We start from the raw sequence: 72,089 nt of genomic DNA on the forward strand, positions 1-72,089 counted from the left end.
TCGGAATGTAAATTATACCTGGAATGTAAATATTTGGAATGTATATGTATGGTTGTGAGTTTAGGTATGCTCATGTCCAGGTTTTTGTAAACTTTGGGTAGTTTATTTTAAGGGAAGTTCTGCCGATTTTTTTGTAAAATCTCACCTTAGATGGACCCCACAGGCTCGGTTCGGGTTTCTAGGTGAAATTCAAGTCGGGTTCTATCAACAAGCTTGATGGTAAGGATTAAGCATTGTTTGTTGGTGCTTGGAGGTGTTTATAATGAAGATCATGGTCTTCAAGGGGGAGTTTCTCTTAATCCTTTACTTGCAGATTTCACTTTCATGTTTACTTAGTTGTTTGTAGTGTTAAAAGCCTAAAATTTCATGTTTGGGAGTGGTTTTGAAAAAACAGAGCAAACGATTGATCTCTTGCTTTAGACAATCGATCATTTGGAGTCGCAAAGAGTTTTGAAATCAGAAACGATCGATCTTCACTTCTCAATGATCGATCTCAAGCCCCCAAAAAAGAAAAGAAAAGAAAAAATATCTTTTAGAAAAAAAAATTAATAAAAGGTCGATCTCACCGTTTGGGTGATCGATCTTTTCGAAAGGCAGAGAGCACAACACTTATAAAATGATCAATGTCTTCTCTTTTGAGATCGATCACCAAAAAAAAAAAAAAAATTCGAGGCTTAGTTGAAATTTCCATTTTCTTCTTCCCAGCTTTATTCAACTCTTCCCTCTACCCAAACACTGTTCACGCCCCCTTTCACCATCTTACTTCATCTTTCACTCAACTGCAAGCCAAGGGCTTGGATTTTGTCATGGGTGAACATCATATTTGCTTTGCATCTCTAGAAATTGCTTCATATCTTTCGAAACTCTTTGTCTCAATTTTTGTCATGAGTTAGGGAAGCCATTTACTTCAGATGTTCACTTATGGATGTTCACTCAAAGCCGAGGACAGCCACTTGTTTTCCCAAATTTTTGTCATGTCTCTGTTTCCAATTCTCCATCAAATACCCCGCACAAAGCAGCTCCTTAAACCGCACAAGACTTCTCCAAATGTAAGAAGGGTTAGTGTCAACCTGCACCGCTGCTTGATAACCTTTAACTGCATACTTCGATTACGATATGCAATAAACTAGTGATTCAAGATGAAGTACAACTCGCCAAATTATTCGTCTTTGTAAGCAGAGCTTGACTAAAACACAATTAATATCCCAAAATCTCAATCCTTTTGCCACCTTTAATTTACAAAGTATTTCCCACTTACACTAGTGTATCCTCTTCTTCTTTTTGCCATTCCCCCACCAGTGTTTCCCAACCTTATAGCCTAAAAACTTACATAGTATAAGAGGGGATAGCTTGTGCTACTAAAAATGTGATTATTAAAAATAAATTAGCTATAATCATACCTGTTACTTTGGTAATTGATTATTTTTTTCTTTTACTAATGAGCAATGTCGGCTTGGACCAAAAGTTGGGGATGAGGGAGAACTTATAATGAGAACCATTAAAATGAGAACTTCACGATGACTTTCTAATCAACGGTTTGGGAGACCCACATTTTGATCACATTACTACAAATCAACCGTTAGATGTTTATGTGTGCATCAGTAGATCACTTCTGAAAACTTTCTTCCAAATTGTTAATCATTAAGGTACCGAACTAGATCAAATCAATAGACGAACCAAATCTATCAAATCTGAATCGTTCATGTTCATAAATGATAAGGAGCTAAATACTAGTCAGTACCCTGTGGTTTAGGTCTAAAATCAATTCAGTCTCTAGACTTCTAATTTCATCAAAAACACCCCTGCACTTTCAATTTTGATCTAATAGGTCCAATTCGTTAATATTCTGTTATGGGTTCAAGTTATTGTGGATTATTTGTTGAAAAACTATTTATTTTTAATAGTATGACTCACTCCTAAATTGACTATGCAGATCACCTCACCACATCATAAAAAATAGGCCATATATGAGCCACGTTAACAAGTTAAATAACTCAATTGTCTGAAAATTAACAAATTGGACCTATTAGATCAAATTGAAAGTGCAGAGGTGTTTTTGATGAAATTAGAAGTTTAGGGACTGAATTGATTTTGGACTTAAACCACAGGGTAGTAATTTGTATTTAGCCCAATGATAAATAACGATTATAAACGACTTAACAATCTTCAATTTGGTTGAATAACTGCATAAATGATCTATACATGAATATTTAAATATCTAGCGGTCGATTTGCGGAAATGTGATCGAAAAATGAGTCTCACAAGAAAGTCCTCATGATGTCCTCATTTTAGTGGTCCTCATTAAAAACTTTCCCGCCATCTCTATCTCCCCAAAAAATTAATGTTTTTTTTAATTAATTTTTTTTATTTAATTCAACAAGCAGTACAAAAATAATCCACCCTTATGGGGTTGAAAGAAAGAACCATTTCGTAGAAACTACTATAAAACCACCTCTAAATAAAAGAGCAAACCAAACTAGTAATCTCCTAGCATACCCACCTTTTAGGATTAAGCCCAGAACAAAGAAAAGTAGAGCCCTGAAGAAGAATAAAAAGTAGGGCTGTCACTCGGTCGGTTCGAATCAGTTATAGATATTACCAACTTCAAAACCAAAGCCTTCGGTTTCAAAATTGAGTTACCAATTACCAGCCAAAATTTTCGGTTTTTAATCATATTTACCAAATTTAGTATTTCAGTTTTTGGTATTACCAACTTTATAACAATTAATTCTTTGTAATAAAAATTAGAATGAACAAAGCTAGATTTTTCAATTTTATAGTCGTAAAATTTGTATTCATGTACTAATTCTAGCTTTATTTTGTATATATGACATCTAGTTTTAGCCAGTTTCATTAAAACTAGGTTATTTAACCATCTTTGACTAGGTTACTTAAAATACATGTACTATTAATATAGTAGATGTAGTAATGTTCATACTATTATGAAAAATTTTATGTTTATTTCTTAATATACATGTATGTATATTGAAAACCATAGTATATAACACTATTATTTATATTTATCGGTAGATTCAGTATTTACCAAAACCAAACCAACTTTTTCGGTAATTTTCGATTTTGGTTCTATCGGTCTTGGTTACCAAAAGTCAGTTTGGCAATTACCAAACCAAGTGGCAGCCCTAGTAAAAAGCCTCGAAGGGGACAACGAGGTCTCTCTTTTCTTTACGATCTTTCCCACTCAAAGCAAGAAAAAAGTTGTCACGCCCCTGATTTTACACACAAGAAAATCGATATATATAATCCCATAATTATACATGTGTGAACGTTCAGTCATCAATATAAAATACTTGGAATCTTTTTCCTTTTAACCAAGTACATACTGATGCCCTGAACCCTCAAAGTTAACATACACTCGCTCCATAGAGTTATATATTACAATGCTTACGAATTAAATTGTCAACAACAAAATAAAACGTAAATGCAGCTCAGAGTAACTATATAACGGAAGTCCTTATCAACGGTAAAGTCACAAAGATGGCTTCCTACCGTAAAGCTGCAAAAGCGCCACCTCAGCTTTAGCCACGATTTCCCTGACCTGCAAGATTAACCCGTACACCATTCCATTGAATAGTGCACTGGGTTTCCACACAATAAAACCCGGTAAGCTTATGAAGCTCGTATGAGTAACTCAAAACCAATTACACAATTTTAGGTCAAACAAGACTTCCTCAGGCAATGTTTGACGCCATCCTAACGCACTACGGCGAATTCCAACATCACACTCATTTCCCATTCCCCCCCCCCCTAGGAGCTTTTGTCATCAACATGACATCAAAGGCGAAAAACAATAAATCATCTTCCTATCCTCAACACAGAGTACAATTCGTCACCACTGTGGCTCTTAAGATAAATCAAACCATCAATCAATACAATCAAGAAGAAACAAGGCAATCACATATCAAAACAAGCCAAACGATTCATAGTAACCCCTGCATATAATTTAGTTCAGGAGGTCACATTAAGTCAAGCAATTCAAATCATAGTAATCTTACACTCTGACGTCTGTAGGTAACCCCAACCATCACAACAGTCCTCTCGATCTTTGTTAACTTAATAACAACTCAGCTCCGCTACCGAGCAATCATCACACTGATCGTCACCTAGATTTCAAGGATCATCACATAGATTCACGCAGATCTCACCAATCATCGTACAGATAGCGATCATCACATAGATTTCGCTGGTCATCACATAGATAGCGATCATCACATAGATTTCGCTGGTCATTACATAGATAGCGATCATTACATAGATTCAACCATTCTACTCATATTCCTACACAAGCTACACAGATATTTCTATACAAGCTTGACATAACAATCACCACAGAGATTCATCACGAAGTCACTAATACCTGAATATATATGTGTATATATATATCCCATAATATATATATAGACACACATAGTCATCCACTTAGAAATGCCACTAATACCAACTATAGTCGTAGTTAACCTAATAACTCCAAGACAATAGGGTAATCATGTTTCATAACAAATATCGATCCTGCTCATAACAAATATCGATCCTGCTCATAACACATATTGATCCTGCTCATAACACATATTGATCCTGCTCATAACACATATTGATCATACTCATAACAAATATCGATCCTGCTCATAACAAAGATCAATCCTACTCATAACACATATCGTGAGATTTACTCACCAAACGATAAAGGTATTCCATTCATTAATGAACCTTGTGAGATTACTCACCTTGAATCTCCCGCTGCGTCTTCAATACAGAACAAGGCAGTCAATCCACAAAATAGCCGTCCAAGGAGTACTTCGTCACGTACCTAAGGAATTACAGTTCTCATTCAGTCAACGAATCACAAGGGATAACGTTCGAAACCCTAAATTGAACCAAAATTCCCAAGGTGACGCCAAATGAGGTGAAACCACATCCGAGACCTCCCAAAGTCCCCGGAATACGTCCACGATCGATGTGACCAAACCACATGTCTATCGGACGCTCAAATCCTCAAGGATCGAATAAATCGGTCGGTATGAAACTGTAAAAATCATAACAATTCCATACGAACTCCAAAATTTACATATTATATATCGAAACGCTCGTATCAACGAGTAGAACATATATAATACCAAAAACAGTTCCTTAAATGGCCGGAACACCACTGGAAAGCCACCACAGACGGTGGTGCACCGCCGCCGGCCAAAAACACATTATTTCACAAAACTCCCAGCATCAAAATTCTTCATCTAAGCATGCTTGTGAATTCTCATAACTGGCTCGAAGTCAGAAAACAAGCATAAAGGGTCAAAAACTACCTCACAAGCAGTGAACAGTAATCCTATCCGAGTTGATCGAAGTTTCACTTGAATCGATCCAAACAACCACCAAGGATCGATCGACGAGGCTAGGCCGCTCTGAATTCAACCAAGAAGACTTGAAGCCTTGCCGACGTCAGAACAAGGAATTCCGACTAGGTCCGAAATCCACAAACTGAACTGCCTTGCAGCGCCGTCGTGGAGGAGAATCGGGGCTAAAGGACACCAGAGGGACGACCAGACGGAGGAGACGATCCTATCTGGAAAGTTTCGTCGCCGGAGACCGCCGCAGTTCGCCGGAAAAGTCGGGTCGGGTCAGTCGGATTATTTCGATACTGAAGGTAGCAGCCGAGAGAGAAGAGAGAGGAAATGAAATGGTTTTCCGGAAAAGGAAACTTATGAAAATAGTAAGTTTCTCCTTCGGGAAACTTCTATTTATACCAAAATGGAAATTCCTTACAATGGCCATAACTTTCTCATACGAACTCCGATTCTCGCGTTCCATATGTCCACGAACTCGTATCGATGCGCTCTACAACTTTCGTGAAGGAAGTTTTTGGAGAATCCCAACGAATAAAAAGTCAACCTTTGGCAACCCCCCTAAAACCATATTCGTCAATTAATTATTCGCCCGAAACACTTCCGCTCCATCCACGAGCCATGAAACCGTCCAATAGTTATAAAATTAATTCCGGAAAATCCTCGAAAAATAATTACGAATTTCCGGGGCATCACAAAAGTAGAGCCATCATCTTTTTGTACAAAAAGATGAAGGCCCAAAATTAAAATTAAAAATTGAAAACAAAACTTCCCGAGCCCAAAACAAAACCCTAGCAGCCCAATACCAGGTCGACCCAAACGACCTAGAACAAACCTTAGTTAAGAGGTCAGCTTTTGCCATCATTCAGCCAGCGTTAAGGGTTTCATGGCCACTGCCACCACATCGACCATTGCAGCAACCACCGGAGCTAGAATAAAAAAGGATGAATAGTATGGCCACCTCACTTGCACCAACCCTGTGCAGCATCCTCAACGCTACCACCACCATCGATGGCAATGAAAAATGGATACAATGCTGAGGAAACCAATTTTGCTTCCACCACCCCCACATGTCAACAGCGCCATAACAGACCCACCACAAAAGCCACTAACTCGGCATAAGCCAAGCCAGACTCAATGCAAACCCCCAAAACCTAATCCCATAACAAATGGTGCAACGAATTGCCAACAACGCAAGTCCGATCCGATCTTACAAACAAGGGACGCCGTCAAATCCTGCGACCAACGCCACTTAGGAAAGGAGTGGGAAGGAAGGGGACGCCATCCCTCCAAATCCAAAGAACAGGACCACCACCAAACAAAGTCTATCCCAGTCGAGATACTTCAGTTGCGAGAGTTGGGAGAAAGCGATGATGAGTGTAGACCTCACCTCCATCAACAACACCAGCAAAGAATCCGGCTGTGGTTGTTGAGGTAGCAGCACGGCCACCGATCAACGTCAATAATAACCCTAAGGTTTCTCTCTCTCTCTCTCTCTCTCAAACGAGAGCATTTTTATCCAACTTTCAAATTCATGAACTTGTTCATTCCACACACACACACACAAAAAAAAATGCAACATTTATAATCTTTTCTATTAATATACCTTAATCTTTCCTAATCTCGTTCTTACGACAATTTAAAAGACCAAAAATGAAAAAAGGGGTCTGATTTTCTCCTCGATTGCACATTTAATGGGTCTTTCTATAACTCAAAAACTGGCGTCGTTTCTTTTAATTTCTTCTGTCTTGTGCAAAGAGCTCTCGCCTCTCTTTACCTCCCTCCCTTCTCTTTTCGATATAAAATCGATTCTCTGAAACTACGAAGCGACCCACATACGTTTCAAATGGCTGGAGCAACTCCGACCACTTACTCGCCGTCCCCTACAACCCGGAAAACCAAATCTCTCATCTTTCGAAACGACGACGTCGATTGGGTCCGAACCGATGGCCGTGATTTCCACCAATGCAGACCTGCCTGTAAGCCCTTCTCTCTGTTTGGTTCAAAGTTCCTTCCTTTATTCTTCGCTTTTACTTTTTAGTTTGATGGTAATACCAAATATGGTTACTCTTGATTTTGCATGTTGAGTATGGAGTTGGTCAAATTGGTTAGTCAGCTCAGCTAGCTATTATTTTGAACGCAAAGAACTGAGCTTTAAGGTTTTAGTTTGATTTGAACTGCACCAATCTGTTTAAAAGCTTTCTTAAAATATACTGCTTGATGTTTTTGGGATTTTATTACTGGGTTACTTTAGCTTTCGAGTGTCCATTTGCCTTAACCATTATACGGGTTTCGAAGTTTTTCGCTGTTTGTTTGTTGATGATAGGTGGGTTAGATGTCCTTTTACTAAACCTGTAAGAAGTGTATGTCGAAATTCTTCTGGATATTTTGTTATGGAGTTTTCTGCTATGAGAAGATTGATAGGAGGAAAGAGAATGGCACTACATGTTTATATTCAGATATTATGGTATGAGTATGAAAATAATTGTGAGAACCCGTTTTTGATAAACTTCAATTGCATAGTTATAAGCTGGCTATAATTGAAATAGGTGCTCCTGGCTTAAATTGAATTTCTATGGGCTCTTCATTGTCATGAGCTCTTTACAGAAATGGGGTCATGGAGTTTGTTTGTATTGTCTTATCCCATTTAACTAGAGTTTGTCTCTAAACATATAAGATGGTAGATGTTCAGAAACGGACGCTTTATGAACCTGAAAGGAGCTGTACAAGTTCTTGTTTTCATTTATAAATGTTTTACTGTAAAATCTGCTAAATTCTATGTCATTGTGTGGTTACAATATTTCGCGCATAAAAAAACTCAAGTTTCTTGGTAATTTACAGTTTTCAAGATTGGTGCTGTAAATGCTGCTGCAGGATCTGCATATGCAGAATTTGGAAATACCAAGGTCATTGTTTCTGTGTGAGTATATTTTTTAGAAATTTATACTTTCACTTACTCATCATTCCATAATCGTGGTGAATTAATTTGATAATTTGTGCAGTTTCTTTTCCACAGTTTTAACTTTTTGTTGTTTATTATTGATGATGCAAATATAAACGAATTTTAAATTTTACTTTACTTGGTTTGTTTAGATTTGGGCCAAGAGAGAGTAAGAAGGCAATGTTGTACAGTGATATAGGCCGGTTGAATTGTAATGTTAGCTATACAACTTTTGCCACTCCAGTTCGTGGACAGGTATATGACTGTAATGCTTCTTACCATCTTTCTTTTCTTAGTCTTTTTGATCAGTGAAATCGTTGTAACTAATTTAGCACTGCCTTTTTTAGGGGTCAGACCACAAAGAGTTTTCTTCAATGCTTCATAAAGCTTTGGAGGGTGCAATAATATTGGAAACTTTCCCCAAGACTACAGTGGATGTTTTTGCATTGGTGTTGGAATCTGGGGGCAGTAAGTTTTCAATGTCATTTGTAACACATAAACACATGTTGTTTCAACCATTGCACATTTAAGTTGCCAAGAAAACAGAATAATGAAAGAAAAAGAATGGAAAGTCCCAAGAAAAGGATTAATTGAGGAGTATAAGAATATCCTTCTGCTCAGTCAATGTATATGTATATTCATGCGTTGGAGCTTCCAAAGAATTGCATTAACTATTTTTGTGAAACCTTTGGCTTAGATTTTCTCCTATATACAAAAATACTTTCAGTAATTAGATGCTTGTAGAGAAAGGTGCATTTGTCCCAAACTCCTAATGGCCTCTGGTACTCTATTGGCAGTCCTTTGACTTAAGTTTGGCAAACTAAGAATTTCTTAGGTTTTATGCTGACCTGCTGACCTTTAATCAGCACTTCATGAGTTACACAGCTTTTTTTTTTGGTTAAAATGAGTGTAATGATGTAATTATATAGATAAAGAAGTATAAAGCAATATTACTAAACACAGCTTGTTTTGGTTAAAATGAGTGTAATGATGTAATTATATAGATAAAGAAGTATAAAGCAATATTCCTAAACACAGAAGTCTTTTGAGAATAGAAGCCAAGTATAATATGTACAATTCAATGTTGTAGCATTAGTGGTGCATTTGTGCCATTGATCGTGTCTTCGTTTGTGTCATACACTTTAATATGTTTTGCAAGGCAATAATATTTTTAATGGCATGCTATTGTGCTACTTCCTTTTGGTTGCAGGTGATCTTCCCGTAGTAATATCATGTGCTAGCCTTGCTTTAGCAGATGCAGGGATAATGATGTATGACCTTGTTGCCTCAGTCTCTGTGGTATGCAACTAACCCTGGCTTTGTTAATTTCTCGATTAAGCGTAAATCAAATATTTTTCTTGTCATTGTAGTGTACAAGCATGATGTTTATTGTGCATAACCTGATAAAGAATACTGAGAGAATTTGAAACTTGAGCACATTGCACATGAACATTGTACTTCTGATCATTATTGCATGCTTGTCAAGTAATTATTAAGCTTACTATGAAGCTGCCTATTTAACTCAGTAGTGATAACTTTACTTTGAGGTGAAATAAAATACATTTATACTGTAGTCTAAAATGCTTTCTTCTTTCTGGTACAAAGTGGTCTAAAATGCTTGACTTACTCTCTTCATACTCATTACTTGTAGAAGAAATAGTGTGCTACTCATATTATTAGAGCATGTTTGATTAATTTCTTTCTAAGGACGTTCGTAAATGTTAGCAGCTTATATCATACGAAGTACAGTAGCTTTGCCTTACTTAGATCTACAGATGAATTTGCGTGCTAAAAATGACTTTCATATGAAAGTCCCTTTTTTGTGGGTTTGGTTCTTTTGTTTATTTTTCTGACATGTGCTTTTTGTGGTGCCTAGTCTTGTCTCGGAAAGAACCTTGTTATTGATCCTGTTCTGGAGGAGGAAAGCTACCAAGATGGAAGCTTAATGCTTACTTGTATGCCTTCACGCTATGAGGTCACTCAGCTAACCATAACAGGGGAATGGTCAACCCCAAAACTTAACGAGGTCTGCCATCAGTTGATTTATTCCTTGTTCCATTAAAGCATTTTTTTTTTTTTACTTTCTTACCATCATTCAGAAGGGGAGAATGTAAAGAACAGCATTGTGTGTGCACGAAAAGTCAAAGATGACTTGTGTGTTACTAACTTCTTGCAAGCTCACCTAGTGTTTTGATTTAAAGATCATCCTTGTAGTTGATAAATCACTTTGATGAGAAGTCAACTAGGTTGACAAGGCTGTCAAAGTTGCATGGTCTGTATATGCTAAAATCTGTTGGCAGGTTATCTCAATAGGCCTATTCAATGTTGGCAAGTTTATCACATGGTTTGGCAAGGGCAGATGTGGCTTATGATACTAACATGGTTTTTTACAAATCAGGGAATGCAGATATGCCTGGATGCCTGTGCAAAGCTTGCAACAATCATGAGGGAATGCTTGAAAGGACCTGATTCGGCTTTGGAAGAATAGAATAAATTGTTTGACTAATACGAGAGAAATTTGGGTCCGAATTAGTTCACCTTTTTTGATATCTGATATATATATATAAATATATATATATATATAGAGGCCCGATCAGGAGCGGACGTCCGCACTTTCGCTAAAGTGCGGACGTCGATGCAGCAGCGGCTTCCAGGCGGCGGCGGAGGCACATGGATGGCCGGAGGGAGGCCGGAGGCGTCCCAGACCTCTTCTGGGCCGCGTTCAAGGTCGGAGGAGGTCGGGCTTGCCGGTTTCTGGGCAGCCACCTCACCTGCAGTTGCAGGTTTTGTGCAGCACCCCAGAACCATCGCCGGCGACTCCACCGGACCGCAGACCCCTCCGCACGACCCTCAGTGTCCCTCCGGCAAGCCAAGCCGCGCCGTCGCCGCTCGATTGAGGCCGGAGGAGCGACGTCCGCACTTTTTCTGAGTTGCGGACGTCCGCTCCCGAACGGCTTTCTATATATATATATATATATATATTTGGTTTGATGTATTGTATTTGGATTCAAATTGAAGGGTTAAAGCAAATTGAAGGGTTAAAGCAAAATTTGAATGAAAATTAATAACTCTGTATAGATTCACCCAAAGCTTGAACCAAATCGCACCTCTGACATTGCTATCATTTTAAGAAAGTTGACATGAGATTGTCAACATAAGTCCCATCTCAATGCAGGGTAAAATCACACACACTATTAGGTATAGAAAAGAAGTTCTGGCATGAAGGAAAAAAAAAAAAAACCACCCACCGTTTGGCTAATCTACCCGAACTTAAGAGCCACAAGGGCAAAGCAGTAGCAAAAAAAAAGAGAACCATGCCATATAGGACAGCAACAAATACAAAAGAAACAGAAAACCTAGCGAGAAAAACAAAGAAGAAGAAACATACGCAGCAAACAAGCGACGACAATAGCAATAACCGCAATAGTATGCAGGACTATGATCGAACCGTAAAAGCATTAGGCATATACATTATTTGGCTTTGTTTTAGGAGTTGATGATAATATTAGGGTTCCAAGCATCACAATTGAAAAAAAAAAAAAAAATCAAATTCAACAACAACAATGAACATGTTAGGTATTAGAGGTTGATATCACAAAATAATAGAGAAAAGAAAAAAGAAATCATGAAAGAGAGATGATGGAGGACCAACCTTGAACGCGCAAAGAGAAGAACTTTGACAGACTTTTCCACGCTCAAAATCTTTGCTCTGGTGGCTGGAAAAATATTGGAATTTGGTATTTATACTTAACACTACAAAGTCCATGATTTTCCATGATTTTCTAATTCCATATGTATGAATGATATTTTGAATACCCCTAAACTTCTATTCATTTTTAAAAGTCCTAATTGAATACCCCTAGACTTTGGTGGAATTCATAAAGATTTTTTAAAATCCTAATTGAATACACCCAGACTTTTATGGACTGTTAAAAGTCTCTATTGAATACACCCAGACTTTTAAATTCCATGGATTTCTTTAAAAGTGCCAGTAATTCCATATACAATACACCCCCCTCCTTGTTCCATTAAAGCATTTTTTTTTTTTTACTTTCTTACCATCATTCAGAAGGGGAGAATGTAAAGAACAGCATTGTGTGTGCACGAAAAGTCAAAGATGACTTGTGTGTTACTAACTTCTTGCAAGCTCACCTAGTGTTTTGATTTAAAGATCATCCTTGTAGTTGATAAATCACTTTGATGAGAAGTCAACTAGGTTGACAAGGCTGTCAAAGTTGCATGGTCTGTATATGCTAAAATCTGTTGTGGCAGGTTATCTCAATAGGCCTATTCAATGTTGGCAAGTTTATCACATGGTTTGGCAAGGGCAGATGTGGCTTATGATACTAACATGGTTTTTTACAAATCAGGGAATGCAGATATGCCTGGATGCCTGTGCAAAGCTTGCAACAATCATGAGGGAATGCTTGAAAGGACCTGATTCGGCTTTGGAAGAATAGAATAAATTGTTTGACTAATACGAGAGAAATTTGGGTCCGAATTAGTTCACCTTTTTTGATATCTGATATATATATAAATATATATATATATATATATATATATATATATATATATATTTGGTTTGATGTTTGGCCAAGTTTTGCTTGTATATTATTTGGTCCCTTTTCGAATTCAGATATTTGTCCTGGTTTAATTGGGAATCCATGGTAATTTGAAGGTGGAGTTTTGTAAGAAATGACCATTTGTGAATTTTTCTTTAATCCACGGCACATCTTCCTTCCGGCTTTTGTGTCAAAAGTTGACGATACTCTGGAATTCAAACCAGTATGCATCGTAAACCTATTATTTCTAGTACTCTGCACCAACTTCTCTCCATACTTTTTCCAGAAAGAGACAGGTGGTGGTATGAGACTCTGATGACTATCTTGCACTTTAGCGGCTTGCTTCATCCTCTTATACCTGTGCCAAGCGGCTTGTATGACACATGCAGCCCATGTTTGCAACTGCTGCGAGTAAAATTTGAATGTGTGTCGTCTAAGTTTTGATACCACAAACTTCAAGTCCTCTGCACTCAATGTGAAAGCTTCCACCTCCGAAATGGCTTTAACAGTGCGTGTGGATGAGGGGAGGACGACATTTGGACGAGGGTTTAGGGCCTATGTAAGCAGCTCGTCACAACAGAAGTCACCTGCGCCAATTCGGCGGGAGTTCAAGTTGCTGTGCCAATTCGTTCTTCATCACAGAAGAATCAAGTTGGCCACGGAATATGAAGAGCATCTGAATGACTGGGTCACCTTCGCGCACTATGAGTGTGGCTTCTCACAGATTGCATCTAGAATTGTGTCGTCCATTTGGTTGAACAATGAAACCTGTTGATATGTTATGCATAAGTCAAGGTGACAGATAGCAACTACATAAACGGAAGGCAAATCTGTATACTAGCTGTGAATAATTGTATTAAAATGAGAGATGATCATGATCCGCTGGACAAGAGATCGAAAGACAAATGTAGCGCTTGACAGCTCTCCGAAGGTCCACCGGGAAGCTTTGGAGAAGTGTTTCCTCATCGAAGCCTCTCGTAGTGATCCACTTATATTGTTCATATTCTTTTATAGAGTGTTTCCCTTATTTCCGGATGTAGTTGTCTGTGATGCATCCATTGTTTTGTATCACTTTGTTTTACCCTCCACTCTTCCAGTCGGGTGGTAGTCGATTGCAGATATCGCTGCATATAGGTGTCGTGTTTGATTACGGTATAAGTAAATCATATTGCTAGCTATGGTTGTGTAAGGTTATAGCAGCCCCTGCCCATACTGATCTTATGTTTTAGTGTAAGGTTATAAGCAGCCCCCCTGCCCATGCTGAACCGTGAGCACACCCGCGACATCAATAATTTGTGATCTGAGAGGGAATATACGATAAACTCTTGGTATGTATTGGAATATGATGTTTAACCAAATGAATGTTTTGTGGCCTTTTCTGTCGAACCTCTAAGATAAGGGGTAGTTCCCCAAATTACCATCTGAACGTATTGGAATATGATGATTAACCAAATGAATGTTTTGTGGCCTTTTCTGTCGAACCTCTAAGATAAGGGGTAGTTCCCCAAATTACCATCTGAACAATGTGAAATTAAGAAAAGAAAGGTGAAAGCTAGAGGTCAGATATCTCAGTGAGCTCGTTTAGCAACAAAAAGCCACACATAATGCAAATGCGCGATCATGGTTTACTATTTTGCAAACCATCTACGAAACTTCAAAAATCTCATGATCACACGATTTGTGACATACCTGAGGAAGGGGCAGAGAAGCAAGAAGGTCTATGCAGAAGTCTTTGCAAATATACCTCACTGCAATCTTCAAGGGGTCTGTCACGAGATCTGATCCTTTCCCAAATACCCTTGATTTTGAAGAAGAAGGTGCTACATAAGCTGTGTGGAACTTGACAAAGATATGTATCAGATGGAAGATATCAGCTACTAAGATGGTCAGGGTGATTGAAGGTTGATGTCTATGTCTATGCAGACTTCATCCCTTGCTATCGGCAAGTAAAGGAAGAGTGGATCCACGAATAACGAAACCAAATAGGCGCCTAAGAAAATCTTGCTCCACCGGCTAATGGCTTGTCCTTGAGGACCCAGAAGAACACTATTTTTCTTCTGATCCTTTTCAAAATATTCTTCAGGGATTATTCTGTGATGAGTGCTTTAGCAGCTTTCAAAGACTTTCTCTTTCTCCTTTGCTTAGCTTTGTCTTCGGCCATCTTGGAGTTTCGTTTGGGTACTACTACTTAGTCACAGACTCAAAGCTCTATTAAATTTTCATTAGGCTTTCAGTATTTGATGAGACCATTATGTGAAGTGAGTGTGTGTGTGTGTGTATTGATCGATTGACTCTTAAGCATTGGTAGTTACATATAAGTTTGTTGATTAGAGGGAGCTATGTGAATTAGTGATGTTTGTGTATGCCATGTTTAATTGTTTTGATTCAATCATATGTAGGTTTGAATTATAAATTATTAATAATCATAATAATATTCTTGATAATGAGATTGACTTTAGCCGTTTTGAGTCTTGACATTTTGTTTCCTATGCAGTCCCACATTTGTTTTTAGTTCCACAACTCCTGACCGGCCTGGATCCAGTTCATCTGGAGCTTTAGCCTTTAGGTATGAGAGGTTTTATTTTTGTTCTCCATCTTGTAATAAATAAAAAAAATGTCGGTTGTGTAAACAAATTTTCGATGCCATTTCTTTATAGATGCAGGCGTGCAGTTATTGTCACCCTACCAAGTACTTTCTTCACTCTACAAGTTTTTAATTTATTGAAAGACTAAAATATCCTAATAAAAAATTACAATATAAGACAAGATCTTATTAAAAATTAATTAAAATTTATTTTTCTTATCACATCCTACAGAACATATACTTAAACTTCATTCCTAATATCTTCGTTCATCTTTAAACCCTATCACTTTATTTCTTAACTTTCATCATCTTCAATTATTCTCATGCTATGCTAACAAAAAAAAGAATTCAACATGCGGAGGAAGTCAAATAGAACAAGGATTCGAGTTAAACCCTAGTAACTTACATTGAAAAGGGTATTTTGGGTACTGTAAATGGGTAAACTAAGTAAACTTGAAATAAAAAAAATATATGTAGGGTGAGAAGAGAATGTAAGGTAAAGAAAATAGTTAGTAGGGTGGCAATAGTCGCACTCTTTCTTTATTTACATGATTCTTTATTTGTTTAAGCACTAATTAGTTGTGCACTTAGCTAGATAAGTCATCATTTTAGATGCAATTCAACCCAGGTTGACTAAATAGCCATTAACCAAAAGCAAATCAGAGTAATCAATAAGGCTAAGAACACAGCCCTCGATATCAAACTTTCAGTGTTAGGATCTCTTCCATGACTTTGCTCCGAAAGATGGCGAGAGCGTCGATCTAGAAGATATTGGTGGGCGTGGGGCGTTCTCTCCACTCCACCAACCGACTAATAGTGGGACGACTGAATACGTATAAGGTGTTCAAACTACCATGCATGCTTTCACGGGGATGTTCCCCTCTGTGTGGCGTCCACGTGATTTGGTTCGAGATCATTTCTTGTTCACCTTTAATAAACCTAATAATCTGGAGCCTGTGAAAGGAGGAGATTCATGGAGGTTTTTTTTTTTTGGGTCGAATGAGTAGAATGGTTCTGAACGAGTAGAATGGGATAGATCCCTTTGAGGAGGTGCCTAGCAATCTCTACGTACGGTTGTAGTGTGGGTGGAGAGTTCTCGTAATCCACGGGTATATACCTCATGTACTATGCCAACTTGAAACAGTTCGTTGGGTTGACTTAGACCGCAAAAGCTGAATGAAGGGATGGTGCGAGGTGCGAACCCGAACACGATTCTGATCCGGTTGGCATGGATCTTCGATCGGTTTAAGACTTCCAAGTTATGAGAAAGTCGACATTAATTGCTCACGGACTGTGGCTTCCTGAATCACGTCGTGGTTGTTGTCTGTCCATATATCGTTGAGTTCTCCTGCTACTACGGTGTTTGATCGTCAATGAGTGGCTTCGCGGTGGGATTTTAGGATTGGTTATTAGTGTTGGGTATATGGTATCAAATATTCATATTTAATAAATATAATCTAGCAACACAATCAATTAAATTAATTGAGCACATCATATAGACACAAATAATATAAAGAATAAGAGATATGAAGAGTCAAGCCTGTGAGTATAGGAGAGGCACGGCATTCGTTGTCCTAAAGTCGTAGACACCTCCTTGTGTGTAGGTCATAACGGTCGTCTACAACTCCAAAATACAACCCTTGAAGTCTCACATGATGTCTAATCCGCTTTGTATGACTAACGGTAAACAGAATGCCAAGTATTTATCAGTTGCCCGAGGATTAGGAAATATGAATTAAAAGGGGAAAGATGAATGATAGTAGCACAAAAGACTCTCTCTCTTTGTCTCAAGAGTTGAGCATTTGTAGAATTCTTCATAACATTTTCAAAAAACACGACTCTTCAATTTAAATAAATAGTAATATAAGTTTTGAATCTAAATAATTAAACAAAAAACCAACAATTAGTAGCCCTAAAGTTTCTTTTCTACTATATAAGCAATCTTAAACTGCTGCAAACATCTCTATCTTTCATATTATTGTCAATCAAAATGAAACTTTTCGTATATTCTCTGGTGGACTCTAGATTTATTTGCTTTAGAATTTATAACTTGTAAACCCCATTGCTTTTACTTTTGACTGCCTCACAATATCCTTGGGTCTTAACGACTTTACTTTTCGGTTATGTTCACCCAATATCCTGTCCCAATACTGGAGTATGAGGCACTAACAGGCAGCTGTTGCAAATCTCACTCGGGTAAAGAAATGTGAAGTGCTTCTTCTTCTTCTTTTTTGGGCAATGGGTATTTACTATTTAGACTGGGGGAGGCAACCCACCAGCTCAAAAACATTATAAATCACCCGTGGGCCCGTGAAATGCTTTAACGCAATTCATATATTCACAGTATGACGGGTCTACAAAAAGATATAAGTTGGGTCCGTCCCAAAGCGTACAATATCTTAAACGTGGATTGGACTCTCTGATACTGCAAGGTCATCTCCAATCGTGAAGGTCTAAAATAGACCATGGTCTAAAATTTTAGACCTTTGAAAGGTACTATTCATCTAAATAGTGAGGTCTATAATTTTTCCAACTCCAATCGTTTGAGGTCTAAATTATAGACTTTAATATATTTTATTATTTTTAATTTGTATACTTCAAAATTATAAATGTTTTCAGTTATATTACTAATTCAAGTATACTTAGAATTATTTTTAGAGACAAAAATATAATTTTAATGATTGAAGAAATCTTATTGTTAGATAAAACTAAACTTTTCGAGTGTACGTGTCGATTCATACACAACTCTCCAAATTACTAATTAGATTTTTATCTGCAAAAATTATTTGTTTTTTCTTATTGTAATGAATAAAAGTAGTAAAGTATTATTGTAATGGCTCATTTTGTATTATACTTCATAGTTATATTTAGTTGATGTATCATACCACTAATAAATAATAATAATTATAATAAACTATGTCAAATTTATTTCGTACAATTAAAGATTACATGACCACTGAAGCTTTCATAAAATTAAGGATTTCATAAAATTAGATTTATTAAAAAAAACAAAAAGGAACTGTTGGCGGGTTGGGAAAACTTTGGATCAATTATGCAATCATGCAACATGAAGCTTGATCTGCAATCATGCAACATGAAGTTTGATGTGGGCCACCTTTGGTGGTCTAAATGGTAGTCTATATTTAGACCAAGAAATGGACTTTAGACCTCCATGGAGCTTTTTTGTAATAGACCAAATCCATGATTGGAGATAGGTTTTGCTCAACCATGGTCTAAATTATGGACTTTAAACCTTCTATTAGAGATAGCCTTCCTCCGGGCGTTTTCTTGTCCATTGTACAAAGAACTTTGGAGATGAAAAGCCTGAAATTCTTTGCCATGGCATGCATGCATGTTTGAGAGAGAAACAGAGATATAGTTACGAGTAGGGTCACACACACGTGTAGTTTCAGACCCCCCATCCCTGGGGTTGGAGTTCCAGTCTGTAGTCTGTTAGGTAAGAAATTCCAGTCCGTTCTTGCTGTTAACTTGACCAAACCATATATTAATGTGCAGGGGTGGTGGTGTTATATATGTACTCCAACAAAAAGGACACAGACACCGAATGAGTAGTTTATAGTTAGATTGCAAGTGATTAATGCTCCCACAAGGCTTGTCCAAATTTGCGCTACCCAACAGGTCTTCAGATTTGTGCAATGTATAGTTGAGGTTTCTTATCATTGGGTTCTCTATCCCAAAAACTCAACTTGCACTTGATGATAGTTAATTTATACTTCTCAACACAATTGAATTGGAAATGCATTGACCCTTTTCATTATATTATATGACTAATTTCTCTATTTTGTAACATGTATGTGTCTCCCAATCAATATATTTGGTCATATTTGTTGATGACTAAATTTGATACCAATAATTGCAATGAACTGTGTTGAGGTATTGTCCACATATGTTCTAACTTAGTTGCGTGATTCTTTATTGTCCCCCAAAAATCTTTCAAGATAAAACTTAAAACACTAGTGTGATAGCAGCTCAAAAGTCTCTTGCAAGATAAAATTTAACGAATAAGACACTAGTCTGATGGCACCCAAAAACTCTCTGATGTCTAAGATCAATAATAAATAATTATATAATAGTATGAGATCAATGATAAGTCATTTGACGTGAATCACGTAATTGATTAAACTCTACCACGAAAATTTCATATATCATACAAAACGATGTGACATATTTGTTATTGTTGTTGAAGAAATGATATGACATTACATGAAATTTCACCTCTAATTAAAGTGATGTAATAATTATTTTAAAAGTGATAGAACAATGGAACATTAGTGTAAGATCAGGCGCGTCAATTAAAAGGTGATAAGCTGCTTCTGTTAAGAAGAATATGATGTTTTTGTTTTAAGTTTCCTTTATCCACAGGAAATAAAAAGATGGCGGCTAGTACCATCATCTTAAATTAAATTAAATGAAGATGACGTAACTAAATTAAATTAAATTTGTACTGTACTTTGATGTACAACTTGTTAGCATATCCGTATCTAGAAATAGTAGATCATCCAAAATTATAATAAACTTTTATGGTTGAAGAAAACGCTGCAGGCCCACGAAATTAATTGAATTAAAAAATATGATTATGTATATTTTTTATCACTGTTTAATTTTAAGAAATGTTGGGTGAGAAGATGCATGCAAGCTCTTAATTTTATACAAGCTGGTACTGACAGGCTTGTTGGATTAATCGATGTACTAATATTCTAATTATTCGAATTAATAAGTAATTCTCATCATTCATTCTCAAAAAAAAAAAAAAAAAAAGTAATTCTCATCATTAAGATATTTCCAATTAAACAAAAGATTTGTTTAAATTTATATGTCCCACTTTGAAATACATTAAGACATGAGGGACCAGAAGACATGGTCAAGTTGTAGAAACTAGAAAGGACTGCTTTTAAATAATTTTTCTTTTTATGAACAAATAAATTACAATGAAGATTCACGGAAAATTTTACCAATAAGTTGTAAAAAAAAAAAAAAAAAAAAAAGGCCTCGAGAGTAAGGAAAAGTTATTAAACTAAACATTTCTATGTTTGTGCTCTTTCTTTAATTTCAGTACCCAACACATCAAGTTATTGGGTGACATATTTTCACTTCTTTTACAAAAGCATGAATATCTTTCACAAAGTCAAATGAAAATGGGTCTTTCTAAATATACCTAGCAAATATCTAAGTAGACCCAGTAAATTTTTTACACCTAGAAAATGTATAAAATCTCTAATTACACTCAGCAAGTTTTCCTATAATATCATTTTCTTTAATTAAACCCAGCAAAACCCATACACCCCGATGAAGAATATCAAACATCCAGCAAAACACATACACCTTAACGAATAATACCAAACACCCAGCAAACCCTCGTTCTCCAACATAATATGAAGTTTATCGCAAATTTAAGCATGTTTTCAAAAATGTTTCTCATGTTGAATAACAAGAACATATATATATATATATATATATATATATATATGTTCCCACACGAATGAAAATTCTAGTTATATTCGTGAAATTGGATCTGGGGTTGGAACACCTCATGTTATACACTGTTCTTGCTTCTCATGTTCAACGTTATTCAACATATATATAATAGAATTAGAACTCAACAACACGAATGAAAATTCTACCATGTACTGATGTTATAATCGTGATCCGTTACTCTGTTAGATCACTAAAAAACGAAACCAGAACAAAAAACAAATCTAATGGAAAAAGCCGTGTACCTAATCTAAAGCATTTCTGTCAGTTATGTTAAGAGAGAATTGGGGCAAGGAACTGTGAAGGCCTACGAAGAGACTTGCAGTTTAAGCGTCCCTTTCTTCAATTCATTAATTGACTGATTGACAGCGTCGGGGAGCCTGCTAGGTGTTTGATATTCTTTATCAAGATGTATGTGTTTTGCTGGGTGTATGAGTTTTGTTGGGTTTAATTAAAAAAAAAAAGGTATTATAGGAAAATTTGCTGGGTGTAGGTATAGATTTTATACATTTTCTAGGTGTTAAAAATTTGATGGGTCTACTTAGATATTTGCTGGGTACATTTAGAAAGACCCATGAAAATTGATCAAGTTTTCACCCTAAATTTGCTCCTAAAGAAACTCTAAATTAGGTTTTCACCAGTTACTATTGGCAGCTCCGGCATCAACGGCTGCTGCTCTATCTCGGCGGCACTTGCTGCCTGGGCATCTCGTCATCTCAACAAGAGAGGCATCTAGTTTGGGCCACTGTGGTACGGTGTGACTGCATCAGAATCGTCATGCATCAGCAACGACAACATTACGACAGTAGAGCGGCTACTGATCGGCGGCAGAGGAAAGCATGAGCTTCAGAATTTTGGCTTGGAATTGCAAGGGGATTATTGGAAGTTCAAGGCATAGGGCTTTGGTTGATATAATCAGGCAGAAGAAATCCAAAATTCTTTTCCTCTTTGAAACACTGTGCGATGAAAAGCAGCTTGAAACTTTGAGAGTGAAGGTGGGATTTGATAACTACTTAGGCTTTCCAAAGGGGGACGAATCACAGGGCATTTCTTTCTTGTGGATGGACGACGTCTCAGTTCATATTCAGAACTATTTTGACCGGCATGTGGATGTATCAATTGGGAGCAGAGGGTTGGCGGAGGAATGTCGGCTGACGGAAATATATAGGTATGCTCGGACGACTGATAGGCATGCAACATGGAGTTTGATGCGCCAATTGGCAGCGCAATCGTCTTTGCCTTGGCTTTTAGTCAGCGATTTCAATGAGATTGCTGTCAGTTCTGAGAAAATGGGAGGAGTGATGAGGATGTTGGTGCAGATGCAAACTTTCAGGCAGGCAATGGTTGATTGTGCCCTACTTGATATGGGGTAATGTGGTAGTCCGTATACATGGTCTGACCATCAGACTAAGGAGAGACTATATCGTAATTTATGGACTGTGGAGTTGCGTAATCTGTTTCCTTGCTCACGCACCACTAACCTACACTCAAGTTCGTCAGATCATAGTCCTCTATTAGAAGAGGTTTGTGACACTCCGCCTCCACAGACGAGGAGGCAGAAAACAAGATTCCGGTTTGAGCAGTTTTGGGCTACTCACCAAGAGTGTGAGGAGGTGATAAAGCGAAGATGGTAGACTATAACAAATGGAGACCCAATGAGCCGTGTTTACCAGAGAATAAAGCAAACTGGGAGAGAATTGTTTTGTTGGCAGCGAATTACTTTTCGGTTTCTCCAGGTTGAGATGAGAGCTGTGAGAGCTCGTCTTGATGAATTGTTGAAAGACCCTTTTAGTGCCAATGATCTTGTAGAGAAGCAGACCCTCGAGGCCAAGTTCCAGGAATTGCGTACGCAGGAAGAAACTATGTGGATTCAGAGGACTAGGGTATTATGGTTGAAGGCAGGAGACCGTAATACGACTTATTTCCACCGTTGTGCTTCAAAAAGGAGGCAGCGGAATAGGATTATGGGCTTATTTGATGAGTCAGGCAGATGGGTGAACGAGGGTCAAGAAATTGAGGGGGTAATTAATTCTTATTATCAAAAGCTATTTCTCACAGAGGGGTCTAACAATACTGCTAGGGACATGATTCTTAATACCGTGCAGTCTAAGGTATTTGAAGCCATGAACCAAGAACTGTTGGCTCCCTATTCCGATGACGAAGTGAAGATTGCATTGATCTAGATGCATCCATCAAAGTCTCCAGGCCCAGATGGCATGTCCCCATTCTTTTTTTTAAATATTGGAGCAAGGTTGGCCTTGATGTTTGTACAGCAATAAAACATTTCTTGTCATCAGGATCTCTAATTAAAGAAGTTAATTACACTCATGTTACTTTGATCCCCAAAATAAAAGACCCAAAGCATATGACTGATCTGCGTCTAATTGCTTTATGTAATGTGCTATATAGAGTTTGTTCAAAAATGCTTGCTAACTAATTGAAGAAAATTTTGGGAGATGTTATTTCACCATTGCAAAGTGCATTTCTACCTGGAAGGTTAATATTCGACAACACTCTTGTAGCAACTGAAATGGCTGACTTCTTACACAATAATCGAGGAGGGGGAGATGGCCAATTTTCTTTGAAGCTTGACATCAACAAAGCATCGACAGATTGGAATGGGATTTTTTACAGGCTATGCTTTTAAAGTTGGGTTTTTCTAATGAATGGGTGGAGCTGATTATGGCTAGCATCAGTACAGTTAGTTATTCTTTTCTGGTGAATGGGGAAGTGCGTGGTTATGTTAGGCCTTCCAGAGGTATCAGACAGGAGGATCCCTTATCCCCCTATTTATTTATTTTATGTGCAGAGGTTCTGTCTTCACTAATTGAGCATTTTGTTCAGCAGCAGTGGATTCAAGGGGTTGTGATTGCACCATCTGCTCCAAAAATACATCACTTATTATTTGTTGATGACAGTTTTTTGTTTGGATTAGCTACAGAGGAGAAGTGTCAACAATATCGAAATATTTTGTATACTTATGAGGTGGCCTCTGGTCAGCGGGTGAATTTACATAAGAGTAGTGTAGCTTTTAGTAAGAATGTGAGTATGGACAGACAGTTGTACTTAGCTAGTTTGCTTGGGGTAAAGCGTGTTGATAAACATGAGAGATACTTAGGGTTGCCTACATACGTGGGTAGATCCAAGACTACAGCTTTAGCTACTTAAAAGAGAAGCTAACCAAGAAGGTTGTGAGTTGGTGTGAAAAGCTGCTAAGTGGTGCAGGAAAAGAAATTTTTATCAAAGCAGTTGCACAAATAGTCCCAAATTATGTCATGAATTGTTACCCGTTGTCTTTGGGTTTATGTGAAGATTAACAACAGTTGTGTGCAAGATTCTAGTAAGGGGACTCTGAAGAGAAGCAAAAGATTCATTGGAGATCATGGGATAAGCTGTGTGTCCCTAAGATGGAGGGTGGTATGGGTTTGAAGAACCTCCATTGGTTTAACCTTGCAATGCTTGCTAAGCAAGGACGGAGGATTATGAAAAACCCTAACTCACTTATTGCTAGATTGTACTAGGCAGTGTACTATGGTGATTTTAGTACTGAAAAATTGGGTGATCGTCCTTCTTTCTTGTGGCACAGCGTTTGGGAAGCTAAAGTTGTATTATTATGGGGATTGAGATGGTAGATTGGTGATGGGGAGTTAGTTAATATTTGGCATGATTGTTGGCTCCCAGATTCTTTCCCTAGATGCCCTTCTTCCCCTCCTCCAAGAGATGCTCCGAAAGAAGTAGCGGAGTTAATTGACCCTTACACAAGGAAATGGGATGTTGAGAAGCTTAATCAGTGGTTCATCCCGACTAATAGAGATTTGATTTTGAGTATACCTCTTAGTCATAGAGCTTGGAATGACAAGTTAGTTTGGCATTTTCACAAGAAAGGTTTCACTACCAATAGTGCTTACTTTGTTGCATGAGACATTGCACTGGGATTGGTCTTGGCTCCCCCAACATCAGTAGACCCGTATAAAAAATTATGGGCAGCAATTTGGAATGCGAAGGTGCCGGATAAAGTTGCTTTGCATGCTTGGAGATCCTGTGTTAATATTTTACCTACTAGAACTTGTCTTAGTTATAAAGGATATATTGGTTACATGACCTGTTTAATGTATGATAATGATGTGGAGAATGGTGTCCATTTGTTCACCCAATGTCCCTATACAAGGGAAGTGTGGGAGGGTGCCAATATATCATTGCCAACGTTGGCAATTTCAGATTTGAAGAATGGACTTCTGGAGTTATCTAGAGTGCTCAATAAAGATCAAGTTTCACAAGCTCTTATGCTAACATGGTCAGTGTGGACTAATCGTAACTCTCAATTATGGGAAGGTAAGAAACATCATCCTACTGAAGCTGTTTTGTTAGCCATGAGTTGGTTTAATGAATTTTAAAAGGCAAATGACAAAGGCACAACACAACGTGCTCAAAGAAAAGAGTGGTCTACTCCAACAGATGGTTAGCTTAAATGCAATAGTGATGGATCTTTTCTTGCTTCACGTAATAGAGGTGGTTCAGGGGTTGTATTCCGTGATACTACAAGAGCTTTCAAAGTGGCAGCGATGTGACAATTTGATGAGGTAACTTCTCCATTTCATGTTGAGTTGCTAGCAGTACATGAGGGAATGAAATTGGCCCAGAGTATGAACTATGTGAAAGTTGAATTTAAGACAAATTGCATGATGTTGGTTCAAGCTTTGAACCAAGACACTGTAGACTGCTCTATTATGGGTTTTCTACTTGAAGATGTACGAGAATTGATGCGGGCTAATTCTTACTGTAAGAGCAAGTTCACCCGTTGGGTCACTAGGTCACCTACTATTCACTACTTTTTAGTGTTTATTTCCACTCTCTAGGTCACGGGCACAGTTTCCAATAAGACCTGGGTCACCAGGTCAGCTTGCAAGTCACCAGGGCGACCGAGAAAGTGACTCAGGGTAACACATGGCAACCCAGGACAAGAAATATACTGTGCCCGTGACCCAGAGAGTGAAAATACACATAAAAAGCAGTGACTAGTAGGTGACTTGGAGACCCACGGGTGAACTTACTCTAAGATCATGTATGCTCCACGTGAAGCCAATAAAATAGCAGATAAGTTAGCAAGTCAAGCTTTGTGTACTAGTGATTGCCAAGTTTGGTTTGTAATCGCTTCTGAATTTATAAGGGATGTCATCCTAAACGAGTGCACTCGTTAAAATCTTAATGAAATCTTTTCTTTAAAAAAAAAGAAAAAGTTATTGGGTGACATACTTTTACAGTTATGCAATACTAGTTAGTCAAATATATGTAAGGTCATTTTAGTTGATTGTTGTTTATGATAATTTTTTCTCTTTCACTGTTTTTCTTGTTAAAAGGTTTTGGCTTTGTTCTCTCTCTCTCTCACTTTTATTGTTGTTCACTCAGTCTTCTTGATAATCTCTAATATGTAATATCACATATTATCATATTTAAAATCTCTTGTATCTGATCTAAATATCATTAGGATCAACTTATCTCATCATGTTTAAAAGGATTGATGATATCGATATGCATAACAAATTAACAATGCGTTAGTTTGAGATTTTTGTAAGCAATGTCACGTTTTGCATAAAAAGTTGCTATCTAGAAGCTGCCAACTCTCTTATCCATTCATGGTACGCATCAAAGGCTAGGATTAAATGTAATGTACGTATTTGATCGAGACAGCAGCCGGGTGGAGTACCTTCTCGTGCCCTAGACATGTGCAGCGAAACCCTAATACACAGGTATCCATACGTACGTACGTACGTAGAGAGCGAGAGTAGTCAATCTAAGCTAGAAGGACAGCTATGATCAGTTAGAGCAAGTTCACCCGTTGGGTCACCAGGTCATCTACTATTCACTGCTTTTTAGTGTATATTTTCATTCTCTGGGTCACGAAATACACTGTGCCCGTGACCCAGGGCACGAAATACACTGCGTGAGTCACCATAGTGACCCAGAACACTGTACAAGGTGACCCAAGACACGAAATACACTGTGCTCGTGACCCAGAGAGTGAAATTAACACTAAAAAGCAGTGAATAGTGGGTGACTTGGTGACCCAACGTGTGAACTTGCTCTTAGTCGAAGATCTCATTTCTCAGTCTGAAGTTTAAATAGATGCATTCTTCGTATGAAGAAGGAGAAGCCAGATTTGGAGCTGCCGTCCTGGTGAAGCCAGAAAGTCAATTTTTCAATGCAACTGGAAAAGGCAAACGCCTAGCTAGCTAGCTATAAACACTGTTAGGTCAAATAATTCCAGAAAGTCTACTTTGGTTGGTAACGTACGACACAGAACATAGGGGGCCGTTCATGATCCCTCATCAAGCACCAGGTTCTGATCTGGTCTGGTCCAAGTGTCCAACCTTCGATATTTCTGTGACTTCGTCGACGGCTGATCGGTCGCTGTCGATCACTCTCATCACTCAGTTTTGTCAAAAGTTAAAAAAAAAAAAAAAAAAGGGTCACCGTTGGGTGCGCTGCATTCAACCACAAAAATCTTAAAAACTAGTTATTACTTTGGGTGGTGACCCTTAATTGATCCCCTTCATAAAACTAGTCATCGGTGGAAAACGTGTTTCTCTCTCTTTTTTTTTTCTTCGATGACATTCTCTCTCTCTTTGATGTTAAACAACCTGGCATTAATATGGTAATGCTCATAGTAATCACATCGCTCTTGGATGCCACTATTATTTTTCCAAAGTGATAAGAGAAGGGAAAAGCAGTGATGTCATGCCCGGAGACTAAGGAAAGGAAAAAAAAAAATCTCTAGCTAGTGTAGGATTTGAGGATTAATAACCAATATCGGAGATTGTTGTCCAGTATTGATATAAGGGCTTTTTAGGCTGTAGTTGGTGAGACATATGCCGGAATGGAGCTTTCGAATGTAGAAAGTGGACTAGAGGCGTTGTGCCCCATTGAGGCTTAGTCTCGAATCCATTGAGGAAAAGTGAAGCTTTGTCCTTTGGTTCTCAACAAACGATGGCCATTAATTAGTGTCTTAAACGTTTTGTCCTCACTCCTAAACAAGCACTTCAAGTAATGCTATTATATATAATACTTTGAAACTTTTATAATGAAACTCATTATTTCTCAAAGTGAAAACGGCTTAGTAATTAAAACACTTACGAAGAAGAAAACTCAAATATAAAGTCTGTGAAACTCTTACAAGACTCAATCATTACACTTCTTGTTTTGACGGTTTATGTCACAATATTCTTTTCGTTTTTTATTGGGTGAGATAGCAACTCACATTTGTTAAGTTACTAAGTTAGTAACATACACACCTAGTCAATATTTGTAACAAGGTTCACAAAAGTATCCCAGTAAAGTCAGAATAATCCCCCGTCGGGAAGCACACGTACCCGAAGGCCTCTCAAATTTACTAGCCATAAACTAATGGGAGTTGGAACTCAAACGCTACACATGTCACGATATTCTTAATTTACTTATCATCTAATTTAATGAATTATATATTACTTTCCTAAAAATAACTACACCAAATGGTGAAGTAATTTACAGTAGACAACTTAAAATCCACGTTATAGACCAGGAAAAACACGTGTCAAGATTCCATATACTTGAAAAATCTATTGGCAGTCAACGCGTCCTTGGATCTTTACAAAAGCAAGTTAAAATAGTCAAGTTAATAACATCTGACCCTCCAAAATTATTTAGATTAACCAAAGTTTAATAAACGAAGCAACAGAAGCATCTTCTTGTCTTTAATAGACCTCCTCCCTTGTTTGTAATTTTGGACACACTCTTCTGGCTCTGTCTCTCTGTACTTTTATTGGTACAGTGTTTCAATTTTCCAGTGGAGTAATGGACCATCCAAAACATATATAACTACCTTATTTGATATTTTGGTAAAATATTAATGACAATTTAAATTATTATCTTTCTCCTTATATAGCTTATTCCTCGTGTCACTTTCTGAAAATTCCAAAGCTCCCACTGGTTTTGAGACGACAAGAACAATGGAGAGGCTCTTCAAGCTCCAGCTCTGCACCTCTTCCCCCACCCATATGATAGACTTTCCACTTTGAGCTCAATTCTCATTCTTTTCCTAATTTGGAATTTTTTAAAATTGTTTTCTGGGACAAATTATTGTTGGGTTTTCAGCTTAGAATTTGTATGAAGCCAGAAAACAGAGACATCATTGAAAGAGAATGATTTTATGGTTTGGTGAAGCTTAAGCTTGGCAGAGAGAAGTGCTTGTAAGTCTCTCTCTCTGTTGAATTTCCAGCTAATTGTTGATTTCTACTAGAAACTATGCTTACTTTTTCAAGTTTCTTATGAGTCATGAGTCTACAAGTTCTTTTATTTTGTGAATTTAGATAGAACCTAGTAGCCAGAATGCTGAACTGTTATATTTTACTTCTTTAATTTCCATTTCAATCCTGGTATGTGTTCAGTTTTCAATATTGTTGCTTATATAAATTCTGCCTGCTCAAAAAAAATTTAATGGTGTGAACAGTGATTTTCATTTCTCCAAAAAGTAATCACAATTCTGAGAGTCTGCGCGTTATACAATTTTGACACATTCAAAGTTTCATATCTTGCCCAAAAAATAAAAAATTAAAAGAAAGATTCATATGGGCATTGGATTGTTTATTTTATTGAAAAAAAAAAAACTTGGAAAAAAATGTTGTTTATTTTCTTCAGTTTAGGTTTTAAAGGAAATTAGTCACATGTTAGACCTGCATTTTGGCACCTAAGAAGGGGTAGAGTCTTTAGTCTTTACAGCTTCTTCCCCAACTGGAAGCCATCTTTCTTTCACACGTTCACATGATTCCTGGTGAATGGTACTATTGAGATCTTCCTTTGATCTTGTGGCTTTGAGCTCATTATGAGTCATACTCACTTTGTATTTTTGAAGACCCCCCATATTTACATTTTTCCATTACATATAGATTGATCACAACCTCATGTTAAGTCCAATTCTTTGGTATCATTCAGTTCCAGATCATTTCTGTTTGTTGAAGACAAAGCGATAGATAGATATTCATAGAAGGTTCATGCAATGGGTTATGGAAACTCAAGATCTGTAAGGTGAATCCCCTTTCTGAATTCTCATTTGATTTCAAAGTAATTGTCTTTCTGATGATATCATAGTTTATGTTACCATAACTGCTTCTGAAAATTTTGCATTCAAACTATGAAATTTTAGATTTCAAGATGATGTTGAATTAGCAAAGCTACCTTCAGTCAATGGAGTCGGTGATGTTAAGTTCAAGTACAAGATTGATGGGACTCAAGTACCAGAGACCAGCACCAAGAGAATTGATAAGGAGCTGCCTGGAAAGTCTGGGAAATCTTTAAAAGCTAAAGTACTGTCCAGAGTCTTTTCTGAGGACTATGAGAGTGAGAAGAAGAAGATATTAGATCCTCGAGGACCAACAATTCACCGATGGAACAAGATTTTCCTAGTAACCTGTTTGATTTCTTTGTTCGTAGACCCTTTATTCTTTTACTTGCCAGAGGTCAGAGACCAAGTCTGTATTGATATTGGAATACCACTTGAAGTTGTTCTTACCATTCTTCGATCAGTGGCCGATGTTTTTTACATAATTCAGATTTATATTAGATTTCGTAAAGCATATATTGCACCTTCCTCTCGAGTATTTGGGAGAGGAGAGCTTGTTATAGACTCTTCAAAGATCGCATTTAAGTACCTCCGGTTTGGTTTCTGGATTGACCTCATTGCTGCCCTGCCCCTTCCTCAGGTATGTTACTTAAGTCTTGTTCTAGTATTTGGCCTATTGAGATAAAGCTGTTTGCAGTGAACTTAGTAGTCCTTATTTTTCATCTGCTTTTCAGGTACTAATCTGGATTGTAATCCCCAACCTTAATGGTTCAACAATGACAAACACCAAAAACGTTCTTCGGTTCATCATAATCTTTCAGTACATACCAAGGCTCTTTCTTATATTTCCGCTATCGTCACAAATTGTTAAGGCCACTGGTGTTGTGACAGAGACAGCATGGGCAGGGGCTGCATATAACCTGATGTTATACATGTTGGCAAGTCATGTAAGTAAATAGTATTTTTTTTAATTTCAACTTAACCATCTAATATGTAATACAAACTGTAAACTCATGCATCTAGCTCATTTTCATGTTTTCTTTACAAAAGGTTTTAGGAGCTTGTTGGTACCTTCTTTCAATTGAGCGGCAAGAAGCATGCTGGAGACAAGTTTGTGAGGAAGACAATACAAATTGTGAATATGGTTATTTAGATTGCAAAATGGTGCAAGACCCCAAAAGGTTCTCCTGGTTCCAGTCAAGTAATGTCACACACCGATGTGATCCAGAAGAAAACTCTTATGAATTTGGTATATACGGTGATGCGGTAACATATGGTGTTACGACCTCATCATTCTTCAACAAGTACTTTTACTGTCTTTGGTGGGGTCTAAGAAACCTCAGGTAATTAATTTCTACAAATCTCTGTTTATGGTTTGCAGTTCCACATATTGTAAATGAAAACTTAAGGTGGCAATCCCCTCTGTTCATTGCAGATTTTGACATTTTTATTTTTCAAATCTTCTGCTCCCATGGTTTAGCCTTACCAAAATTGTTTTTCACATGACAATCATTGCCTTACCAATATTAAACCAGATAAACATAAAGATTCTGGTTTGATTTTCTTTGATGTCTCTATGAGAAGGAAAATAAAATGTTTTGATCTCTCATTCCATGTCCCTCATTGAAATATCATTTGCTTTGCTCATGTTTTCTAAATAAATGTGTTCAGTTCCTTGGGGCAGAATCTTTCGACCAGCACTTATGTCGGAGAAATAATCTTTGCCATTATTATTGCGACTCTTGGACTAGTTCTCTTTGCTTTGCTGATCGGTAATATGCAAGTAAGTCCACAAGTAATCTCAATACTTGAAACTGGTTTGACACTTTAACATCCACCTGAAATCTGAGCATCTAGTAGTCTAGAGAAGATTACATAAGGAAAAAATCTGATGGCATAAGTTATTAGGTAGATGCTAATTAGGGGTTTGTTTTATGCTTCACACGATAACCAAGCATCCGAGTCCTGCCTGCAACTGTTCTACTTTTATATAAATAGTAAAAATTCTGATCACACATTATAATGGCAGACCTACCTTCAATCCACAACTGTCCGACTAGAAGAGTGGAGGATCAAGAGAACTGATACAGAGCAATGGATGCGTCACAGGCAGCTGCCTCCAGAATTAAGACTGTCTGTAAGGAAGTATGATCAGTATAAGTGGCTGGCTACTCGAGGAGTCGATGAAGAAAGTCTTCTTAAAGGCCTACCTTTGGATCTTCGAAGAGACATCAAACGCCACCTTTGCCTTGACCTTGTTCGTCGGGTAAGTTAATGTTAGCTGTGTTGTAAGCACTAATGCACTATATATGTTGATCAATAACCAATCCAAAAGATATATCTCAGAAATTAAGGATGAACCGGGGAGCTCGATAATCTGTAACTACAATTAAATTATGTTGACTACCTTATGATGCTCTAAACTTTTGGCTTGATTTATTGAATTTTATTTTTCATTAAATGATCAGGTCCCTATGTTTGATCAAATGGACGAAAGAATGCTAGATGCAATATGTGACAGGCTTAAACCTGCTTTGGGTACTGAAGGCACATTTCTAGTGCGCGAAGGTGATCCTGTCAATGAAATGCTCTTCATAGTTCGAGGCCACCTTGATTCTTACACCACCAATGGTGGCCGGACAGGATTTTTCAACTCATGTCATCTTGGCCCTGGTGACTTCTGTGGAGAAGAACTATTGACGTGGGCCTTAGACCCTCGTCCGAGTGTCATTCTCCCATCTTCAACACGCACAGTCAAAGCGCTTTCTGAAGTAGAAGCATTTGCTCTAGTAGCAGAGGACTTGAAATTTGTTGCATCACAGTTTAGGAGACTTCATAGCAAGCAACTTAGGCACAAGTTCCGGTTCTATTCACACCAGTGGCGGTTATGGTCTGCATGTTTCATACAGGCTGCTTGGCGTCGGTATAAGAAGCGCAGGGAGGCAGCAGAGCTCAAGGCTAAAGAAAACCACACGGCCGCTGCACCTGCGCAACCCCCACCCATCTCAGGCTTGGCTACTTATGCTACAATGCTTGCTGCAAGTACTAGGAGGGGTGCCAAGAAGCATCCTGGGTCAGACTCTGGGGTTGTAAGTTCATTACAGAAGCCAGCAGAGCCTGATTTCTCTGTTGATGATGAGGAATGAATGGAGAACTGATACAAGTATATATTATAGAGTATAGTCCTGCTTATGTTTTCTATATTGATATTGTTAATGGAAGGCTAAAACAACAAAGTCTTGTCTAGAACACCATATCAGCACACAAAAAAACAAAAGCAGAAGCGCCGGCCCGGAAGCGTATGTTGTAAATTATTTTCTTTCTCGTAGGATACAATCAGGAATGCCTCACTGTAATTGTTTGATTATTCGTTTGTAACATTAGAGAGTGATAGAAATGCATGACTGCTTGTCACACTTTGAAGACCATTTTAGCAGGACAGTGTAGCTGCGGCCAGCTATAAGCATCGATCCGAGCCAATACATAAACAAGTACTAAGCTGTAGGTTCGAGTGTTCGACATCATTATTTGAACAATGTAATACTGATGTTTTGAGGATTGAGCTGGTATTGGGCCTAACTCTCCGACTCTTAACTCGAACCCTAGGCGAGAGCCCTCGACTCTCAACTCTCAAACGAAAAATTTTCCAGTATCATTACTAGAAAAAGTCTGTCGATATGGAACGAAATCGAAGAAGTTGACAGAACTCTACTTTGTTCCTTTTGGTTCTTGATATTCAAATTCCCGACTTTGAAATTGATTCGCTTAGAAGAGTGGAGTACGACTGCAGTATCCGGTTAACATACATCAAACAAAGCAAATTAAAATCATGCATGGTTGTGACTTGTGAGGAATGCAATGCTTCAGGGGCTTATGGTAAGCTGGCTTTGGGCCCAACTACTATTTTTCTTTGATGACCATAAGCCATATAGCTTTTGCCTTCTGGGACTTTATTCACTTTCGAGTTTTTAAAACAATTTTTTGCCCAAAAAGTCGGAGATGTTTTCCATCCGACCATCTTGGATGAACCAGGTGGATTTAAAGGGAAAAAAAATTGACTGACTCGGTTAAAAAGTCACACCAAATGTGCTCATGAGTCTAAGACTCTTTGTTATTTTGTCACTACAAAAAAGATTAAAGTTACTACAAAGATTATAAAATGTTATAAACTGCAAAAGTCTCAAAAGAAAAATTGGATTGTCATTGTAGTTACCAGTCCTGTATCAGTGGATGCACGTGCATTTGTTGTTCATTTTGTTGTACCAACTTCTTCAATTTTTTATATATTTATGTTTCTTGGTTTTTCGTTTTTCGTTTTTCGTTTTACCATAACAACATTTTTGGATGATTTATTATGAGCTTTTATTTTTTTATTCTGAAGGACATTTATAGAGAAACTCATGTTTTAGTGAAGTTTAAAGCTTTTGACACCAAAACTCTTTAATTTCTTGTTTTAGAGTAACACACTCTTCCATAAACATCTTTAGTGACACATGCATAGCATGAATTTCAAATGACTCGTGACAGTCGCTCTCTTCAACATGTAAAGAGATGAAAACCTTTTTCAACCTGCAAGTTCTTTAGTCTACGTACCCAAAGCAAACAAACACCATTTTTTCTTTATGTTCCAATGAATTTGAAGTCTAATTAACTATGGATAGTAATATAAGCATGTTTGACTTGACTAAACATCAGGTTTTCAATTATCCAGGATCAAAGTGCATCAGAAAAGTTTAACAAGAATATGTACTAATACCATTAACCATGCATAAAGTTTAAGGGGGAAAAAAACTCATGATGTCGATTGGAAAACATTTTTGCTTTTAAGAGTTCTAGAAGGTATTTATACCGATACATATGAATGCGTAAAAGTTCAATCCAAAAACTGTGGACTTGTCAAAGTGAGTTAAGACAAACAGAATAAAGTGATCAATAATTTCATACACTTCTGTAGCCATAACATTTGACTAACCAGTCCTAATAGTATGTCAACTGCAAAATCCGTTTTGCAAGGACAAGTTTTACCAATAATTTTTGTCAATTAAGTTGCATGCTAGAAGCTATGAGTCCCTATATCCAAGCAAGTGATCACATGGAAGTGTGGCCCATTAAAGCCATATAATTTTTTATTTTTATAAGAAAATAAGCATATTCGACGACTAGAAAAGATTAATATCAGAATATATTATATACTCAAAGTCTAAACTCCTAAAACAGCTAAACTATCTTATCTCTAGCAAATAATACTCACTAAAATTTAGTTACACACTTTATTTTTTTTTTGAGGAGAAATGTGAAGACTTTCATTACTTCGGCCAACAAAGTTACAAAGGAACCCGTCACGTGTGTGGTCTCGTTAAAATGAGAACCTAAACGTAACCCTGTATTGACAAACACAGTACACTTTATTGAAGTGTCTAAACTAAAAATTAAAAACTAGAACTTAAATGTTACATCACTCTACACAATCATTTAAGATACACTCACATATAGTACACAATTTTGGTACACATCGACACTAAGAGAATGAAATTGAGCACAACACATGAACCGTTGCCTTGCCTTTTGAGATGGAATTGGGTAGCTTAAATTAGCCAAATGAACGATATCCCAAATCCGGCACATCCGACTTGGAAAACAGACAGCAAGACTCAAGATCCTAAGACAGACCGGTTCTTCTAGACCGAAACATTACTAGCACCGCCAACGCCGACCTGGAAGCCATTTATGAACTCTGAAGAATCCCTATGCCACGGAAAAGGATAATCACCACCCGTGATCCTACCATTAGCTACCTTAGATTCATCAATTGAAAGCAACTAAGTCTTGATGACCACCAGGGAATGCATGCGCAAAGGGGTTGTGGATCCATGCACGATGGAGAGAGAGAGTCGAGAGACAACGCCATGGATGAACAATGACTGATGTCACCCTTAACATCAGCACTTAATGTGCGATCCTTCAAAGAATCCATGTTGATAGTTAAATGGTGGTACTCGTTGATTGCAATCGACACAAAAATGCCAAAATTGCAATCGCCATAAAAGAACTTGACACCATTCGACATCGCAAAATTTAAGAGCATTGGCGACTGAAGTTTTGGAGATCAAGCAAAGCGCGCTTTAATAATATCTTCTCTCTAATTTATCTGCCACATCATAAAGCAATGGACATAAAGAAAAAAAAAGCTAACAACTGAATAAGATTGATTCATATTTATGAATCCAGGATTATGATAAATTTTGATATTCTTTTAATTATTTGGATAGGTTGCAGTCTCTTGCCTAGTCACTAGTTTATGTATTGGCATAAGAGACAGTATATCATGGAGGTCATGACATAAGTAGGTTTAGGTTCTTCATACTTGGAAGGATGGTAAACAAATTGATGAATTTGTTTTTTTTTTTTTTTTTGAGAAGAAACAAATTGATGAATTGAGGCGTAAATTAAGCTAAAAAGGGGGACAACATCAGTGATAGGGTCCCAATACCGACTTGGCCCTAATCCCATATTCCTCTAAAAACATCTCAAACTCTTTTCGAGGAACATTTTATGGTTACATTGTCCCAGTCAGATCACAAATCATGAGAACCTAGTCATGATCGAAAACCAATATTGTACCTGCTTTGACCATTCGCCTAGCGCTTGGATTCTTAAGGCAACAATGTAGGTGTTGTTCCGCGTCAAAGTACTCGTGCTAAACCATGTTTAAGACGTATGCAATATATGATTTAAAAATAAAAATATGTAATATGTTAGAAACAATAATTTTTTTTTTTTTTTTACTTTGTCAAGGGGAATTAGAAACAATAATATAAATAGGGTTATCTGGAAATTATTATCTGGTTCAGTTTTGTTTGCCACAATGTAAAATTCAAAGAGGGTTTTGCATTGGAATCTGAACATGACAAAAGAGCGGAGTGGTTAAAGTTAAATTCACTAAAATAATTATTTATGGCTTATGTGAAGTTAAAAATAAAAAATAAAAAAATGCAACAGTTAGGATTTACCTAATACTATTTATGAAAGTATTATGTGTCATCTCCATTTCTAATTCACCACATGATACAGTAAAACCCTAAGGCGCCGCTCACCTTGTGTCGCCGTCAAAGCTCCGGCATCGGAGCCGCCAACTGCCAGTTATGCTGCAAGGAAAGATTATAGTCTGGAATTGTAGAGGAATAGTAAACACAGAAACTCAACGCACCTTAATCAACTTGGTACAAGCCCGCAAACCTTCTCTGATCTTCTTATCAGAAACTTTAGCCAAAAAGGATCTCATTGATCGTCTTACCAGGAGTTTGGGTTTCAAGGACAACATCTATTTCCCACACCAATTTGAATCCCAAGGTTTGGCTCTACTCTGAAATGATGACACGCATGCTGAATTGAGATCCAAGTCCGCGCACCATATTGACGTGGTCATAGTAAAGAATGATGAACCAAGAAAGTGGAGGTTTACAGGGATTTACGGGGTTGTATCAAGAAGAGATCAGACTTAGACATGGTCTCTAATACAAACCCTAGCCGAGGAAGATTGCAACCTACCCTGGTTAATGGCAGGTGATTTCAATGAGATCTTGTCGCAAGCTGACAAGTCTGGAGGACCTCCTAGAGCCCAAGCACCAATGACAGCTTACAGACAAACAATGGCACGCTGTGGCCTCTTTGACTTAGGCTATGTGGGTAGCAGATTCACTTGGTGTAATAAGTTCACCAAGGAACGTTTGGATCGGGGTTTTCAAGACTGCCAATGGCACAGTTGGTTTCCATATAGTAGTGCCATAACTCTTGATCCCTCGGAATCTGACCATTGTCCGTTACTTATTGAAGTAAATGCTGAGAAACTCAAGCCACGAAAATCTCAGCGATTGTTCCGTTTTGAGGAAATATGGCATGAAGACCCTAAATGCCGAAGCATCATACAAAGGAGATGGTCCTAACCACTAACCGGTAATGCCTTGCAGCAATTGGATAAGAAAATAAGGGCTACTAGTCTTGAACTTATGTAGTGGCATGTTCAAGAGTTTGATAAGCAGAGAACCGAATTACGTTTTATTCAAGAAAAGCTGAATGACATCAGGAAAGCACCCTTTTCACCAGAGCAGTATGAAGAGCAGAGACAATTACATATCAAGCATAGTCAACTCTTAACTCAACAGGAAAAATACTGGAGGCAACGAGCTAAATCTACTTGGTTAAAGGATGGGGATAAGAATTCAGCTTATTTTCATCGTCAGGCTAGTAACCGAAGAAGCAAAAACTTGATAAAGGGTTTGATTGATTCACAAGGGCAATGGACTACTGAACCGGCTATCGTTCAAGGCTTGCTGCAAACCTATTTTAAGAGTATCTTCGCTTCTGAGGGTTATGATAATGAAGCTATACAAACTGTGGTAGTAGCGACATCACCAAAGGTTACGGTAGAAATGAATGACTTTCCTATGCAACCATACTCTGAGGATGAGATCAAAAGAGCACTCTTCCAAATGCATCCATCCAAAACCCCCAGCCCTAATGGTATGCCTCCATTCTTTTACCAAAAATATTGGAATGTGGTTGGTTTTGATGTATGTAATGCAGTGAGAAATTCCTTGGAGAAGAGAGAGTTCTGGGATCAATCCAACTTCACTTACCTGTGTCTTATACCAAAAATAAAGACCTAAAGGAAGCATCTCACTTCAGGCCTATTGCCCTCTGCAATGTGATATGCAGAATCAGTTCAAAAGTTGTTGCAAACCGGTTAAAACAATGCTTACCGAACATCATCTCTCCCTTACAAAGTGCATACGTGCCTGGAAGATTAATTTATGATAACACATTAGTTGCTACAGAAGCTGCACACTTCATGCATAAGTTACGACATCAAGAGACGAGTTTCTTTTCTCTTAAGCTAGATATCAGTAAAGCTTATGATCGCCTTGAGTGGTCTTTCATCAGGGCCATGTTAACAAAATTGGGTTTTTGCAGACAATGGATTGAAATGATCATGAAATGTGTCACAAGTGTAAACTATGCTATTCTCTTCCAAGGAGTGCCTACCTCCAGAATTATGCCTACTACGGGAATAAGGCAAGGTGACCCATTGTCACCATATCTCTTCATCTTGTGTGCTGAGGGGCTTTCCGCCCTAATTACTAGTGCCGTGCAAAATAATGTAATCACTGGTCTTACTATATGTCCTCAAGCACCCACTCTACATCACTTATTTTTTACAGATGATAGACTATTATTTAGTATAGCCAACTCAACAGAATGTTACAACTTTCGTGCCATTCTGAATGTGTATGAGAAAGCTTCCGGTCAAAAAGTTATTTACCAAAAGAGTAGCGTGGTTTTTAGTAAGAATGTCCCATTGGAACAACAACGTCTTTTGGCTTCTATTCTTGAAGTGCAGCGAGTGGAAGAACATGACAGGTATCTTGGACTACTGCATCGGGTTGGCAAATCCAAAACCGCAATCTTTGAGTATATCAAAGAGAAGGTAACAAAGAAATTAATTAACTGGAAGTCCAAGATTCTAAGTTGTGCAGGAAAGGAGATCTTAATCAAGGTTGTGGCGCAGACAATGCCAATGTATGCAATGAATTGCTATATCTTGCCAAAAGGTTTATGCGATGATATCCATCAGCTTTGTGCGTCTTTTTTTTTCTGGGGTGATACAGATGACAAGAAGAAAATTCATTGGCGCAGCTGGGAAAGAATGTGTCTGACAAAGCAAGAAGAAGGTATGGGTTTTAAAAACATCTATGCATATAGCCTTGCCATGCTTGCAAAACAGGGCTGGAGACTTGTCTCAAACCCTCAATCATTAATTGCTTGGTTATACAAAGCAAGATATTTCCCACACTGCTCTTTTTGGGAAGCGGAAGTGGGTGACTCTCCATCCTTCCCTTGGAGGAGCATGTTGAATGGTAGGGTAGTTCTAAAAGTAGGAGTGTTTCTTGATTCACATGCCTCCAAACACCAAGATGGAGTTTGTAGCAGACTTGATTAATGAAGATACCAGGCAATGGATTCCAGCCTCGGTAAATGCTCTCTTCCCATCACATATTGCTGCCTGGATTTTGAGTATACCTCTAAGTAGAAGAATTTGGAGCTTGGAGAAAAGAGGTTATTATTCCGTCAAGTCTGCATATTGGATAGCTAGAGAACAAGTTCTTCCAAATGTGTTAACTTCCACTTCAAATGGTGACCCTTTCAAATACTTTGGAGAAAGTTGTGGAAGGCAAAGGGTCTGGGCAAAGTCCATATTTGCATATGGCGGGCTTGCAATAATTTGCTACCAACAAGAGAGAGGCTGTTACTCAAGGGTTATCAAGGAGAGGTAAACTGCCTGCTTTGCAACTCCAGAGTTGAGTCAGTCTCACACTTGTTTTGTAAGTGCCCTCTTTCAGAAAGCATTTTATTTGCTCCTCCTTTTAACCTACGAGACCCTATTCTGGATTCTCTTGATTTTAAAGAATGGATGTTGGAAAGAGCTATGCAACTAAAGTATGATGTATTTGAGAAACTCGTCATGATTATATGGGCATTATGGAGAAACTGGAACAATAGTTTATGGCAAAACAAAGTCCAAACTGCTCCAGACCTAATTCTTAGCAGTTTCACTTGGCTGGAAGACTTTTAGAAAGTACATGCTGTTGATAAAAAACCATCTGGACCGAGACAGAATAGGTGGAAACCCGCTGCATAAAAACGCCTTACCTTAAATGTCGATGCAGCTTTTCTCCTAAATAATTCTTAGGGAGGTATTGGTGGAGTGCTGCGGGACACCAATGGACTGTTCAAGGCTTCTTTCGTGAGGCCTGTACCCCATACTGCTTCCCCAAAGCAATGCGAGTTGCTGGCACTAAGAGAAGGCTTGGATTTGATCCACTCCCTCCAAGAACATGATGTCATGGTATATAGTGATTGCCTTGAGGCTATTTCTAAAATACAGTGTCAGGATCATAGTCTTCTAGCAAATGGAGGAATCTTCGATGATATACACCAAGTTTGGAGTCAACTGGCAGAAGTACAAATTAGACATACGTCTAGAACCTCTAATGGAGTTGCGCACAGGTTAGCAGCAATAGGTTTTGTAGCTACTCATGCTAGTGTATGGTTTGATCAACCACCGGAATGCATCATTGATGTACTCCAACATGATTGTACAAGGCTCTTTTGAGCATTTAAATGAAAGCTGTGCTCTTAATTCAAAAAAAAAAAAATAGTGTTTATGAAAGTTACTTTGTAGATTCTGTACACCGCTTTAATGTGATATTAAAAATTACATATCCATGTGTTTTATCAAAAAATGGCAACATGACATCAAATTTGAATGAATGTAGCCTCCTTCCCTAGCCTCTAGCCTCTTGCTATTGCTTCCTCCTAAAACACAAAAAACCCTAGGAGAGTATTTCTCTCAACCTAGTCTTCTACGACACCCTCGCCTCCTTCCCTAACCTCTAGCCTCTTGCTATCACTTCCTCCTCTCCATGGCCTCCATAGATGCCGTCATAGCAAGCTTTGCTGCTCCTCTTGCTCTCACAACTGGTGGTAGCCCCCCCATATCTGGGAAAGATTAGCGATGGTCCTACATGCAGGTCCTCCTAATCTTTTCTACTCAGAAAACCTTTGATCGAGGATGACAATGATGTGCCTCTTGTCACTCTAAAGAAGAAGACGGGCAGATCACTGAAAGTAAGAACAAGAGCCAACGTCCCAGTAACTGTAATTGGAGGTTCGGTTTCTAGCCCTAGAGATAAGGGCAAAGGAAAGCCTTAGGCTTTCCTGGTCTCTTGCCTACCACTTGAAATTGGGTCTTCTATTACTTTCTTTTTAGTTTACTTTAGTTGTACACCAATTGAGGTCTCTAGGCGACTAGGTTTACTTTTCAAAGAGGGGTTAGTAGTGAGGACTTGATTTCTTGTTGTTTAGGCACAATAAGTGAGATTATGTGTTAACAGTGAGGGTCACCTGTCTTTTGCTTGGTGGCTTGTGCCAATTAGTTTTTTTTTTGTATGAGATAGCATCCGATGTACTTGCCTTCTAGTTATGGATAAGTAATGAAATTATTTATTTTCTCAAAAAAAAAAAAAACATCAAATTTGAATGCATTTCGAGTTTCCAAGAGTTATATTCTTTCTCCTTAGATTTAGGAGTTTATAGTGATTAGTTCTTCCTAATTTTCTTTGGTCTGTGAAAACAGGGACGTTTTAGGGTTAAAAAAAAAAGGGTTTGGTTCGTCTGCTTGTCCGGCAGCGCCCCCACTCCAACTGTGGCCTCTGGTCTCGTTGGCCGGCGGTGGGTGCTACCAGACAGGCATGGCTGGGTGGTAGTGAGCGGCGGGGGGGGGGGGGGGGGGGGGGGGGGGGGGGGGGGGGGGGGCGGGCTGCGGCAAGAATCTCTCTTTCATCTTATGACGGTGCGATGGTGGCTTCATGGTTCAAGTTTGTGGTGGTCAGCCGCAAGGGAGGCGCTGGGTGGCAGCGATGGGTTCTGATCACACAGTTGCTTGGTTTGTGGAGGGCTACTGCGCGGCTATTGGGGATGCATGGTTTGGTCAGTTCGATTTAAGTGCACGGTCAAATTAGGTTTGGTGGGATTGGTTTGGCTGCGTTTGACGAGTTACCAAGATCTGGGTTGATCTTTGAAGGATACATCAGTTTTGGAGGGGTTTGATGTAGTGGCTAGTGAGTAGATGGAATTGCGGGAACCTTTCGATGTTCTGAAATTGATGTCTTGTGAGTATATGCTCAGATTGTTGGTGGCTTGATTGATTTCAAGATCTTTCCACGGGGTTTGGTGGTGGAGGTGGTCTTTGGCCAAGGTGTGTCATTATTGGAGTCGAGCTTACCGGAGCTGTGCACCCTGAGTCTATTGTGGCTGAACCCGAGTTGCTGGAGCTGGCATCATGGATGAGGAAAGTTGATTGCTGCAGTCTTTTTTGTCGTTTGTTAGGTTTTTCGTTTGGTTTTGGTTAGGTTAATTAGTCCTTCCTCAATTGAGCGAGGGTTTGGTGTCTTGGTTTTGTGGTTGTGCCATTATTATGGTGTCAATTCTAGGGACTGTTTGTTTTAATTTCGATGTTTTGTTATTGTCAATGTAATGGGGAGACGCCCCTACACATATACTGGCGGTTTTGGTATATGGTGTCGGAAGGGGATTGTTTCTTCTTGAGGTTGGCTATAAGGATGTGTCAGGACTCCTGGAAAAAGGTTGATGGTTAGAGTTGGGCTCCTATTGGCTCATGATTTCTTTAACTGCTGGTTCTACATTTGGGGTATGAGTAGTTCCTCTTCTCTAGTCGAGTAGGTGAGATTTAACAGAGTCATCCCAGTCATTGTAATTTCTTGGATTAATGAATTTCGTTTATTCTATAAAAAAAAAGGAGTTTGTAGCGATTTTGCCATCCTAGAAGCCTAGTACGAAGGGTAGTTAGAGAAAAAATATATTTTTTTTTAAATAAATAAATAAAAAAGGTTTAGGGGGGAGGACTCAAAGCACCAATGTGCACTTGCACCAATATGAATGCATAGATGGTTATATTACATCAAATTAATACACTTTTTACTTATGAAAAAAAAGGTTGACTATAAATATCAAAAGTTGAGATCATATTATAAGTTGCACAGTCAATGCATAGAAGAATTTGCATTAGATTTAGAGTTTAACTTTAGTCTCTCTCCTTTCTTATATTTTAATTTAAGAAGTAATTCTTATACAAGAATTACCATAAAACGAATCATAGACAAAGCAAAAATGTTTCCTTTAGTGACCGAAAGACAGCAATAACAATCACCATGACAATGTGTAAACAATGCACCGGCACAAAGTGATGGCAGTCCCTACTCCCTTGTTGTGCTCACTTTCTATTGTTCTAGTGATCGACCAGCCCACACCACTATAAATGTTTTGCGACTGATTTTGTCTGCATCTCTTCTCAAATTTTGCTTCTGATAACAAAGATAAGGAAGATTTTGTTTTGCGTTCATGGGATTCTGACTCAAATGGCAGCAGCCCACAACATAGATTGCAATATTGCTCACCAGGACTTACACTACATATAGAAGCCATTGCTCCATCCAAACATTGCCACAAGAACTTCTTCCCCAAGGCCACAAGTCAATACCACACTTAATTATGAAGGATGATATCACTAATTAGTGATGGGTATGGTGTCTCTTTAGACATATATAAGGTGATTAGACCCTGTATCTACTACCAAAAGATGATAACTAGGTTACTAGCTAGGGCGGACACATTTTTGAGATGTGATATATCCAGAAGTCTCAAAAGTAGTTCAACATGAGGGTCAAGCCCCACAGTTTGCTTATCATTCTGCCATGTGAGTAGGCAACCAAATTCAACACCTCAAATTATAGCATCAAGAGAAAAGGAGTTACGAGTTGGAGACAAATTGCATATAACATTCGCATACACAAAGTTGAGAATCCCTTATCTAGTCTGACCGCACCATTAGTCATATACACACGTCTATAGGTTTTATCATTTCTTGTTTGATGATGTAAATCGTAATTAATTTTTACCTATTTCAGGGAGTGTATGATCCTCTTTTTCTTTCTTTGAATCTCACCAATTTTCTTTAAGAAATTTTAATTTATGCAAACTAATCTGATAACGATATATAATGAAACTGAAAAATGAGTCAACCTATATGGTGCAGACTAAGACTGTCAATGAACGTATCTTGCATGTTGGGTCACATCGGGTCAATGTATTAAACGTGTCGAAATATACAAATTAAAAACCAAACCAATTAATAAAAATATTACTGATACTCAAACTCAACCCTTTTATTAAAGTGAATAAAATCTCAAAACTAAAAGGAAACAAAGTAGCAGAAAATTTTGTTCAGCCCACATAATTATTACATACATAGTTTTTGGCGATTGTCAAAGTTCTCACAATAGATAATTGGATAGTATCAACGAAACTTGTGCAATTATTTAGTGGGGTTGCGTGTGTTTAGTAGAGTGGTAAGACAATAGCTTTATTTTGCGTGTGTTTAGTGCATGGGTGGGATGGGGAGAAATTTCAAAAAAAAAAAAAAGGAATTATTTAGTGGGATTTTTTATGGGACCTTGATCCAAAACACCAAAATGAGCTAAAATAATCTCACTTACCCTAGCAACAGATTTTTATTCACACTAACTCAATTTAACAGTTAAATGACTATTTTGCCTTCAGCCTAATTAAATAACTACTATCATGCCACTCTCTCCCTCTCATTCCTCCAATCTGCACTTTCTCTCTCTCTCTGCCATGGCAGCTCCGGAACCGGAGGACGAATCCAATTGCCTTGCTAGGAAGAAGGCCATTGAGGTTGGCGCCAGAGTTGATGCGGTTGAGACGGCCATGCGGCACCACAGGGCGGTGGGGTGGGGGGTCTGATGGAGGAGATAAAGCCGTGTAAGGCGGCAGCGGAGGAGAGTAGGATCATGGATCGGGTCGACTTGAACAATTAAGATGCCCGACCCGGAGGAAACTGATGATGGAGTTTGCGATTGGGGGACGCCAGTGCTCTCTTCTTCTTCTTCTTTCTTGTTCTCAACGTCGTTGTCGTAGTTGAGACTCTTTCTCCGGCAGTGCTCTCTTACTACTACTTCATTCATACACAGACTTGTTTGGATTGCAATTCGAATGGGTGCGATCGTGTGAATCATCAGAAATGGAGAATCTAGTCAAGGCAATGTTTGAACGCGTACAACTCGTCACTCAGGTTCGTCATGGCTATCTCGGAAAAATTTAGTTATCTCAGCTTGATTGATTTCGTGTTTTCTTGAAAATTCATTAAATTGAATTTGCAAAGGAAGTGTTCTTGGAAAACATTGAGCTTAGTCTCAAAGCCTTTGATTATCTCAGGTTACCTTTTGATGAGAAATTTTGGTAATATAAAATGAAAATTATGGGAGTAACAAGCTTATTTTCTACATCCTCTGTAATATTCTTGTCCTTGTTGTTCGTGTATGTTTTATTTTATTTTATCTTTAATTTTGGATGGAGCTTCTTCGCTACAAATCAAAATGGTGCTACTTTTGTTGCAAGAAAAGAAAGAGTCTAATAGAATATTTTTGGGGCCAATAAGTGTTTATTAGGAGGCAACAAAACATTTTCCAACATATATTGCCCCCCAAAAAAAGTTTTGAATTGATGTAATCTCCTTATCTTTTTCTTTAATCAAAGTTTTATTTGTCTAATTTTAGGGAGATTAGTTTTCATTTCCGCGACCCAAAGGTTTATTGGGAGCCAATAAAATTTTATTGAGGGGCAATAAACGTCTCCAGCGACCTATGAGATCTCTGATGACCACTTTGGGGACCTTCGGCGAGGTTTCATAAGCTTTTATTGCCCCCTAATAAACCTCTTTGGGGCAATAAACATTTATTAGGGGTGATAAATGTTTATTAGGGGGCAATAAACCTCTCCGGTGACCTATGAGATCTCTAATGACCTCTTTGCGACCTCCGGTGAGGTTTTCAGAGAAGTCTGGCGGCCGGTTACTGGTGTCCGACGAAGTCACCCATAACTTCTCTCTTTTCCATTTTCTCTCTCTATGTGACAAAGGAGTAAGGACAAAATAGTCTAAAAAAAAAAAAACTAAAAAAAACTTATTTGGATATTAGGGAATAACTTATTAGAGTCATTATGGGTAAGTGAGAAAAAAAATAAGTGAGTGGTGTATGGGGGAAAAAAAATCCCTAGAATTAAGGTAAATGGTCAAAACCCCATTTCTAAAATGAAAATAAACTGTATTTGTGCATAAGTTTTTGTATTGTAATACACTAAAATGTTAAAAGTACGAGTAGAACTGTGTCTGAATACGTTTGCCTTGCCGAATTAGTTATGAAACAAGTCCACTTTTTTTTTTCTTCAAAAAGATGATCAAAGGGTTTCACTCCTGCCCCCATGGTGACTCAAACCCATGACTTCGTACATAGGTAGTGGTTGCTCTAACCACTGAGCTAACACCATTTCGTCAACAACACATGTTTATTTGCTGAGCTTGCTTCCACTCGAACACTAGCCAACTGGTATGGCCGGAATTTTGTTACGTGTATAGCTTGTTCTCTTCCGGCCAATCTAATCAGTTTCTTTCCCAATTCCATTTGAAGATAATTCGAATACGTAGTTCTGAAGCTTTCTTTCTGATGTCGACCAGCCAAGAAAAGCATGTTATGTTATGCAGTAGTACTACAACTAATTATAATCTGCAGTCTCAGTCCTGCATGCTGGGGACAAATCATGACAAAGTCGGTGGCCGATCGATCACTTTTGGTCCCGACTGGAATAATTGTTCCATCGATCGATAGTATCTTAATATTGTCAAAAAAGTTGATAAACACTTGACCTCCGTGCCCATGATTCTTGGTACGTACACTCTGCATGTGTTCTTTCGGAGAAAAGTTGACTTCGATTCTTTGTTTTACTTTTAATCGGACTTAACCCTAAACCCCAATTGCCCTAGCTCAAAAGTGAATAGTACAGAATGAAGAATCCTTTTTGATTAGTCCAAAAGAGTATTGTCCCCATGTTAATACTACTTTTATTGTTTGTAAGTGCTAGGAACTCAAATCAGTCATCGAATTCTCAAAAAAAAAAAAAAAAATAAAAAAAAAATCAGTCATCGAAATTATATATATATATATATATATATATATATATATATAGATACACACACACACACACATACAGTCCGGCTACGGTGCGGATGGTACGAATTTCCGTTTTCCCCCATTGTCCGATCATATTTTCACATTTTAACATTTCAGTTTTTAGGTCATAATATATAGATCACCTATGCAAAATTTCAGCCAATTTGGTGATCGTTAAGGCATCCAAAACTGCAAATTACAACAATATACACGAACGGTTCCGGTTTGGCAGATTCGGTTCGTTTGTGTAATTTGCAGTTTTAGATGCCATAATGATCACCAAATTGGCTGAAAATTTGTAGAGATGATCTATACATTAGAACCTAAAAACTGAACAGTTAAGATCAAAATATGTGATCGGAAAGTGGGTGAAAACCGGAAATCCGTACCGAAATTTCGGTACGGACGTCCGCACCTGAGAAAAATCCTATATATATATATATATTCACATGACAATGTTCAAAGCTATATTTGAAAATTGGAGCTTGCTATGTGCTTGTATTAAAATTATATGATCAATTATTTTAAAATTGAGAATTGTTTAAGCGTATGAGTTGAAAGATTTAGCTTTACAATGTTAAGCTACTAGGAATGAGTTTTGGACCGCATGAAATTAATGTTAAATATATATTAGACTAATCATTTTATGGAGTAGACTTATTAGGAATAAGTTTCTATTAAGCTCTCGAATGTTAAGCCTAAACAATAAGTGAGGAATGAGATAAAGGGAATTTTTTTGAACTAAATATTTGAAAACCTATCCAAAATTAAAGATCTGAATTATTTTCCAAAGAATTTGTATCACATAGCTAATGAACCTTTCTGAACTGATAATTGAGGGGTAGATTCAGTTGGCTCAGCCGCCAAATAGAATATTCCCCATTGATCCTCTTTTGCTTTGTCTTGGATAGGTGCAAGAATCCACACATTATCCATCCACCGACATCAAATTTATACTTATATGGCAACCGAAGACATCATAGAGGAATGAAGAACTTGTACACGTAGGGAGCTACAATCCATTCATTCTGTTTGTTATTTTTTTTCCTCACTAGAATGTAAAAAGTTATAGCTATTTTACATAAATTCTGTTATCAATGCTGTTATGTCTATAGTTTAAGTATGGGTGGTGTTTTTGGCACAAAATATTGCTCACCTCCCAATACACACCGGTCGTGTTGGTTCGATTTGGCGATCAGGTTGGCCTTCGGCCGATTTGTAATCGGCAAAACCAACCTCGATCCTCTGGTATTGTTTTGACCTCTTACAGCACTCTAATTCTGTAATAATGCCGATCAAATTCAGTTTTTTCATTGGTCAAAGAAAAACTAATCAGTTAGAATGCTGTGCATAGAAAAATACTTCATAAATTAAGTAAGAAGGAAAAACAAAAAGGGTCAATTCTGAAAAAGATTGGGAGTAGATGGATAGTTTGAATTGCAAGTAACTGGATGAACACTTGTGATCATTTGCACCCACAAAAATGATGGCCTCTTAGCTAGAAAAACACGCATAGTCAAGAAAGCAACAAGAGATTCCTACATGTGCTTTTGAATGGCGGTGCAAAGAATGAAAGAGAGAGTTAGCTTTGTGCGAAAATATTAATGAAACTAGTATTGTAGGCGGTTTGTCTCTAAAAGGAATATCCCTTTCAGAAAATTCAGCTTAGTTTTGGAATGCTGTTGATTATGTATGTTCATAATCAAACATGAATAAAGGTGGTCTGCAACTGAAAACTTGGTCCAAAAGGTGCAAATTAAAGGATTGTAGGCCTGGTATTTTATAGTTCCAATATTCTCATAGAAATGTTCTTCCTTTAAGAGATCCTATATATTTCTAAAGAAAGTGGTCCTGCAGAGATGCATATAGTTGTACCATGTTCTAATTGAAATGTGAAGCACAGATCAATTGGTTAATCTTGATTATTATACAGTGTGCGAGGAGATGTATCTTTCTTATCTAAAATGGTGGGTCTTCATTTGACAATTATGCCAATGTATATAATATATATCAAGAGAGGATCTCGATCTCTTTAATTTCCTCTTGGGGGAGTTTCTCTGTAGGGAATTCTGTGATTTATAAGATGATCGAAAACATTTATCTTTTTAGCCCAGTTAGAGAATATTTATATTAGATATTACTTGCATTGAAGTTCTAGGCACTCAATATCAATACTATTATTATGTTTATTTTGTTAATTAGATAAGTGACATCCCCTATACACTCCACTCATCCCACCCATTTTACGATGGCAATTAAATTTAAATTTGTGATGCCTACAATGTTAGTTATACCAGTTAACAAACACGCCATTGCACACTGACAAGTGACAAGTGAGCTTATTTACATATATACCTAATAATTCGTTTTTATTTTTGTTTCGCAGGACAATATATAGGTGCAAATGTACTTAAACTCTTAAAAATCTCTCATGCTTACCAACCTGTACCAAAGATGCATGAGTTGTTCAGATGTGTTTATATGTTTGAATAATATGATAATTTTTCATATGTGTTGAGAATGTGTAAAAATATAACTCTCACATTAGAAAAATATAACATTGCTTATAAGTTTATGAGAGTTTGAATCACTCTATTTATTGCCAATCAATTTTGAATGTGAACTCCGAATTACTTTACCAATGTGTGCGATCTCTAAAATCCACTAAATACGTGTGTGTGTGATACATAGATTTGGGAGCTAAAACATAGGTGCAATTAGTTCCATGTCCTCTTTGAATATCCTTACCTTGGTGACGAACACTACATCTACGAAAAATTGCATGCTAGCTAGATGGCTCATATATCGGTATACCAATGTAAAGAAAACAATACACAGAATTGAAAAGGATGTTTCTAAGAGTAGGGACAGGACATGATCATGGGTTAATTGATGTTTTGCAAGTGGAACAAGAAATTGGCCATAATCTAATACCTCTTCTTCCTTTTGTAAGAGGCTTTTGATAATGAGATTAGGTAGCTAGCTATAACTAGAATGGGTAGTGAGTGGGAATTCCACCATATCTCAAAGTGGGAGTCAATCATAGTTTGTTAGTCTTAAATAATGAATCATCATATTAATATTTAACAACAATTCCAACAAACAAGGGCATATCCCGTATTCGACCGATCTTAAAGCGCAAAGGGGTTAAAGTGAAAGTGGATTGAAACCATGCATCTTCGATCAAGCTTCTACCAAACAGATGCATATAATCATATAGAAAGTTATATGTACGTAGCAACCTTATTTGACTAACCATTTTATATTTTGTCTCTCATTTGGTACCCGAGACTAATGCTCTAGTTAACTCAGGTTACTTTGTTAAAACCAAACTGCCGCCATGAACTGAAATCTCAAAAAGTGAAATCTTAAAGATATGGTTCAGTTCTGTTTTTCGATCCAGTATCTCTGACTTTCTGGTAACGAGAAATACTTAACGACTTTCTGATATGGAGCAGAAGATGAATTCCTTTTTGCTCATTCTTCTCTGCTTGTCGAGAGAGTTTAGTTTGAAAGCCAAAATTCAAGAACTAAATTCGAAATTCTATGGTCCTGCAATTTTATCTCTTGTTAAAATTTCTAACGTGAGAGTATATAAATCAAAGTAGCAATTTAGTTGAAGCTACATTCTCACTGTATCAGTCGTACGACAGATCTTTTGGATTAATTGACCAATACTCTCATTCCACATGTCAAATAACGTACCCTAACTTCAATACGTGCATGTGAGATCCCTCTAATTACAAACCCGAACAAAATAATTATTGATAACGTAACTTACTTACCAGCAAATGCACTGATAGGAACACATGCAATACGGTTTTGAAGTCTTCATCTTGAAAAATAAGTGTGTGGAAGCAAATTGAAAGAGACTTGCCATTCCTTGGCGGAGAAGAGTAATCATATTTCTAGATAAGGAAAATCCCAATTTGGTCACGAAACGCACTAACTCGCAGGTAGCAGCCTTTCCTCAGTGCTAGACGCACTGGCTTCACTTTGAACCTGATACGTGTCGATCGAAGAATCCATGTACACAGCTCGATTAGGTTTAATCTTCTGTTTAACGCGTCATGAAATGGATATGTTAACTATATTCATTAGTAACACTAATCAAAATGTGTGAACCAGTAAAATCCATGCCGAATTAAGTTAGTGTAACTATAAGAAGAAGAGCTTTGTTTGATTTTTTACGTATGACTGGTTTGTGTTAGAGAGAGAGTTCGTCAGAAAAATAAACTAGGCTAGGGCTACCGTGCTTAAGTGGTTTTACGATAAGCCGGCCGGCCAGTGCATGGTATAGCAGCCTGCAATTTGTTATGCTAGCTAGCTTACTCTTCTTTTTCCTTCCTTTTCTTAACTGTTTTAAATCCAAGAAGTTAATTTGATAGGGGTGCGTGAGAGAAACTCCAGTGCTGCATTCAGAAACAGATAGTGATAAAGGTAATGTCGGGTGTTGGTAAGACTAGAACCATCTTTCCTAACCCTACATCCCAACTTTTAAGAGACAAAACTGCATCAAAAACATAGAACTCTTATCTCCAAACCATGTGTCTTTTTTCATTTGTATCGCAAACATATCATCATCTATACGCATCATTCAGGAATGAACTAAGAAAAGAATTCTTCTTGTGGATAAATTAATTAGTGGAATGAAGGTTTCATGTTGATATATAAACACATGCGTGAGAAAACAAGAGACGTCGTTAATATGAAACAAGAAAAGTTGAGCCATGTAATTACACATTCACACATCCACTAATGTGCAAGTCTTTGTCTTTGTTTGGCATGTAATAGGTCACCTTAGTTACTATATACGAAGGTCTGGCTAACGGTTCATCACTGTTCACTTTTCGCCCTTCCTCTTTTTTTTTCCCCTCAATTACAGGCTGCCATTCTTGTAGGATCTTCTCATTCGACTTTTACACAGTTCCAACTCTGCCATCAATATTGACCTTGATAAAGACTGGGTAAGTTTTGAGTCTGTATTAAACGTGATAAAAGCCTTTCTGTTTTCAGATTTCAGTGATCTTATCATGTTTCTCAAAATCAGTTGATTTCAGATTGGGTTCTTGCCATTTGTAGTCTTTCTTTGAAATTGATCTAAGAGTTTGTAATTTGTACTCTTTCATTCATACTGACATAAAGATTTGTAATTTCTTGCAGAAAGTTATAAACTCATGTTTAGTTTTTTTATTTTGAAATCAATTTATATGATATTTTTCCTATTTGAAAATTATCATGTCAGTGAATATTAACTGATACCAAGTTTTTTTAAAAATAAAAAAATAAAATAAAAATTAACTGATTCCAAGTTGTAATCATGATCTAACTACTTTTGTGGTAAGAATCCTATCTATGACAGCCGATGTATGTAGAACAATTAAAATAGAAAAAAACCTGCAGCATATAAATCTGGTAATCATTCAAGTAAAAGTCTGAGAAATTCATATTGATGTCTGATTTTGGAAATCAATTTGATCTCTCTGAATTCTATTTAACAGTTAATTTTAATTTTAATCAATTAAATAGCCTGTTTGATCAAGTTTATAGACATGTTGATATTCAAAAACACCTCTTTGATCAATTTTATAGACATGTTCACATTGGTCATGTTACCCTGTTTTGAAACATTAGTCGAGTTTATAGACATGTTCACATTGGTTGAGTTACCCTGTTTTGGAACGTTATTTCCAACATTCATTCTAGAGCTAAAATCATTTTACCACCCTGAATTTTACACCTAAAATCATTTGTGTTCCCAAACTTCTAATTTAATCACATATGCCATTATACTCTCCAATATGATCAACCAAAGCCATTAATAAACTAATTCATCAATTTCTTCATTGGTAATGATGAGAGTCCACTTAGGGTCAGTTTTTAGCTTTGGACATGTAAATGGTGTGTTTCTTGCATGATTGAAGGCCAAAATCTAGTTTGAGTAGGCAACACTATATGAAGAAATTGATGGATTAGTTAAGGATTGGCTATAATCAATCACATTGGAGAGTACAAGGGCACATGCGATCATATTAGAAGTTTAGGGGCACAAATGATTTAGGTATAAAGTTCAGGATGGTAAAATGATTTTAGCTCTTCTTTCTATTTTGGTCTTCAATTAATTGAATTATTTCAGTATATCCATTATAGAGTGTTTAAGAATGTAAATTTGGTATCATTATTTAGTCAACAATCTCTAGGCATTTGAAATCAAGTCTCATAGAATATGTAATTGGTCATGATTAAAATTCATTTCATTTATGCCTTAATTAATTTGTTTTGCTTTGTTTTTTCTTTTTTTACTCTATGATTTCATATAAGCTGTCAATTATAGACATATATAGAAGACTCCATATACTATTCTGCATACTTTGGTAATTGCTATAAACATGGAAATTTACTAAAGCCCCACTTTTATGATCAAGTATTTAGGGCTAAATACTGTTTATTACCCTATAGTTTAGGTCAGAAATCAATTCAGTCCTTCAACTTTCAATTTCATTCAAAACACTCTGCATTATCGATTCTCATCTAATAAGTCTTTCCGTTAATCATCCGTCAATTGCAGCCGTTAACTCGCTGACGAGGCATGCCATGTCAGATCATATGGGCCCCACTTATCAGGCAAAATTCTAAAATTGCCCCTGCCTCTATTCAAAGCTGCTGATCACAGGAAATTGAAAAATGGACTATTATCCAGAGCTTTGGCTTCCATTTCCATCCGGAGGAGGCTCGACAAAAATTGAAGGAGGGAGCTACGCTCGGCAAAAACTCAAAGTCTTCACCTCTCTCTCTCTCTCTCTCTCTCTCTCTCTCTCTCTCTCTCTCTCTCTCTCTCTCTCTCTCTCTCTCCCCCTCCCTCCCTCCCTCTCCTGTTTCGTCTTCGGCACCAACGACCTGAGAGATCACCCACTAATCGACCCCCATTTTTGTCAATCCTCGCCGCTGCAACCATTGTAACTCTACTCTCCGCTATTTACCTTTCCATTACGGCTTCTTTATTTCCATATCGAAGAAAAAGCATTTTGCTTGCATTCCATGTGGCGGCTCTGAATCGGAAGGTTAGCGTTTGCGTGGCATGATGGCTCAGACTATATCGTCTTCGACGCGACTGAGGTTAGCATTTGCATGGCAGGTGCTGGGCACGTGTGGGCTAGCGGTAGAGAGAAAAAAAAAAAATTCAAAGCTAGGGTTTTTTTTTGTATTTTTTTTAGTTTCGATAGGAAGAAGAAAGAAACTAGAAAACTAGGGTTTTTTTCTTGGCTATTAGCTCTGAGCGTGTAAAAATAAATGGGAATTGTCTACTCATTTCATTTCATAGTCCCTTTATATAGGGACAGAATTACAATGGAAATATCAATTACAATAACGATACTAAATGCTGATTGAGCTGTAATTGAAATTCCTTGATTCCCTCTTCGTCAGTCACTTTGACGAAGACACATAATGTGTTTTTCATTTAACATTATTATTATTTTTCATTTTTCATTTTTCTCTATTTGTCCTTATTTGTCTTTTCATATAACTTGACAAAGTCTATTAATAATTAGAAAAAGTTGGAGGTCCAAATATCAAATTTGGAGGTCTAACCCTTACTAATATTACTAAAACTTACTGGACTTGTGCTTCGATTTATTTCTTTTAGTCTATATTCATGTAAACTCTCATTATAGGCATTTAACAATCTATAAAACTATTCAGCATGCTTTGATAATTGCTATAAGCATAGAAATTTACTATAGTTAATTGACTATAAAAAAGATTTGGTTGAACTACAACACAGTCATCAACTACCAGAAGAGTCGCATGTCTTTTTCTAGGAATGTTGATCTACAGTTTCAAGAAGAGCTTGCTGCAATGTTTGGTGTCTTGAGAGTTGATAAACACGATAAGTACTTGGGACTTCCCACAGAGGTGAGCTATTCAAAAAATGAGGCATTCCAATTCATTATGGAGAAAACAAGAAACAAGATGAAAAGTTGTAAGGCCAAAGCCCTAAGTGCAGTAGGAAAAGAGGAGCTATTTAAATCGGTGGTGCAGTCGGTGCCCACTTATGTCATGAGTTGTTTCGAATTGCCAAAACACTTGTGTTCTGAAATGCATAGATGTATGGCAGATTTCTGGTGGGGGGACTCTGAGAAGGGTAAGAAAATACTATTGGATGGCTTGGGAAAAGATGTGCACACCCAAGGAGGAGGGTGGACTAGGGTTCCAGAATATGATAGCTTTCAACCATGTTCTCTTGGCAAAACAAGGATGGAGGCTCTGTTAGAGTTTTATGAAAAATAGAGAAAAGCAGGAAAAGTAGAAAGAAAGCTGAAGAATAAGATAGAATCCAAGGCTTCAAATTGTATTGATAGAGTATCAAGTACATGTATTTATACTATAGCACATATATCTAACTTGAGTTGGAAAATCACACTTTTACCCTTAACACCCTCCCTCAAGCTGATGGGAGAGAAGCTACCATCAGATTGCATTAGAAAATACCTAAAGACTTCAGCAACACAGTAACCCATAATATTGGTTTCAAACTTTCAATCAGGATTAATGAGTGGCAATGATTGCCATAGCTTCAAAGGATAAGAGGCCTGCCTACAGTTCAACATAGTAGTAGCTGGAGGAGTTACCATAAATGTGGTCACTGGAGCAGAATTTAAAAGGCCATCAACTTCAGATGTGGTAGTAGTAGATGTACTTGGCACAATAGCCAATAACAGGGAACCAAGTAAGTCCATCTCAGCATTGTTTGAAGTAGTTGGAGCAGCTGAAACAGAGCCAAATGGACCACCCGAAACAGAACCACATGGAACAAATTCATCAAAAGGCTCTAATACCGGTTTTGCAGATGATACAGAAATAACTGGAGCACTGGTTTCTTGGCTTGGATTATTGCTTACAGGCAGAGAAGAAGCTTTGGGAGCTGAAACTCTAACATCAACAACATGGACACAAGCTTGTGCCTTTTGGTCATCCCTTATCTTGTGATCCACCTTGACTTGATCAAATTTATTGACCGCTGCGACATATGGTTTTTCCGATGCACTATAACAAGAAACAACATCAGAAAATGGAGAGAGCTCATTATTGCCTGCATTTGAGTTGAAGTTGCCACTGAAAGTTCTTGTATTCTGAGACTGCAACACATTGTGTTGTGACATAGGTCTATGAGAAAAGCTTCCAACATTATTTTCCTGTGTCATTCCATTGTCTGAAGTTGTACTAAATTGCTGTGTAAATGAAACATTAGAGCCATTAGTGTACTGAGCATTGGGGTACTGTAAGTATGCACCATTTCCATTATTATATTGAGCCATAAACCCACATGCAGAAGAAACACCATTGACAACTTGCTGCTGAGGTATAGTAGGCTGAGGCATGGGATATGAAGGATTCACATAACCAACAGTAGGTGAAGTACAATGCATGACATAGGGTGCCTGATTCATAGCAACACAACCATTTATGATTGGAGTACGCTGAAACATATGTTGCAATTCAAAAGGTCCATTATTGTTTATCATTGTAGCACCTTGAAAACTATGTTGAAAGTTGGTACCACCTAGTGTAGATGAGATAGGAGAACCTGAGAAACCCATTGATATATTCAGAGAGGAAGGAATTATGAATCCAGTAGATGCAGGTGGCTGAACATAACCCATATGACTCATAGGAACAACACTACGACCATTATAAGCATTTATATGGGTAGTTCCAGTGGATAGACCATAAGTTGCAGGATTGATAAATGCATTCCCATTAGCAATTCCATTCTGTGCAATCATGGCTATAAGAAAGGGCAATGGTAGTGCTTTGTGCTTAAGCACAGGAGCAGAAGCAAATGATCTTGATTCTTGAACAATATCAAACTCAACATCCAATAATATGTGCGAAGCTCGCTTAGAGATATTGGCATCTGTTGAGCTCCGATGACAGTCTTTATGTTCGCATATTCAACAGGCAATCCATTTAGGATCAGAAACACTATATCTTCATCAGGAATGAAAACTCCAGCAATAGAGAGTTGGTCCCAGACAGTTTTAAAACATTCCATATACTTGTGTATACTATCTCTACCTTTAAGAATTTTCTGCATTGAGGTCTGGAGCTCGAAAGCTTTGAACTTTGAAAGTTTAGCATACCTCTCATAAAGCGAAAACCAAACTTCTTTTGAGGTTTTGCTCCCAACAATAAAAGAAAGAGCATTAAGGGACAAAGTACTAGCTAGTAACGTCATTAAAGCAGAGTCATTCTTCCTCCAAGCCAATGATAAATGGCTTTGATACCATGTTAGAGTTTTATGAAAAATAGAGAAAAGCAGGAAAAGTAGAAAGAAAGCTGAAGAACAAGATAGAATCCAAGGCTTCAAATTGTATTGATAGAGTATCAAGTACATGTATTTATACTATAGCACATATATATCTAACTTGAGTTGGAAAATCACACTTTTACCCTTAACAGGCTCATGAGGTATCCCTTAACTAGAACACTCAAAGTAAATATTTTCCTAGTTCAGATTTTATGAATGCTTCTGCGAGCCCTGAGGATTCCTACTCTTAGAAGAGCCTAATAAAAGGCAAAGAGGTGTTACAGTGGGGGATTAGGTATCAAGTTGGGACGGGGAGTGCTATTTCAGTATGGAATGATGCATGGCTTCGAATACCTTATACATTCTGCCCAATTAGACCAGTAATGGAGGGTTAGAAGAATTGAAAGTTGCAGACCTCATAGTTCAAGATACTTACGAGTGGATGCCAAATTTACTAGAGGAGTTGTTCTCACCTGATGAGGTCTAAATGATATGTAAGATTCTATGGAGTGTGCGCAATCCAGTGGATAGAGTGGTATGGCACTTTGACAGGCACGGGTCTGTAACAGTGAAGAGTGGATACCATGTGGCCCGGTAAATGTCTACCCAGGTACCACATGCTTCTACTTCTTCTAGTTCTAATGAAATGAGACCACTATGGAAGAAGGTGTGGAAGGCCCGTGTCTAGCCTAAGGTCAGAAGCTTTGTTCGAAGGCTCTTGAGAGGTTTCATCCCAACGAAGGAGGCTTTGAGCAAAAAGATAGTGAACCTGCCAGATCAAGTGTGTGTTTTCTGTAAGTTCGAAACTGAAAGTAATTTACATCTTTTTAAGAACTGCAATGTTGTTGCTTGCTTTTGGCTATTCAGTTTGCTTGGCCTAAGAGATCGAAACCATCAAGCGACGTCATTGGCTGGGTAGATTTTGGACATGATTGAAATGCTTCCTCCTCAACAGTGAGATGTTTTCGTCATGGCTCTCTGGATACTATAGGTTGAACGGAATAACATAGTCTAGAATGGCGGAAACTTTGTGCCAATGCATGATGTAGCTTGGTCAAATAATCACTTGAGTGAGTACCAGAGATTGCATCCGGTTAAGGTAAATCATAATGTGGGGAAGAGGGATGCTGCAAAGTGGGTGTGCCCATGCCACCACGGGGTAGACTTAAAATGAACTTGGATGGATCGTTTCGATGTGATGCTGGGGTAGGGGGAATTGGTGGAGTAGTGAGGGATGAAGCTGGACAATTTAGGTGTGCGTGGTCAAGACGTATGCAGCATGTGGTCTCTGCCCTTCACAATGAGGCTGAAGCTTGCAAGTCTGGTCTACTCTTAGCCATTCAACAAGGGTGGAAGGATATTGAGATTGAGACTGATTCCTTCATCTTAGTAAATGTATTGAATCGACAGGGTGAAGACAATTCTGAGGTTAGTCGAATTATAGATGGTTGTAAGGATTTTTTGCTTGATTTTGATACCATTGTAGTTCGACATATCTTGTGTGAAGCAAATAGTGTGGCAAATAGGTTAGCCCACTTTGCTACATTAGGTCATGTTGTTCACCTGTCTTTTGATGAGGCTCCTGATTTTCTACAGGATGTTTTATTGGAGGACTATTATAATGTAAATAATAATGCTCACGGTTCAGGTATTATGTCCCTCTCGATGCATTTATATTCATTAAATAACAATATGGGCGTGGGGATGAGTTTCCCATCTTGACTGGGTTCCAAACCCTTATTTTTTTAAAAAAAAATGCTCATTTCATTGCAGCTACTTGCTTTGAACAAATTTTCTAAATGCTATTTCAATATATTAACCCCATCATTTGTTTTCAGATTGTAGGAGCTTCTTTGAATCAACTAAAAACTGTTCCTCAAGATATTAATATCACAAGAAGGTAGCCAACTTAACAAGCTTTAAATTTTATTTTTAGTTATGAAATTTAATGAGTTATACTAATTTTACTAAATGTCTGAACACTATCTCTCTTTTGAATTATTCTTTGTTTTTGTTATGTGATTGTTTGAATCTCGATTTTGTGCATTTGGATATGATTTAGATTTACTTTTGGTTTTGGTTGAAGAGTTATTTGCAAGATACCTTTGATTTTTGTTCATCGGTTTTGCTAAAGCTTTGTAATTGTGTTATGTTAACCCAAAAAGTTTCACTCTTTTGGTTGAAGAGGTTGGATTATGTGTTTGTATTGTTTGAAGGCATGAGGTAAACAATACACCATTGATTTGAAAAGTTTAAGTGATATTAAAAATCTGATCATTTTAAGCAATAGATTTTCAAAATTGAAATGACATGTAACAGTCGTGTTGAGCTTTTTGAGTTCTGTTCGTGGTTATGATGTTATTTGGATTATATATACCCTATGGGTTTTATTTACAATGATTTGAAGAAACTTTTGTTGCTGGTAAGTTCATTAAAAAAAAAAATATTTATTTGGAATGGAAAAAGTTATGAATCGGAGATAGCTAAAATAGAAAAAGTCATAAATCAAAGACAACTGGAATAAGAGAAGAAAAAATCGGTATGAGAATCATTACTAAACCCATACCCACCTTTTTTTTTTTTGGTCAAAGATATTCATTGAAAAGAGGGCAAACAGCCCAGCCATACAACAACAGAAAGCCAAAAGACTAAACTGAAGAGAAACAGAGCTCTCGTAGTCAAAGCCACAGGAGGCAAGACAAGAGGAACTACGGACACACGCAACATAGAAAAACAAGCCTAGAGAAAAGCAAGAACACAAATTAAAGGAAGACATCAGAAGCTTCAGTCGCAACAAATCCAGCACCACCAACGTCCACCATGGCCATCGTAGCTGAATTCGTACATGGAACTCCAAAATTGCAGCTTGTAAGGAGACCCCTACACCAAAGCCCGATCAAAATAACCCTGAAAATGGAAAAACAAAAGAAAAAAGAGGATCTAAACATAGATATATCCTCTTCCCCACAGTACAAATTTGCACCATAACATGAGATTTGCAGCCACAACTTAGAGAACAAATCTAGGCAAACGAAACCCAGATCAGGAGGAGCCAAAAGACCCCAAAAATAGAACATAGAAGTAGGTGGTGCATGCACCCGAGCCAAAGCTCTACCTATCTTCCGATTGAGACATGAGAAATCGCGTTTGAGAGAAGCCACTGCAAGAACCAAGCCATGGTACCGATTTGAAATGGAATAGAAAAAATCCAGGCAACAAGATCTGGAGATGAGAGATGGTGGGTAAAAGAAAGTGAAACCCATACCCCCCTTGGTTATCAAACTAAGGCTTATTTAGAAATCGATTCCTAGTAGGGACCCGCACACATTCCAATATCTATATATATTAGTAAACACATGAATATCATATATTAGAATCATTCGCATCCCTATATATGTTAGTAAACGCAAAAAATCATTACCTTCATTTTCATTCTCATTCTAACTAAGTAAACGTACTATTAGTATATTCCAAATCATATATGAAAACACTATATGCAATATATTTGTCAAATACTAGAGCATCAATAGCATAGTTTTAACTTTAAGGGTTGCATTTCCTCATGTATATGATATTTCTTAATTTAAAAAGATTATCTCTTCTAAAAAAAAAAAATTAAAAAGATTATCTTAACGCAGGGGTTGCAGTTCCAATAGTCCAGGCAATGGAAAATAAAATATAAATATCTCATAGCAGATAAATAAACAAGTTCATAAAAGTTTCGCAGTAATCGGCAGAGATATAATATCTGAAAAAAGTAAAAAACAATTGGTAGGGCAGCGATGGGTCTAGATGAGAATGTGAGGAAATGGATGGATCTTGTTCCTTTTTGCAAGTAAAATATAAGTGTTTCCTATGCATACAACACCTTTGTCTGGGCAATTAGAGTGGTTGGGGGTACATCCAATATGGGTCATGCACTCGTGCCCACCTAAATGTAGACCTTGATAATTACATATTTATCAATAGATCATGTACATAAATTTCTCTAGAAAACACATCATGTTCGTTATTTTCAGCAACAATCAAGGAGATCATATACTGTTACAAGATTTTGACTTGAAGGAATAGTCATCTGACTGAGTTATACTTTATGGTCTCTGATTGCTCTTTATATACAAAAATTAAGAATAATCCACTTAAAAAAAAAAAACGCAATTTAAAACAATTAACTCCATCGAAAATGATATTACCATTATTCTATTTATTTTTGTCCCTATAACTACTTTGTTGTTACTTTAGAGTTACGTTTGAACATTAGTTAAAGTTAATGTATCAGGTGTTGGGTCAGAATTTTTTTTTCTTTATATTTTTTAAATAAAAACGTCATAATTTATTACAAACTATGGTACATGGGTTCTCAAGTTGCATAACCATAGCCATTAGGGACATCAGCTATTGTCTTCCTTCTCATGCTAATATTGCCAGTCCCAATCAAGCGCAGTTGCGCCCTCCATCTTGTCAGTTCGTTGAGGAAGAGGGCATATGATCGCTGCTCACTTATCCCATCGAAAAATCTCACTTTCTCTGAGATTATTATTAAAAAAGAAGAAAGGGTGGCCGATACACTAGCCCAGAATACTAAAGTCCGAAGAAAAGAAACAACACTCAAACCTGTCATCGTCGGGGCACCGGCCGGTGGACGACGATGGAGCCGTCAGGGCAAGCACCACATGGCAGCGAGCTCCAACATAATTGAGGTAGGCACTAGTATACTTGAAGGAGAGGCTGTTAACATCCGAAGGTGAAATTCCTGCACATGATCATTGACAGACAGTTCAATATGCACCCGCACCATAATTGTTTCTTTTTTTTGAAGGAAGGACGACAAGTTATATTAAGTGAAATTGAGGAGTACATGGAGCGATGCACAAAACATCGAAAGAAGGCAATAAGACATAACGAGATGCACAAACGCATCTATAATAAAGAAAAAACAATAAAACATAACTAGATGCACAATCGTATCGAGAAGGAAAGGGAACCAGGTAACCATGTAACTTGATGCCGACTGGCATCGCTGCACTGAAAATGTCACTAGAGCAGTGTAAATATAATAGTAACCGTAACTGTAACCAGTGATACGAACACCTAAGGGAGGTGATTCACTCACCCGGAGTTTGAAAGGAACCGAGGGTGTCAAAAACTCAAAAATTAGCAAACGAACTCCCAATAACCAGAACCAATACCAGATCAAAATGAGCGGTTGTCTTGGATCCAAGATCCAGAATTGAGGACTACCCGGGTCCCAAATACGGATCCAAATCCGACCCGAATCCAAAATCAAGTCTGCCAAAACAGACATGACCATGGTCCAGGACCAATTGAAAAAGCCACATAACCACAATCCAGCCCATATGAAAACACTCTGGGCACCCGAGCGGCTGGGCACCCTTCCTGAGCCACACCACCGCTCCGCCAAGACAGACAGTTGCGCCTTCGGGGTAGCATGGCAAAGACTAGACTGGGAACACTGCAACCAGATGGTCTGATCGCGAAGCCTCTCGCCCAACGAACCTGATCTCAGTGCCTTTAACCACCATAAGTCAAACCGCCGTCACCGGAGATAGTCTGAATGCCGTGACTCCAACCAATGTCGGAACAACCCGAGATCAACCCCACTAGCCAGAGAGCAAACCGGAGAATAAGAGCCGGGATCCCAAATGCGATTTGGATCCACGGATCCGCAAAGGAGCCTCCTTCTGGAACTTGCCGGAGGACGAGCAACATCACACCAAATAGAAGTGATTGAATCCCATCTAGAGACCGACAGGATACGGGTGCAACAACCAAGGGGTTGGACGGAGGGGATCCACGAGTTCAGAGAACTCGGCAGCCAAGTACCAAGGGCACCGTCAATGATCAGAAAGCACAACCCTAGGGCTGGCCGCCGCACAAGAGAGAGAGCGAGAGCTCTCATTTTATTATTGGTTTGTTGATATGTTATGTTGTTGTAGCAATTTGCACCATAATTATTTCTAATAACAAGTCAATTAGAGAAAAATTAGCTTAAAACAAGTCAATAATAAAAACTCTTTACATTGACCTTAGTAGTGCAATAATTTTCATTGGAATATTAAATTTTTATTTACTGTAGTGAACTGAGTGTAGTAAAGTGGCCATATGAATAGAATGGAGAGCAAAATTCACACTCTCTATTTTGCAATTCACACTCCATGTTTCATTTTTTTTGTAATTTATTTAATTACTAGAGTGTATTGAGTCAGTAAAATGACCATATGAAAAAGATGGAAAGTGAAATTCACACTTCATGTTTTCTTTTTTGGTAACTTAAATTTTATCATTTTGTAAGAATTTTAACTAAAAAAGGAAATGAGTGTTGATTGTAAATTAAATTTGAGAATTACATAAATTTCCTCATTATTAATAATTTTACAGTGGTCATTACTTGGGGTTAAACATCTAATAAAAGTGACTTGGGGTTGAAGTCGCTACTCGGTTAGTACGCTGACATTCCCTTACCAATAATATTGGTAGTTTCTCTAATTGAGAGTCTTTATGGTCAGCATGACTATCATTCTAGTCTCATGGTGTGCAACAGATTATTTTTTTATTTTTTATTTTTTTGAGAGAACGGTGTACAAGAAATTTAGTAGTTCAATCTATTATTGTCCATCTAGACTTAAGAAATTATGTCTACTTGTTGGTATGACGTATGTTAAAAGTGAGTCGTTAGTTGTTCCTAATTGTATCATTCCTATCACTTGTAACAATTTTTACTATATGATTACACTAATTTGATCAAAAATAATAGAAGTGACTTGTATTCAGTCATATTCAAATTAAATAAGGCACCCTAAAAAAATAAAAGAAAAAGAACTCTTGACTAAGACAAGTCTTATTCTGATTGGAGGGTACGATAGAGTTGCATACAACCGGGTGATGAAATAATCTTCTCTGGTCCGTAAAGGTATGGACAATCGAGTATGGAAACTGCGCGTGCTAATATACGCCTATGCTCGAACCCTTATAAATATGCATACATATCCCCATACACAACCAAACCACACTGAGATAGCTAGCCAGTCAGTCATATCAGACATTTCCTAGTCACTTCTCTTCCCTGCCAGCAAGTTAAAGAGATGGAGATGCAAATGATGCAATCCAGATTCAAGAGGATTTGTGTCTTCTGTGGGAGTAGTCCGGGAAAGAAGAGCAGTTACCAGGATGCAGCTATCGAGCTTGGGGAAGAATTGGTAAGTTCTTTACTTATATTCATGATTTGCTTACTTATTCTTTCAGCTTTCAACTTGGTTTTTTCCCTGAACTAGCTATACAAGTTTAAACCCGTTTAAAAGTTGGATTCAATTAGGACTTGGGAAATGGGTTTTAGGTTATATTTAAAATTGAACTGCTTTGACAACTATGTTATCTTGTCGACCATGTTCAACTTCAAGCCTCTGCTTCATATATCCTGCTCTGTTTCCAGTATAGGAGTTCTCTCTGTTTCTATTACTTTGAGTTTGTGTACATATATAAGAAGTTTGGAATCAACAATATGAAACCATTCATTTCCTTCCCACTTTCATAGACTACCCAAAAGTGGGCACTTGCTAAATTATGGGAATACAATTTGATTTTTCCTTGAAATATTTTCCTTTACTGAATACCATTCTATCTGATTGTTGTTTATTTTTATAGGTTTCAAAGGATATTGATTTGGTTTATGGAGGAGGGAGTATTGGCTTGATGGGTTTGATTTCCCAAGCTGTTTATGATGGTGGAAGACATGTCATTGGGTATGAGCATCTTGATCACTTCCTCTTTGCTCATACTTCTGGTTTATAATTTCAATGATACCATAGGCTTTAGTAATTTTCACTCAAAACTGATTTTTGTCATGTTACTGTCTTTGTAGAGTTATCCCCAAGACCCTCATGCCTAGAGAGGTATGTATGTTCTTCTGTAATTATAAACTTTCGTAACAGAAGATGATGATAGTGACTGAACAGAGAGCATTATCTTGTTTTTCTTTGTTTCTGATTTTCATGAATGGTGAATTTCCACCTCACCTTTGTTATCTTGAAAATTCCGGGTTTGTCTTCTCACATGTCTCTTTGAAGAATCTAGGCCCTCCAAATTTTGAGCTTTCACATGTGGAACTTGTTTGAAAAATTCATCCTCAAATCCGCCTGGCTAATCTTGGGACTTCAACATTTTTTGTCCTTCTCTACTTGCTTTATCAAAGTTTTTTATATTTCCCTTCTCTTTCTTTTTGCCTGGTGGAATTGGACTGAACCCACCATCCTGTATTACTCATGATTGCTTCTCAGGCACTATGAAAACTCTCTCTCTCTCTCTCTCTCTCTTCAAATTTGCTGTCTTTTTGTGCTTGTTTTTGTGTTGTTCTGATTTTGGACCAATTTTATCCGGTGAGTTTTCAGATTACTGGAGAAACAGTGGGAGAAGTGAAAGCAGTAGCTGACATGCACTCAAGGAAAGCAGAAATGTCTAAGCACTCTGATGCCTTCATTGCCTTACCTGGTTGGTGTAAACCCTATGTATATACCTATATACTAATTAATAATTAATACAGTGAGATTCTAATTAAGATATTAAAATGAAGATTTCATGAGAACTTTAAATCAACTGTTGGATGACATGTGAGTTGTGAAACTAATATTTCAACTAAAATTGGGACCCCATTCAACCGTTGATTTGAAAGTCTTCATTGAGTATTCATTTTAAAGTCCTCACTAGAGTCTTTTCCCACCTATCATATAATAAATTTCTTAAGAATTATATATATATATATATATAAATATTATATTCTATCTACAGCGAGGCCTCGCTTTGAAATTAAAGTATGAGGTTAGAGTTTAGGGTCACTTTTCTGTCGCATATCCACATCTCGACCGTTCAGTTTTTAGATACTAATGTATAGATCATCCCTGCAAAATTTCAGCCAAATTGATGGTCGTTAAGGCATTAATACCTTAAAGCTAGTACGGTTCAGGTTGGACAGGTTCAAATCGTCCATTGGTTTAAGCGAACTATATACCTTAAAGATCATCATTTCGGCTGAAATTTTGCAGAAATGATCTATATATCAGTACCTAAAAACTGAACGGTCGAGATGTGGATATGAGACCGAAAAGTGACTCTAAACTCTAACTTCGTACTTTAATTTTAAAGCGAGTCCTCGCTCTGAATAAGATCTATATATCAATATACATAGGATTTAGAGATGATAGGTGGGGAAATATATCATATCTTTACAAATAAATCTTTACTATCAGCAAAGAAAAAATTCTACAGAGCTTTACCATCAGTAAATTTGATAGAGGATTATTTATGGATAAGAAAATGATATCTGGAGTTGGAAAATTACAATCCAAACCCTTCATTCAGTGAAGATTAGGTTTGTTTCTATGGTCACTGGTAGTTCGTTACCCAGTAGTTTCAATCTCACTGTTCCACGTCTATCCCTCCCCTAGCTAACACAAGAAAAACAAAGAAATATAATCAACTCTTTACCAAATGGTCCCTAATATATAAGCCACTGGTGTCTGGTGAACACCTGCAGTTGAGATGGACATAAGACGGCCTACCCTTCTAAGTTTTAAACAACTTGTGATCCTTCTTTCTGTTGTGTTTTTTCTATTCTATCAATGAACAGTGAAAATTACAATTTTTATTTCCTTATTGTATGAAGGTGGATATGGGACACTTGAAGAGCTTCTTGAAGTAATAACTTGGGCTCAGCTGGGCATCCATGATAAACCAGTAATGCCTGTTTATATGTTCAACACCCCTTATTTCAAGTTTAATAAAGTAATTAATGAACTATGGCATCGTTGGATAAATAATGTGATTCCTTATTTTACAGGTGGGATTGTTGAATGTGGATGGGTACTACAACTCCTTATTGTCCTTCATCGACACTGCTGTGGAAGAAGGTTTCATTAGTCCAAAAGCGCGTCACATAATTGTTTCTGCTCCTACTGCCAAGGAGTTAGTGAAGAAAATGGAGGTAACTAGAAAATTTCTTCCATATTATTTGAACTTCCGTATGTTTTTTCATGCTACTGACACTCGTTTTTCGACTCAGACGCTCCAATGAGTGTATCATAATCATGTAATTAACACTCAGTTTGGAGTGTTAGAAGCTAAATAAGTTTGGATTAGGGACTGATAGAAAAATTTGGTCTTGGATAATTTTTCTATTTAGGAATATGTCCCCCGCCATGAAAGAGTTGCTTCAAAGTTAAGCTGGGAAATGGAGCAGTTTGGCTACTCCCCAATCTCTGATATTTCAAGGTGAACAAATTCATGGGCGCAAAGAGGGTGTTCATGGCCTTTATTGGTGAGAGGAACTAATTTTAGATGAGTGAAGTGAACCTACTTGAAATGGGATTTCAATTATTGCTTTTCCCTTTCGATCTGGTAGTGTAAGCTGAAAAGAAAAAAATTGACCTCAGAAAATTAAGTAGCTTCTTTAGTTACTCTCTTTATCAAAGGAACTTGGCTTGTACGTAATTTATTTATTTTTCATTATAATTTCAAAATTGGGTTTTATTGTAAAATTAAAAGTTCATTTTATTATCTTGGGTCTTGCCAATGACTGAAAGCATGGTTCATGGTCTTTGATGGCTAGCTCCATAGCTAAGAACAGAGATTAGCCTTATTTAACTAGCTAGGTGGGCAAAGCAATAACCGTCCCAAATCTGCATCAAGTTTAGAAAGGTAGTTGTGAACATGGCTTCAAATAATTAATAAACTTGGGTGGTGTTGTGTAGCAGCCACATTCATATAAGATTTGAGAGCCAGGTGAAATTTCAAGTGTCATGTTCATTTGGGTTGCCCAAGTACTAAGGACACCAGCCAAAAAAACCAGCAGCAACAATTCTTCTTCGAGTACGTTGAAAAGCTTTTGTCTCATAACGATCCGGAAGAACCCAACAAGAAGGAAAAAGAGCAGTACGTAGCAACTAGGTGAACTGAAGCTATGAACTAGAGAAATTTCGAGTAATAATGCTAACATGGAAACGTCATGGCAACTAATAAAATCAAAAGCAGCTGCAATGTATACACCAAAGTTACTCTTCCGGTATCCTTAGCAAAACAACAACACAGAACTGATCCTTGAGCATAAAATAGAAAAGCTCAATCACTATATATTCTGTAGTCTGAGATTATTTCCATGTAGTGAAATCAGAGGATCAATGATGAACACGACATTGATCCCTTATTACAATATTACATAAATTAATTACTGGAGTAGTAATAGGCCATGATCATTTCGATGACTTCACAGTTTCCAAGTTGACCTCACAGCTTCAAATATTCTAGTCCACACACGCCATTGATCAACCCTTTTATGTAGTGGCCCTTTATGTAATCTGCCAAAGTTGTTCCACGGTAAATTGGGGGATTTTCTGCTGAAGTCAACTCCTTGATCGGCTCAGATCGAGGGTCTCCCTGCAGAATTTTCTAGTGGAATATGCTTGAAAAAACATCCCACGTACAGAAACTCTTGGACCTTCCTTCTTGGTAAGGACTCTATGCATGCCGCTTTTGTATCTATTGTTTGAGATTAGCTGCACCAACACGTACAGCCATTGTTATTAGAAATTGTAGAACAGCTCTTCGCAATTGAAAAGGCAATACGATAAACAATGAAGAGCTAACTACTGTTTAGTCCCTGAAGTATGACTTCGTTCTCATTTCAGTCTCTATCTTTCTAATTTAATCCCAAAAGTCCCTGACCGCAAAATTTTCAGTCTAACTCATCCATTCCCTCCATTTCATCCAGTTGCTTGCTGACATGTTAGTTTTTGACTTGCCAGCTCAGCAACACGTAAGACGCCAATTTTGTAAACTGACGAATTTGTCCCTACTTCAGTTTGTTACAAAATTCCCTCCAAAATGGTTAAATACCTCACCACAAATCCTCAAATATTCATCGACAATAATAAAACATTTCATCTTGCTCCTCAATTCATCAACCACCAGAATTCATCAACAAAAGCATTCACTCATAAAAATGAAAATAAGAACACTTTCATTCATAATAGGCATATATAGTATTTGCAGCAACCTAACGAAAAAGCTCTAACGTAACAAAAACTAAAATTAGAGCATTACATCCCTCATAAATTGTTCAGATCTGTTTGACATTTAGCTCTAATCATCTTAACAAAAGATTAGAGCTAGCAACTAAGTGACACAGTACACAGTCCATCTCTTGTAACTGACCTTTCTCTGATCCTCTGAGGTGTCCTTGTTGAAGTTGTAGCCTGCTTGCTTGATGCTATTAAAGGTTGTGCAAGCCTTGAACTCGTAGGTCTGGTTGGGGCAGATGTAGTTTGAGCTGGCCTGGAGCTTGTAGGTCTGGTTGTAGATTGTGCAGGCCTTGATGTGGATGGGGCAGACCTATTTGCTACCAGCTTTGCAGCTTTGGCAGTTTGCTGGCAGCAGCAAACTTTCTCTACACAAATAACTATTAAATCAAGTCAGCAACTGGTCAAACAAATAGTAGCTAAACATTATAACTCAAGACAATCTTACCTTTTGATACTCTGCTCTCTCCCTTGGTTTCTTCCTCAATTCATTGGCAGACATATGATCTTTCCCTCTCTTGACCTGCAACAAGCAATAACAGTTTCATTGTGTTATAAATTGACCTTTTTTTGTCATATCAAATCAGTTCAAAGCATCCTAAAATCAAAAATACATGATCAGAACCTTGACCTTCATTATTGCTGACCTTCCTCTTCTTGTTTTCCTTTGGTGGCAAGTGCCTTTGATAGGTTTTAACATTATGCGCCCTCCATGGAATATCTTCACTGTAAAATAGTCTAGATGAGCTGCATAGGTCAATGAAAAGCATTAGTTACTTAACCGAACAGCTAATAAAGACTCACAAGCACTATCTTTGCCTCTTAAAAGAGGTACAACACAAAATAGAAAGGGGACAAATATAAAACTCAACAAGCAGATAACAACACCACACACAGCTAAACCATTCACATGGGAGACTAAACAATTCAATCTTTGCTAGGACCACACACAACATTACTAGGACCTAATATTAAAAGGCAAAATTAGTTCAACAACAATTAACTTGGCCTATATTAAAAGCATATGCACACGGTTTCAACAATCCAGCAGCTTCACAAACTATATCAAACACTCATTTTCACACTTTACACATCACATCAACCCTCAATCTCAGCTATAAACATACATCCCCAAACTCAAAAACACAAAAAGCTAAAAAGCCACTAACTGTTTGAAAACCCTACAAATCGACCCCAGCAAACCATAGCAAAACCCTTTAAATCCAACACCAATCATTCAAAAATGAATATTTAGACCAAAAACAGTTGCATAGTCATCCACAAACCCTGCAAATTTAAAACCACCAAATATATATATTTTTTTTCAAAACCCTAGAAATGAAGACCATCAATCTATACATACAAATCGCAGCAGATTGGACGTAATCAAAACTCACCATAATTAGGGAGCTCATCATTCTCGCTTCCTTCATCTCGAGGAACCCAAACATCCACGTCCTTCACCACCATGTCGCCACCTCTATTTATTGGGTTCCAACTCAGATCAGTTTCCTTCACTATTCTAGCCGGATTTCACCTTCATTTTACCGGTTTCGAATTTGAACGGGATTGGAATCAAAATTTTGGATTTGGGGATTGCAGGTTTGGGGGTTACGGGTTTGGGAGAGAGTCGAGGTTTTCAAATTTTAGGGTTTGAAGGGAATTACGGGTTCATGCTACTTCTCAAACTACTGTAATAGAGGCCAAGGGCAAATTGGTCACTTTACAAAATTGGCGTGTTACGTGGCGTTGAGCTGGCAAGTAGAAATCTGACATGTCAGCAAGCAACCGCATGAAATGGAGGGAAAGGACCCGTTGGATTGAATATTTTGAGTTCAGGGACTTTTGGAATTAAATTAGAAAGGCAGGGACTGAAACCAGGACGAAGTCATACTTCAGAGACTAAATTGAATTTTACCCAACAATGAGTATATATAAACAATGCATGCTTGCTTGCAATAAATCTCCTATATTCACCACAAGAACTCCGGGCATAGGAAGGGACATCA

General features: G+C 37.6%; 3 protein-coding genes, 1 long non-coding RNA gene and 1 pseudogene across 5 annotated transcripts; 3 read left to right on the plus strand and 2 right to left on the minus strand.

Moving 5' to 3' along the window:
* The first annotated feature begins 7,033 nt into the window (after positions 1-7,033).
* On the plus strand, positions 7,034-11,297 carry LOC112166948 (exosome complex component RRP41-like). The gene is made up of 7 exons (XM_024303887.2): positions 7,034-7,336; positions 8,199-8,277; positions 8,451-8,553; positions 8,646-8,766; positions 9,509-9,597; positions 10,175-10,324; positions 10,697-11,297. Exons 1-7 carry the CDS (start codon positions 7,204-7,206, stop codon positions 10,784-10,786), a joined length of 765 nt encoding a protein of 254 aa, XP_024159655.1. The 5' UTR covers positions 7,034-7,203; the 3' UTR covers positions 10,787-11,297.
* A 1,718-nt stretch (positions 11,298-13,015) lies between these two features.
* LOC121049246 lies at positions 13,016-13,990 on the minus strand (annotated as a pseudogene).
* A 15,649-nt stretch (positions 13,991-29,639) lies between these two features.
* Positions 29,640-33,607, plus strand: LOC112165830 (protein CNGC15b). Its single transcript, XM_024302514.2, has 7 exons — positions 29,640-29,994; positions 30,113-30,668; positions 30,763-30,975; positions 31,079-31,371; positions 31,700-31,811; positions 32,058-32,294; positions 32,497-33,607. The coding sequence occupies exons 1-7, from the start codon at positions 29,966-29,968 to the stop codon at positions 33,172-33,174; spliced, it is 2,118 nt and encodes a 705-aa protein (XP_024158282.1). The 5' UTR covers positions 29,640-29,965; the 3' UTR covers positions 33,175-33,607.
* A 31,360-nt stretch (positions 33,608-64,967) lies between these two features.
* Positions 64,968-68,550, plus strand: LOC112166008 (cytokinin riboside 5'-monophosphate phosphoribohydrolase LOG1). Its single transcript, XM_024302757.2, has 7 exons — positions 64,968-65,214; positions 65,660-65,757; positions 65,877-65,907; positions 66,403-66,502; positions 67,674-67,744; positions 67,848-67,991; positions 68,190-68,550. The coding sequence occupies exons 1-7, from the start codon at positions 65,101-65,103 to the stop codon at positions 68,280-68,282; spliced, it is 651 nt and encodes a 216-aa protein (XP_024158525.1). The 5' UTR covers positions 64,968-65,100; the 3' UTR covers positions 68,283-68,550.
* Positions 68,551-70,203: 1,653 nt separating this feature from the next.
* On the minus strand, positions 70,204-70,829 carry LOC121049039. 2 transcript variants are annotated; one of them, XR_005799198.1, is made up of 3 exons: positions 70,712-70,829; positions 70,529-70,603; positions 70,204-70,448 (listed from the first exon to the last, which is right to left on the minus strand). It is a non-coding gene; the product is annotated as an uncharacterized LOC121049039 (long non-coding RNA). The 2 variants fall into 2 exon arrangements; XR_005799197.1 differs by having other exon boundaries at positions 70,204-70,460.
* Between the last annotated feature and the right edge of the window lie 1,260 nt (positions 70,830-72,089).

The sequence above is a fragment of the Rosa chinensis genome, chromosome 5, assembly GCF_002994745.2.
Source record: "Rosa chinensis cultivar Old Blush chromosome 5, RchiOBHm-V2, whole genome shotgun sequence".
Taxonomy (NCBI): Eukaryota; Viridiplantae; Streptophyta; class Magnoliopsida; order Rosales; family Rosaceae; genus Rosa; species Rosa chinensis.

Bases quoted from the DNA above. Each gene is read 5' to 3' on its own strand.
- LOC112166948 (XM_024303887.2), top strand. From the start codon at position 7,204: ATGGCTGGAGCAACTCCGACCACTTACTCGCCGTCCCCTACAACCCGG. The intron at 7,337-8,198 runs GTAAGCCCTTCT...GGTAATTTACAG, and splicing joins CCACCAATGCAGACCTGCCT to TTTTCAAGATTGGTGCTGTA. The intron at 8,767-9,508 runs GTAAGTTTTCAA...TTTTGGTTGCAG, and splicing joins GGTGTTGGAATCTGGGGGCA to GTGATCTTCCCGTAGTAATA.
- LOC112165830 (XM_024302514.2), top strand. From the start codon at position 29,966: ATGGGTTATGGAAACTCAAGATCTGTAAG. The intron at 29,995-30,112 runs GTGAATCCCCTT...ATGAAATTTTAG, and splicing joins GGAAACTCAAGATCTGTAAG to ATTTCAAGATGATGTTGAAT. The intron at 31,372-31,699 runs GTAATTAATTTC...AAATGTGTTCAG, and splicing joins TGGGGTCTAAGAAACCTCAG to TTCCTTGGGGCAGAATCTTT.
- LOC112166008 (XM_024302757.2), top strand. From the start codon at position 65,101: ATGGAGATGCAAATGATGCAATCCAGATTCAAGAGGATTTGTGTCTTC. The intron at 65,758-65,876 runs GTATGAGCATCT...CTGTCTTTGTAG, and splicing joins GGTGGAAGACATGTCATTGG to AGTTATCCCCAAGACCCTCA. The intron at 67,992-68,189 runs GTAACTAGAAAA...TTTTCTATTTAG, and splicing joins AGTTAGTGAAGAAAATGGAG to GAATATGTCCCCCGCCATGA.